This window comes from Leuresthes tenuis, unplaced genomic scaffold (genome assembly GCF_036924035.1).
Source record: "Leuresthes tenuis unplaced genomic scaffold, fLeuTen1.0.hap1 SCAF_19, whole genome shotgun sequence".
NCBI lineage: Eukaryota > Metazoa > Chordata > Actinopteri > Atheriniformes > Atherinopsidae > Leuresthes > Leuresthes tenuis.
In genome coordinates this window covers 4870517-4934544 of record NW_027325373.1, presented here as the reverse complement: position 1 = coordinate 4934544, position 64028 = coordinate 4870517, and the positions used below count along the sequence as shown (strand labels likewise).

The 64028-nt window shown below is 43.4% G+C and overlaps 1 protein-coding gene across 1 annotated transcript; it reads left to right on the top strand.

Annotated features, from left to right (window-relative positions):
* Positions 1-28801: 28801 nt before the first annotated feature.
* Positions 28802-36037, top strand: barhl1b (BarH-like homeobox 1b). Its single transcript, XM_072372424.1, has 3 exons — positions 28802-30014; positions 32190-32412; positions 33524-36037. Exons 1-3 carry the CDS (start codon positions 29564-29566, stop codon positions 33816-33818), a joined length of 969 nt encoding a protein of 322 aa, XP_072228525.1. The 5' UTR covers positions 28802-29563; the 3' UTR covers positions 33819-36037.
* Positions 36038-64028: the final 27991 nt, after the last annotated feature.

Here is a 64028-nt window from a genome sequence, read left to right as displayed (position 1 = left end):
GATAAGAAACACTCTCGTGTTGAGAAATTCAGCAAAAACGTAAATGCAGTTTTCTACTGAGGTGAGCCTCATCTTTTTCCAAACCGGACCAGCATCATCTTCAGGAACTTTACTTTAGATTCCCTTTATCTTCTAATCTAATCTCAAATGAGAATTCCCTCATGTTTTAAACACGAGCAGGTTCATAGTTTAAGGAGGCTTACAGTGACCAACCAGCACAGTCCAAAACACAGACTAAACTTTTCATGGCGTTTAACTATCCATAACTAACTGAATTAAACTCAACATGCAGAGGTATGAGTACATAACAGCTGCTATTCCAGCCACCTGCTTAACATGAGAATGGTAAACAAGAAAAACGTATAGCTTATAACTGAAGAGAGCTGAGACTGTTGCTGTAGAAACAAAACCTCTGATTGGTCACAGTACCAGTCTTCTTAGGGTTATAAGATACATCTTAAAAGGTCTTAGAATTTTTCTCTGGAAGTTTGGAAAGCTTTTTTAAAAAAAAATTAATTCACTGCTACTTACCTTTGAAATAATAATAATAAAAAAGAGTCCCCACTGCATCATATTTATAAACTGAGAATTTGAATAAATTAGCACTCCACAGAAAAACTGGCTGACAACCAAACAGCCTAGTTAGTTATTATATGTGCTGAGCTGCGATATTTTCTCACTATTTTCAGGGAGACAAAAATCATCAAGTCAGCTCTTTGTCACTTTAATCCAAAAGAAGAAGAGAAAAAGCTGCCTTATTAGCTGGTGGATAATGTGACGTAAACTAGCATGATTTCATTCTGTGACTCAGGGTCAAAAGAGGAACAGGAATACATGGGACTCAGACCCTACATCGCTAAACTTCTGTCTTTGAGTCCATAACTCTGCTCATGAATAATACAGTATCTCCGAGCTAAACAGTATTCATTTCAATGGTATTTAAATTCTCCATAAAGGCACAGCTCATTCTGTGCATTAGCCAGTGCCCTGGACTACATTAACGCCAGACGGGGTTGATCCAGCAGAGGAAAAAGCCGGCTGAGGCTGCTGATGGTGCAGTGGACAAACATTAATGGACTTCAGCTCTGCCTGCCTTGGAGGCTGTAACACTGGGTGGCAGTGTGTCCCCCTAAACAGAAAGAGATTTCACCATCTGTCCTCAGCAGTGGGGCTCAGACTTTGAGAGGTAAGATCCTCTGAGGTTTGACCAGTCTGAAGCTCAAGAGAAGAAAAAAAAACACATTTATGCATCATGTGGCCTGATCTGTGCCGATAAGGACTATTCATCGAATCTTTTTTTTATCTTATTCTCATTGTCAACCTTTTTAATTGATGGATTAGATTATCTCAAGCGTGGACAGTTCCTTTTTGTAAGGATTTAGTTTGTGGGTTTAGTTCAATTAAAAAAAACGTATAGGAACTTTTTCGGTACTACTGATTTCAATTTGAAAATGATAACGTAAATGACTCTGAATTAAAGAAAAAAAATCAAAAAGCACTTAAACACCTGCACATTTTTATTCGAGCGACACAGAAACCCATAGCAGCTACTCTTTTCTTATTGTGTAATTTATTTTCAGGTGGTCTGCATTAGCAGCAAACAACATTTTGTGCATGCAGAACACAAACTTGTTCTCAATCCCTGAAAGACTTGTTCAAGTTTGCAAGTTCTCCCATAAAAGAAGTGCATGACACTCTACGGGGATTATCAACTTTGCATTATGGAGCAAGTAGGGTCAATTATAATATCACACCACATATTTTATTTGGTCTGGGCACATTTCAACGGAATCAAAAGCAACTTGAAAGAAAATCAATTTCCATTATTATTTATAATACCAGATTATCCTGGAACAGTCTGGGACGACTGCCAATAAGCCTCCGACATCTGATTTTACTCCAGAAGTTGACGGGGAAGATGGAGGTCAGAGAGGTCATGGCGAAGATGAGCTGAGAACTTGTAAATCCTGTCAGTCTGTTTTCAAATTACTGCAGCAACAGCATGCAAGGTGTTGTTTCTGTGTATTATGGTAATGTAATAGCTGAGGCAGGCCTTGGTCTGCAGCTACTGTTTGTTCGCAGGTACGGCGCTCGCTGCGTTTGGCATTCTGCTCCACTTCTCCCGCTGAAATGAGTTCTCTCTCACTCCCTCTAAACTTACAGAGGATGCGGCGCCCACACAGCTGTTCTCCCCTGAGCTGGCGTACATAAAACATAAAAGGAGAGCCTATATGAAAAATGCACAGAGCGCTGGAATATAATGTGCTTGATACCCTGCTGCTGTCGGGCAGGAGGGAGATAAAGAGAGAGGCCTGCCCTGGATAGATTCCTTTTCTGCAGAATTCGTTTGACTGCAGTCTTGGATGGATGCCTGTGCAAACATTTACTCACCGTGCTCAATCCGGGGATCACATTACAAAGATTGATTGTTCACTTGCCTCTCACCCTCCACAGTTTCATTGGCCAATATGAAATCAAATGGGATTTTTTGAAAGAGGAGAATCTGAGTGGTAGAGTTGTTATGCAGAGAATAAATGATGGCACTTCTCAGGCAGACATGAGTGAGTCCAACTCGTGTGTGTGTGTGCGTGCTTTCTGAGCAAATTCCTCCCATTGTTCTCGAGTATTTGAGAAGAACTGAAATGCTGAGTGCCAGCCAGTGAAAACAACTCAAAATGATTGTTGGAGTTGAAACAGTGGCACATCGCAGTGTGTTCCTTTCCATACTTAGCCACATACTGTAAATTAGCCGATCTGCCTACTGAACTTGTAAGGCAAATCATTTGTGAGGTGGAGGTGCCTTGCCACTTACCTCAGCTTAATTGCAAAGTTTACGAAAAGTGAAATTAAACAACGGAAGCAACCGATTGTGAGTGATCTCTTTGGAGAATCGGAAGTCCAATTAAATCTCTCTGAGATCATCCTGTGGTCTTGCCAAACCAGGGATCAAGATCATAATTTTTGGCAGAAGTCAAATATTTACTCAGTTGTTTTTGTGGCCCATGGGTACTACATTAAAAATTATTTTCAGAAGTCAGCAGCAGAAACTCTAAAAAAATCATTTGAAAATTCTTCTGTTCCTTCGGCGCTCTGCAGAGGACCAGATCGAAACAGACATTACTCTGAGTTCAAGGTGATCCACAGCTTTTACCCCAGTCTTTTCCAACCAACTACACCAGCCAAAGCGAATCAGATCCATAACATCTAATTCTGTGCAGTGGGTGGACACCCCCCCACCACCACCTTCTGCTTTGTCTGCTTTAATCAATGAAAAAGGAAAAGCAGGTAAAAATGAACCGCTGGCAAAGCAAAAGATGTTGATCTCAGTGTCTCAACAGCTCAAGTGAAAGTAAAGAGCAAAGATCAGGTGCTTTGACCCCAGGGATGGAAGGTCAGCACACATTGCGTCAAGCTTTCTCCTCACCTAACCTGCTTTCAAGATAACCAAACTGCTCACAGAGACCTTGAACTGCAGAAGATTACCCCCCCCCCCTGCTGCATCTTGTCCTCTTCTGCCGACATGTTCGTGCTCTCTTTTCCATTTCCCCTCGGCGACTTCCTCCCATCATCATTTTCCTACTACCCTCCTCTCCCTCGCCCCCTCACATCGTTAGCATTTAGATAGTTGAGAGCAGAGGAGCTTGGGTAATAGGCTTTCCCCTTCCCTCCGTCCCTCTTTCTGCTCTTGCTCAAATCAGCTGAAGTAAGAGGGATTAAATCAAAAGAACAACAATGATGATGAGAGCAACTGCGAGGGAGAGAAAGGGAGAATCAGGGGGTGGATGGGGTGGCGGCGCATAACGCTTGATCGACTGTGAGCTCATTAACCCGGGCCTTGACAGAATTGATGTTAGAGGTGATTGGAGATTATCACATTTAGGAGATACTTCATCCCCTTATCTCTCTCAGATTCCCCCCAGTGCTCCCCCTCCTCCTCCTTGTCTTTTTTTCCTCCTGTCCCTCATGGTTCTCTTTCTCTCAATTTCATCCAGGTCAGCTGTCCACAGTTCCATTCTCCTGGGTGCAGGGAGGGGGGCCTCGCAGATGTCATCAACACTGGTTCCCGTGTCTGCTTGATCTCCTAATTCTGCTTCATTTAAACTTCATCAACTGTTCCACTGGACCGGAAGCAGGGAATGAAAACAGCTTGTGTGGAAACAGCTTTTTCTCCCTCGCTCCTCTTTTGTTGTTCGATCTGATATGATATCCCCAAAGCTGCTGCAGTAACCCCCACCAACGCCCCCTCCCGTACAGACCCAAGCACTCACTCCACCTCACCACCTGAAAAGTGCACTCTTGCTCATGAAGAAAAAACATGCCCTCTCTGAAGTCATTTTGAAAAAAAAAAGTGACAGGATACTTGCCCCCACCTTTCAGGAAATCTTTTGAAACAAGACATCATCATCAAAGTCAAATTAAAGTCAAATACTGACAGAGGACAATTCGTTTTATTGCTTTTTGGTTGACATATACTCCACCTGTGTAAAGCAATGTGTTATTGATATATTCTATTGAACAAGAAATTACAATCGTAATGCATTCAAAAGTTGGAAAGTCAAAGGAATAGAAGGTTGCCAGACTTGTTACTGGTCCTTTAAGACATTTTCCATCTCATCTAAGAGGTTTTATCAGTTTTTACTGGTCGGTCATGATTTCTGGGCTGTTCACTGAGGTCATTTGTGTGATGCTGACTCACCCGACCATTTTGAGGGTTGTTAAGGTCGTTGTTGACCACAAGTTGTTTACCTTACCAGCAATCAAATGAGAGACTGCATGCAATGATGGTGAAACCTCCAGGATGATTGAATTACTTATTACACATCATTGGTTGCACAGTAGAAATACTGAGTGCAATAATAAACTAGTAGAATGGCCCTTTAAGTAGTAAACAGCAGTTAAACAATACATGTCGAGACATCACTTTGGGCTTGAGGACATTTTCTTTTACCTCCTTGAATTCCACAGATGATTAATCTGAAGAAAAAATAAAAGGACATGTCAACACATAGCTACCTGATCTGTCGACATAATGTATAATAGTTAGGTTGGTCGACAGTGCATAACGTTGCAGTTTCACAGAAAAGGCTTAAAAGTGGCACCATCAGCATCTCGTGATTTTTTTCAACCTAAATTCAAACATCCATCTGCCTCCTGAGCTACAGGAAGTCTTGTGTTCCTCACTTGTAAGTTGCTCTGGATAAAAACATCTGCTCAATTAATGTAAAGTAAACACTTTACGCTGTTGATTTGCTCGCTGATGAGCAAGAGGGGTGGTGAACGGCATTAGTCCGCTGACTGTCTAAAACCCGTCCGAGATAATGTTCTCCACAGTCTTCTCAGGTCTTTACTTTCTACATAGGTTGCAAATCGTTAGGATCAGAATTAATATGTTAGGTTAAGAATACATAATAGGTCTGCAAAAATATACATTGTTACTGCTTTTGTGTTTCAATATTCACAGACTGCCATTATTGTCATGTCATGTAGACGCCCCTGTACACAAACCATCAGCCTTCACACATGAGGCCATCTCATGAATTTGAACCCTTAATTGTGCTCTGGACATGAGGACAAACATACTCATTCCATGTTTTCTTGTGAGACCTTGCTGCATAGAAAAACTGTGCATTTGGCAAGTATGCTGGGTCAAATTTGAACTAAGATGGGACTCTGTCTGTTTAGAATAGACCTTCTCCCAAATCTAAGCAAGCACATTTTCCCTGTGAGCACAGAATGGCAGCCAGTGTTTTAATATACCAGATTTAGACTTTTAGGCCTCCATAGTAGACTAAATTTACTTGGTAAAGTAGCATTCTTGCAGCGTGCTGTTGCTATAAGCCACAAAACTCAGAAACACTCACACACACACACACAATTTGGGAAAAGTCCCTCATCCTGTCTCCATGAACGTTGTGCACTCCCCTCCCTTCTCCCTTCACACTGAGAAATTTAGCATGCCCACTCGGCTGAGGCAGAAAATGAGATTACTGTATTTAAATGACTATGGTAATGGCGAGCATGCTGCCAGGCCCCTGTAGGATAAGGGATTTCTCTTGCGCTCATTGTTAGCAGTTTTGCAAAGTGCCATCGTCCTGCTCTGGCTCACAATGGGGATGTCATTTAAAAGACATTTCTCTTTCTTTCCCACCCCCACCCCCGTGCTTTTTTTTTAATGCCCCCTCTGTTCTCCCTGCCAGCTCCGTGTACCAGTCCCCAGGAGGGCTAGTCTCTGAGTGTGTGTGCACGTCAACCTTCCCGACCCACCGGTCCAGACATAAGGTGAATATTCTTCATTCAAAGGCGCGCTAGAGTGATTGGATACGCTCAGTCTGTTTTGGAAGACATAATCCAATCTATGTTTGTAATGAAGTGTACTCTCTGAGGACTGCCACCATGTGTCCGCTGTGGATGCAGAGACCAGGTGGCCAGTAGGTCAAGTGTTTGCATGTACCTGTGTGACAGAGTGTTGTCAAAAGTAAGGCTATTATCATTTTTTTTTTTTAAACATTTTTTTTTCTTCTGCTTTTAAAATTTTTGATAGAAATATATTTTTCTTTTTGGCCGACCTGAGTTCTTCAAACCATCAGCCGTTGCCGTAGTAATCAACATCCAAATTACTATCCAAAGGCTTTAGTTGTGTCTCATTATTTGCAGTGAATTCTCACCTAATCCTTGAAGCCGTACATTTGTTTGGTATTTGGAGCAGCCAAACAAACAGATTATTGATCCCCGTTGAGGTGCATGCTTCAATGTTTCTTCAATTTTAAGCACCAATGTTAATTAATATAGTTCACTAACTGATAGATGAATGTGTTTCCATTAATGTTTCATTCATCAATTTTCTGTCATCTGCTTATTCTGTTCTTTACACAGCTGGAGATTTACGTATATAATTGCAACTTCTGTGCTAATATAACCAACAATGGTTTAGTCTGTACAGTGTGAGTAGGCCTACAGTGTATTATGAGCATTTCCCCTTTTTTTGGTCTGTAATTGGTAGTATAGTTCGATAGAAATTTTACAAAGTTCACTGTAATGGGGTCTGGAGATAATCCACAAAAAAACAAGTTGAATTAAAAAAATGAATGATAATAGCATCATTTGAGCATAATCATAACAAGAGATAAAAAAAGTAGTTATAACTGGATTAAAAATGGTATAATGGTTGTTGAGGCTGTTTGTGTTGCCATTGTGGCCTTGTTTTAACTAGATTATTAGAAATGTTTGTATATTTCAGCTCACGATAGTGGGAGTCAAGGGTCTCTGCCACTTGTTATTTCGAGGGTGGGAAGCTAAAAAGCTGGGCAACTCCTGGTCCCGCCGCTACAGGCAGCAGGAAAGAAATGCGATTCATAGGAGTCAGGGATGTTCACATCCGGTCCTCGAGGGCCGCTGTCCTACAGGTTTTAGATGTTTCCCTGCTTCAGCACACCTGATTCAGATCAATGCATCATTAGCAGGCATGTGCAAAACTTAACAATCTTTTGAAGAGATCCATTTCACCTGAATCAGATGTGTTGAAGCAGGGAAACATCTAAAACCTGCAGCACAGCGGCCCTCGAGGACCGACTTTGGACCCCTAACCTAACTGATATGAGTTTCCGCACAAGTGCTTCAAACCATGGGCGCTGTCAACCAGCCCAGATAAGACAACGTTCAGTGCGTGACAGCAACACCAACACTTTTGGTACTTCCTGGTTGGGTTGAGGAAACAATCTGATTTAGTTAGGAATAAAAGCTATCTCAGCCAGGGCCGAAAAACCTTATTTCTACATCACCACCGTCACCTTAATGGATCCCATTTTGCCATTTGTTCTGGTGACACTACAAAACAACCAACATGTTGTCACTTCATGGTTGTGTTAGGATGTCTTTTAAGATTTGAAAACATTTCTGTCACCACATGTCTGGAATTAAGATTTAGACTTTTATTGTCATGTAAATACATGAAATTTCTCCTCCACATTTAACCCATCCAGGTTGGCACCTATTGAACATGCACATGCACAGGGTCACACACTCATGGAGACAGATGCCATAAACACTGGAGCCATGGGGGTAAGGTGCCTTGCTCAAGGGCACATTGGCCATGTGAAGGAGGTGGACTGCCACCCCTCCAGCTGTCAGTTCACCAATCTTTGAGCGGTGAGAGTGGTAATCGAACCGTTGTTGGACTCTGAGCCACGGCCGCCCACCGTGTGGCAAACACAATGCAATAACAATAGGAAGAACGGATTATTAAAGGATAAACACTATCAACTTTGAGGGCTTTTTAGTCGAGGAGATACTTGGTGCGCCTGTGTCATGGCTGGTAGTTCTGGATCAAATCACCAATAGGATCGTGACCTGCAGATGTTTTCACAACTTGGAGTTCACCTCTTCATATGAAAAACCTTCACATGATGGTCATATTACAAGCACACAGGAGGAAGACATATGGACCCATATGACTCTATGGCTCTCTTCCATTTCAGTGATCACAAAGCACAGGCCGCTGATCAAAGCTAATTGCAGAAATTATCCCCAAGCTAATGTTTATATTTGGTCCTTATGGAGTAACATTGAGGTCTTTAATGAGGGAGGAGGCGGCTATTCATGAAGAGAAGAGATGAGAACAACAGAGACAGAGAGGGCTGCACAGGGACGGAGTAAAGGAAGAAAGAGGAATGTGCTCCGGGGGACGGCAGGACGCCGACTGCGAGCTGTGATGTTGCTGTTGCTTTTCCCCCGCGTCATGGAGCACTTCATCATAGGTGGGTTTTTCTGCAGGTCCTCTGCACTCCCATCCGGCCCCCCTCTGCCACCGTCCACATCTCTTGTCCCTCTCTGCCTCTCGGGCCCCCTGCCGCAAGCCTGATCTATTGGTTTTCAGTAGCGTGTGGAGCGATAAATCATGAGAATGGGGGCCGGCGATGATTAGGCTGCGGGGTGCAGAGATAGAAGGAGAAGAGAGGACGGATGGATTTGAGGAGGAGGAGGGGTGTAGGTGGGCCCAGCAGCCTCGTGAACAGCAGACAGGTTACTGATGGTGTTTGTTTCTCCCAGGCCTGTACCTGTGCAGAGGGCAGATTCTCCTGGGTGTTACATAAAGGAGCTATGGGTCTGCCGGGGCCCTGACGGAGCCTCTAGAACACATAAACTGAGCTGGAATTACCCAGGCAATGAGATATATATGGGCACAGTAACATTGCTTATTCTGGCCAAGCCTATTATATCAGCTCTGCTGCTGAGACGGAGAGGAGGAGGAGGAGGAGGAGGGAGACGCAGACAGGGAGTGAGATGAGCCCATGGGAGCAGAAAATGTAGATTAATACTGTTGCATATTTTACCACAATTAAAACTTCATTTGTCTAAATGTGTGGACTTTAGCCTCATTTAAGCCTCGGTGGCTTGGCAGTTTTTTAAAAAGGAGAAATGAAAGAGATTAATCAGAAAATATCTGCAGCTCAGCACGAATAAACACCTAAAATGCTGTATTTGTTCTGTGACATTTCAAAAATGGATACTTACACCTTGTTTGCGCCAACTCCAGGGAATTGAGATTACTGTCAATTACTGATACCCCTTACAAATCTGATTGTATAAATACTGAGAGGAGTGTTGGTGAGATTTGACTTTATTGAGCTGATTGCCTCATTGACCGAGATTTACCAGTCAAGCATCATTTAGCCTGTCAGCTTTTCTCAGGTAACAAACCTTTCCCATATGCCCCCCCATGTCTGGGGCAGAGGAGGCACAAAACACAAACACGAGCAGGGATGATAATGAACAAGCTTGTGCGTGTGTGTATGTATGTGTGTGTTTATGACTGACAGCGTGATACGGCAAAACAAGCCCCGCTCACATTGTACACAAGTCGGTTTTACCGCGCGCCCATTTAATGGCTGTTCTCCGTTACTGTATGTTTCATCAGCGGCGCAGCGTGGCAGGTGGGAGGGATCCTGCCTTTGGAGGAGCGGAGAGAGGCTTTGTTTGCTTTAGTTTACACGCTCGCGCGTTGTTTGTTGCATGTTGGTGCGCCAGCTCTGTGCTGTCAGCCTCCCTATCATCGAGTCTGACAACTCCGCGGCCATGTTTTGAGGGGAGATGAGGAATTAAAAGATAGAGACGGCTGGGAGAGGGGAAGAAAGGATCCAGGTGTTGTGCTTTAACCTAACCTGCCAAGATCTTACAGAGCGATTTCCCTTTTAGGATGGCTGGTTTGAGGTTCAGAGAGAGGCTACAGAAGGCACCCTCAGAGCTAATGTGGGTGATTCTCTTCTTTTTCTTGGGGGGAGGAGGAGAGGGGGGGGGGGGGGGGGGGGGGGCAGGATTACAGAGATGATCCTGCCATTCATCCTAGCTCTAAACAGAGCCCCGTCTTCCCTCCCCAAACCCTGCTAATTCCCTTTTGATGAGGCGTGCTAAATAAATCCTATTTCCACGCCTTTATTCCCCACCGACTCCTGGAGCGTAGATCAGGGACGCAGATTTTAGGGGCTTCTGCCGCCGTTTGGGACCCACAATGGAGCCCGTCTGCATGACGGCCCACTCAGTCCAGTCAGCCTCATTATGCTCTCACCCCAACACATGCCCAGTGGTCCACAAACACACACACAAAAACAGGCCGACTGACACGTTTACACATAGAGTTGCACACAAATACATCATGGCTTTGTGTAATTCTTGGGACAAATGCTGGGCATCATGTCAAGTTCTTCAAATTTGTGGTCGCGGTGTAAAAAGATACTCCAGGTGACCGTGTGTGTGTGTGTACTGTACATCTCCCTCCTGTCCTGTCGGCCCTTCCACTCTCACATGCTGAGCCCCTACGCTCGGCTATGACGCTAACAAGCTCCTCCGTCTCCCCTGCTCTGTCTACGCCGGGCCCTGTTATTAATGGGGACCAGCTGGGAGTGGTGAAGGTACATGCACAGCAAGACAAAGACCCATATATAATCATAAAGTCATAACAAACGACCTGATGTAAATGAGGATGGGGGTGTTTTGTGGGAGCATTGGTTTGGAGAAAACAGGGCCATGGATGCAGCAGCGTGGTAAGTGGAGAGTGGAGGTGTCATCTGACATCAAAAAGTCTGGTGCCCTCTTGGCTGGTTGCCTCTGACCTCTGACCTCACCCTGGACATGGCAGAGTGGGGGTCAAGGCTTGAGAGGCAGCGCTGAGTACGTCTCAGACGGCTCATTTCTCTGCTGATGGGGCAGTTAGCCTGTGAAGAAGAGTCCCTCTGTACGTGTCCAGGCAAACAAAAGACGGCTTCCCAGACTCTCTTCAGTTGACACACTTCAGAACATGGATACCGTGCAGAGACAAGGAGAAATTTTCATTCTGAGATAAAATAAAGACAACGGTGTTACTTTAAAGGCAGCGACATTCCTGCTCATGTGCATCGTGCCTGCATTTGCAGGGCTTACACAGACACATGCTTCCAATTAGCAGAGCTTCTTCATGTAAATGCCTCATAAATTATCCACCCTGCCCCGGGATTAGGTGCTCATAAAGACAGTTAGCATCTCAATAAACAGCAGCGGTTGTGTAGGGAGTGCAAATTAAGAAGTTGGAAGAAGGAGGGAGAGCAGTGCTTGAAGGTTAGGAGTTGTTGGAGTTGAAGTAAATCCAAACTGCACCAATAAATGCTGCATAAGACTGTCCTCTACCAGGATAGTTAAAAAGATATTGTGAGAAATCTGCAGACATCAAAATTTTATGACCTACTGTTAACAAATAGTGACTTAGAAAGAGGAATCACTCACTATTCCATATGTCCCATCTTTAATGTACATGTATGATTAATAATGTTATTGAGCCCCCAAAAAATAAACGCATTTTGGCCAAATCCTTAAACAGAGAGTTTTGGTGTCTGAACCCAACAAAACACCTACTGAAAGTTAAATTGAATACCAAGTGAAAACTAAAGTGAAACACAACCAATATAAATTAAATTTCTTTAAAAACAGGCCTTCATCATGGTTTCTCATGGAGTGGGACTCATCACCAGATAAACCAGAAAAAATTGATTTCAAACATGTGGAGGGTCCAGTTTAAGGCAGATCTTCATATTTCCTTACCCTAGCATTCTTAATGCGAAAACTAGCCACATAGCTTTTAATGACTAACCAAACCAGGTGGTTTAGGGGTCAAAACCTGTACAAAAAGAGAGTGAAACACCACACAAATCAGGCTCAAAATACACACCTTTCCAACTCTTTTAACTCCTAAAACCGATATCTTTATCCTGACCTAATTTTTGCAGAACTGGCCAAAATTCATCTGTTTACTTAAATCAAAAGCCCCACAATATCAAACTAAATGGATCACAATCAAATATTAGTCAAATTATACGATTATTAAGAGGTTCATTATAAATATCAGAATTTATTCTACAATAGTTATGTGTAAAGGTATGTATTTTATGTACATTACACAGGTGAACAAATACCATCATATGTATGCAGCATATCTGCTATTGAGCTAACATAATATGTCATATTTGGCTTATCTTTAAATCTAACTGATCACTGTATACAACTTGAAATGTACTTTCTATTTAATTTAGCTGTTTATCAGATTTAAGTTTTAAGGAGCTTGTTAGTCAGTTGTAGAGACTGTTGTAGTCAATACAAAGTGAGAAATAATGTAAAAACTGATTAAAGATACCCAGAAACAGAGCAGGCCGAAGATCCCCACAGGCTGGAGTGAGAAGAAGGAATATTGGAGCCAGGGTTAAACAATCAATTATTACAATCCCTGACAAACATTGATGAACTTCCTGTCTGTTTTAGCTCCAGTCTGCTGGGGTCTGGAAATAACACAGAAAAGTCTCCACATTTCAGAAAATACTTGTGCAGAACAACTCGAAGCTTTTCCTTCCTAGAAGATGGAGCCAACCCATGAGCACTGAGTGAAAAAACACAGCTTCTTCTACACAGCTCAGGCTGTCTGCAGAATACGTGAGGGGATAATTTGATAAAGCGGCCTGCCTGTGTTCAGTCTAACAGATAATAGCAGGGGCATTACAAGAATTAGGCCGTTCGGTTTGCGTAGAGGTGTGGGGTGAGCGAGGGCTTTTGGATTCTGCTGGGAACGTAAAGCATCTGTAAACAAAAAGCACACAGGCGCTTTAATGCACTAAACCTTAGGCCACACTGGCCACACAATGGACTGTCATATTGAATTGGCCCAGAGCTGTGGGAGAGAGGCTGGTTAAGAAGACGCAGGGTGGGAGTTAAGCTGAGAGAAAGAGCCCAGTGTGACAGACACTTGTCCATGTAAGAGCTCTGCAGAAACTCACACCACTCTCTCAACAACACTCTGCTTTACTGTCGATCACCAAGACACTCAGCAACACTGCCTGTCACCTGCACATGTAATATAAATGCAATCTCACTTTTCTCCTCTGTGATGTATATCAACCATCTCACAAGGCCAGACAGAGACTGACACACACGCTCTCGCACTCACCCGCTTTTGAATACAGCACCGCACAGACAGTCAATAACAGAATGGGGTATGAGATTAAGTCTAAGCCCACCTTCTTTTCATGTGGCAGAGCAGCCGCTGCCCTGAGATCTGGCACCAGATGGCGCTGTGCCGGTTGGTGCCAGGAGATAATCGGGACAGATCGGGCCGCATTACTACCCATTATCTTCTAATTATTCTTGTGTGGAGCGCTGATCCTGCCGTTTGTGTAAGTGGATGGCACAGAGAGCCTGTCGCCCCCGGCATCAGGAAAATCCTCCCCACTTCCCTCGCTCCCTCTAGGGATGGAAGGAGAGATCAGCCGGGGGAGAGAAGGAAGGAGGAGCAGGTGGGTAAGGCACCTGATAGACGGATGATACGGCTTTGTGTCACATAACACAGCAACCACTTATTGAAAAGTGACACCAAGTGAGGCCAGAAGGAGGAGCTCTCTAAGACTTTTGACCTGTGTGTTGGAGTCACTTTAAGCTACATCTTTGACAAAACCAAAGCAAGAAGGGCATATTTCTTCTCTGATGACTCTATAAAAACACGATAAGCACACAGTTGAAGTCTCCCAGGCTCCATTTGCACTGTGCCTGTGTGGAAGCAGGCCCCAACCCCCCCGCACACCCCCCGACCACCACCCCAAAGGATAGCACTAACTGCACAGAGGCATATGGCTTACCATGTGCTGGGTCCCACGTGCACACTCTTAAGCGTGATTCTACCCAGAACATCTTCACTTAATTATCAGCATTTTGTTCAGCATCCTCCTATTTTGCATATTAATATGTGTCAGCTCTGTATGTCATATGAGGGGATGAAAGCTTAGGCCACGCTAAAACACACTCGTAAACACAGGGTTTCTCTGAGCAGGAATGTACGTGTTTAGCTGCACCAGCTCCCACGAGGTGCAGAGTCAAAGATGATGTGTGTGTTTTCTCTACCTTTTAAACAGGTCTCAAGTGTACATGTGTATTTGCAAAGTGTCAAAATCTGCAAGTAAAGTATGAGCTCCTTCTGTGTTGTATTTGTGAGCCTGCCACGCGTGCGTCACTACCAGTACTGAGGTATCTTACCCGCCTGTACACACATTTGCATGTGTGCCCATGGTGTGTGGTACCTATCTTCCCGACTGACATGTAATAAAACACGGCATGGCATTGTTGATCAATCTCGCCAGCCCACGGGCCGCACAGCAAGGGCATGTACATGCAAATGAGAATAGCTAAATGCCACTGAGGGGGAGGGAGAAGGAGGCAATCATTTCAGCTGACAAACTGCACAGGAAGGGGGATGGAGTTTGAGGGGGGAGGAAGGGGGGGTGGCGCTCAATATCCGGGGGGAAATTTTTTATGCAAGGCTATCCAAGAGAAATAAAGACAGCAGGTACAATTACAGCGGGCACCGCAAGGTATTAGTTTACCTTCAGAGCTGTTTAAAAATGCAGGTTAAAGAGAGCCATCATAACTACTGTGCCGATCATTTGGGCTTGTGGAAATAAAAGTTTGCAGTGTTTCTCTGTGTGTGTGTGGCAGCAATGGAAAAGCAGAGAGCTGTGATTGAAATGTAGGAGAGACTTCTGCTAAGACTTGGACCATTCTCCGCCAAGCTGGGGTCAGGTCAGCTGATCCGGGGGCCAGTTGGGCAAATCCCAAACACAAACACAGCAGAAGAAAGGCAGAGAAAGCACAAGGAGGCTGGTGGTAAAAAGAATGATAGAACTCGTCCATGGGAAGATGAACAGCCAGGGAGATCATGAAGGGAGAGCTGATTAACTGGGTTTTAGATCTCTGAGAAATATCTCAAGGGTTGCGCTTCTAGCTCCACAAATCCTGACCCTTAATGCTGAATCTATCAACCCTGGGAGCCCCTGTGCAACAATGAGAAGTCTATAAGCTGGTCCAAGTAGCTCCATTGACGGTTCATTAAACAACAATAGACAGATAACTACTGCATTGCTGTATTGGTGGCTTTCACTTTACACTCATAAAGGGCTTTTAGCTTACGTCACCCCAGCTTTGAAGCAAGTAGCATCCCCCTTATGCTAAGCCGGGATGCAAAGACTGAAGCAGGTGTTTTTCTTCTCACACTTGTGGATGATGTGTTGCATGCTCTGGCTGTCAAACATGCCACTGTGAATCTGTTTTTATCTACCCACGGTGATGAATGGCCTGGACTACATCAAGAGGAAAGAGTTGGAGGGAAGTTCGATATTAAAGCTTGGGCCCGGGGCATCATCACACTTCAGAGGGCCTGTCCCAGATCAAAGATGGAGCAGCAGGTCAAAGATAAGAGAGCAGCAGGATGGAATACCAGTTGGAGGGAGATTGTACTGTAAATGAAGCCTGTAGGTTTGATACTTGTTGAAGCCAGCACATGTCAGCGGCTGCTGACATGCTTAGCCAACGGTCGCTTGCAGGGGGTCGTTGCTTTATCACTGGAAAATCAAGACATGTGGTCGATTTTCAATGGACAGCTAAGGCGGTGGGTGAATTCATTGGTAACTGCCTGAATTTACCAGAAGTAAGAGGTCATATTGATGATATTTATATCATGCGACTGGCAGGAAATCGAAGAATAAAAACATCTTAAAGTGATGAAGAAGGGTCATTAAACACAGCGATGCCAACAAAAATGACTGAATAGAGAAACATTGACATTTGGCAGCATTTGTAAGTAAGGCCTTGCAAATGAATTAATTCATTAATAAATAAGATGATTAGTAGATTACTAAAAAAGACATATTCAGCAAACAAGAAAAAACTGCTACGTGACAACAGCATGCTTTTTGTGCCATGCCAACTGCCATCACTTACCTAAACTGAGCAGGGGCAGTTTTTCTTATTATATCCATATTTTTCAAACCCTAACTGGATGATAATTGATAATGATGTGGATGATAATTTTATCATCCACATTCATATCTATCCATTATCTTACACTTATCACGACCTTGGATAAGTTGCAAGGGCAACAGGTTCAGGAGGGAGACCCAGTGACACTCTCTAGCTCTTCCTGGGGAGGTCCTGAGATGTTCCCTGGCCAGAAGGGATATATATGATCCCTCCAGCGAGTTCACCTTCTGGCCCTGGATCCAACTGGACATGCTCTAAAAACCTCCAAAGGAATTCGACCAGGAGACATCCTAATTTGGTCCCTGCTGGCTCCTTTCAATGCAGAGGAACAGCAGTTCTACTTCAAATTCCCTCCGGATGCACGAGCTCCTCACCATATCTCTAAGGCTGAACCAAGCCGCCCTCCAAAGGAAACTCATTTTAGCCGTTTGTATCCATGAGCTAAATGTTTCAGTCATTACCCAAATCTCATGACTGAGCTTTGGAACAAAGATAGACCTTTCGGCCCAGCTTCCTTTTCCCCACAATGGACGGAGTAGGGCCCCAATTACTGCTGACGAGACCCCTATCCGTCTGTCCATCTCTCTCTACAACTTGCTATCACTCGTAAACAAGATCTTTAGGTACTTGAACTCCTCCACTTGAGGCAAGGCCCCATCTCCAACTCGCAGGGAGCACTCAACCTTTTTCTGTTTATATCTATACTTGTGTAGAAATCTTTAGTAATGCAGATTACTTTAAAGATACACTTTATCTTCTCAGTCGTCAGTTTCTAGACAGAGATTAACTTATTCTTTGATCTTCTACCTTTAAAATCATAATTTGGCCACCTTTTGACAATTTAAAAAAAAGATGAAGTTCATGTGGACCTCATTGTTTTTAAAACAAAGGCATCAGAAATGTTTTCCTTTGGTATTTGTGCACAAACTTCTGCAGAAAACCTTCAAATGATACATAAAAATAAAACACCCTAAAATACTGTGTCATTTGTGCCACTTTCATAGGCTGCACTTCACACTGTATATATATATATAGCACTTCCTCCCCCGGCTCCCCACTTGGGGAATGTCAGCTGAGAAACTCCCTTTTGGCAAACGCCAATGCTAGATGCCACACTAGTCAACAAATGTTAGGTTAGCTTGCTAATAGGCCATTTTGGCTGTGTTAGTTAACGTGTCAACACACCTCTGTGTTGGCCCTCTGCTGCAGAGGTTTGGCTTCCCATGAGGCTTTGTGTTCACTCTTAAGATCGGGGTTCAAGGAAGCAGCAGGGTCAACTTCACAACAAGTAGTCCCACTTTTGGTCTGCTTTTTTTCCATCCTGCGCTTGTCAGTCAGAGGTGATTTAATAATCCCTGTGACAGCAATCAAAGTGAATTGAAGAGTGAGTTAGGCGTTAATTGTGTTTTATTCAACTTATGGGGACCAGGCCACACTGCTTTAGCTTGTTGATCACTTATATATAATTTAAAGCTATAAGTCCATCTATTATAAATGAACACACATTTGCAATGTAGCAGATAGACTCTAGTTAATCTCTAGAAGATCAGAACATGCAGATTGACTGTCTTTAGCCTATATCTTTGTTGCTCATTTCTCTGCTTTTGTCCTTTTAACCCCCTCTCCCCATTTTCTTTAACTTTCGCCTTTCTTCCCCCTGTTCCCCAACCTCTGCTGTCTCCCTCTTTCTCTGGGAGTCAACTTTATGAAAGAGTATGAGTGAGAGTGAGTGAGGACTCTGGAGGCAGTCAATACCTTATCAACTCCTGCCGAACACTGACACCCTGACGTCCTTGACAGCAAATTATTACTTTTTCATGACGCAACCAGGTGCAATTACAGTAACATCTTTGGGCTCTATCCTGCTGCTCCTGCAACTGTCAAAAGGCGTTCCTGGTGGGATCGTGGAGGAGCTGAGACATCAGTCTCACAGTCCCTTCTAGATCTCTGCAAAGACAGACTGACAGACAGGAACAATGTGGGGGGACCGAGCGCAAAGAGAAAATAGTAGAAGCCATTCAAACATGGCCAAAGATTCAGTAAATAGTTGCATTCTACTCAAATTCCTTTTCTGGGAACACTCAGCGGTTTGTTTAGAGGGCTGCTGACTGACAGTGAGAATGTGGCAGAGTTTTGTTGTTGTTGTTCACGAGATGCAGCTAGCTTCCACTGCTGCTTGCAGCTCAGTAAACAACCGTGTTTGTAATGTCATCACACGCTCCTCGCTTTCTGTGCTTCACACTGTAAACCCTGTAGGCTTGATTATAAAGTTTAACCACACTTTATCGCAAAACAACTCTGAGGGAAAAAACACCAGGTAAACCTCAATTAAGACTTCAGAGTGTCACTTTCTTCCCGGAGCACAGCAGCAGAAGAAGAGAGCACAAAGAGCCCACAAGCCTGTGATGCCACCCCTGTGAATAATGCTGGGCGGTGGGGGAAAAACTTTGCCATCGTGGAGGTGGATGTTGCCTCATGTCTCTTTATGTGTTTGGTGTGTCCCCTGGTTGGCATCGGAGTTGGGTGGGAGTGTGTGTGTGTGGGGGGGTACATGAGGGTGGCAGTGGCACTACCGTTCATGTATGTGTGTTTGCCTCCATTTGTGTGTGTCATGGAAAAGAAGGACAGGGAAGAGGAACAGAACAAACCATGAATGTGCCACAGAGATACCTGAGAGTCTTGCCTTTCATCTCAGACTCATCATCCACTGATCCTCACCCCTTCAACTCCCCATTCTTCCTCCCCCACTCAGCCAATTTCTTCAGTTTCCCTTTAACACGCCAAGTGCCTCGCAGATATTTTTTCAAAAGCACACACACATCTGACTTATGTAGGTAATGACACCTCTGTGAGCTATTGGTTTTCCTCGGCCCTCTGTGTGTCTGTCCCCCCCCCCCCCGCATCGCTCTTGAAGCTCTGCCTCTTCTCCTATAGTCCCCAAGGCCTCTCCCCCCTTTTCCTTCTCCTTTTTCCTGTGGTGTCAAACACAGATTTATTCTGCCTGTGATGCGTGTAGAGCAGAGGAGTGTGAGTGAGCAGGGAAGGGGAAGCAGGGGGGGATAGGGTCAACAGAGGTGGGGGGAGAGGAGGTGTGTGTGTGTATGTGTGTACAATAAGAGATAAGATCATGGCTCCCCAGGGGCTTGTTTGGCCCTGTACCTGATCCATCAAACGCCCGCTCCAAGTGCCAAGGTCAACTCTAATGAGCATTTTCTGGGGTCTTATTCTCAACACTGAGCACCCTCTCCACCAGCACTAACACACACACACTTGCACAGGCATATGAGCGCACATGCTCTCTAAACACACCTTGGACATACCTGCTTAGCTGCAGGATGGATGGTTGTGACAGAAAATATATAATGCTTGCGTGCATCCCTGCAGGTATTTCATAAAAAAATCAGACATCACTGCAGGAGAGCAGGTGCACAAGACAGCAGGGGCAAGGTGAGTGATCCATGTCAGCTATGAACTGTGGCAGGTGTGAGGATCTTCAATATTTTTTCAGTATTGATCAAAATGTGTCCGTAGCATCAGCCATCAAAAAGTGTCGAGCATTGATCGATGCCACTGGATGATGAGTCACGTTCTTTTTTACTTCTTTTACTTTCTCTTTTACTTCTTTTATTCTGGCAAAACTCCTAGAGAGCTGACTAACTTTAGCCTTAAATTTCCCCTTAAGTACAGTAGTTTCAAGCTTTAAAAAGATAGGCCTTGTGCCCACATACTTTCTGCATCAGCCGGTAGGCCGCACACTTGGACAAAAAAGGACCACTGCGCCAGGTAGGTGGGCTTTTAGTGGGAAGTGTCCCTCATCATCCCCTCATCACGTGCTGATCTGCCAAAAGTTGTTAAGGTCTGAAGGCTCGCCGAGTGTGGGTGTGCACTGGAGCATGTGGAGCATACTAATGAAGCAATAAAAGTCACGGCGGGAGGGGTGAGGGTGGGGGCTGAAGGCATGTTGGAGGGGAAGGTAGCGACGAGTGGAGGATTGGGAGCCACTGACAGGAGGTGTGATAATTGAGATGTTGCGATCCCACATATTACCTGCATATTGGCCAAATTAGGAAGCAGGGAGTTTAAGGCCAGGATGGTAAGCTAGAGCCCCCCTACCACGACCCCCTTTATGTGTGTTTTGTGCGTATCTGCCTGTGAGATTAAACTAGAACAAGGCATGGCATTTTTTCCCCAGCACCTTATGCTTCGTTAGGTGGAGTAACACATGCAAGTTTGAGCTGGCACATGCTAAAAAGAGCTCGGTGTAATAGAATGGAAATGACAATTTATGGTGGGCTTCCTAATGTACATTCCACAGCATTGGACAACATCCAGTATCACTATTTATTTATTTATATTACACTACCCATAAGCACCCTGATAAGATCAATAAGTATAATAAGCTGGAATAAATCGAGAGCTAAGTGCTATAATATAAGATATAAGGGAGTCATCACAAGGCAGTTCACACATTTCATCTGTTTACTGACTTACAGGTCAAAAAGAAATGATTACTTAAGGAGGGCTGGGGAAGTTTAACTTACAATTTTTATCAATTAAGACAATAATAATCAGCTCAAATCGTTTGTTTTGATGACTGCTTATTCCAGATATTCTTTAAGCCAAAAATGCTAAATATTCACTACTACCGTCTCCAGTATGAGCGTATTTATCTTGTTCATGTTATTCTAAACTGCATTGCTTGCAATACTTCTCTGACTCGATAATGATGAAATAACCAATATAAGTTGCAGCCCCCCCAAAAAGAGTCAAAGCCATCATTCTCATGGTGCACAGCGCCATTAATGGTATTTTTACAGGTTTCTGCAGATTCTTGTCAAACGCTGGTTTAATAACTCTTGCATATTCTGCCTGTGTGTGTGCTGGTTGAGTGTGTTCTATGAGACATTGTGACAATGTGAATCATGGATGTAAGAGCAGCCTCCACTTCCCCACATTGACTGAAAAGGCCAAAGCCCATCCCACCTTTTTCTCCCTTTGGGAATGGTAGACATGAAGGGGCAAACCTGGACCCTCTGTCCCTCTCCTGCAGGTACAGGAGCTGAAGGGAATGCCTCCAGACCATCCACCAGCTTGTTTGAGTCTCCCTGTGCCAGCTGCAAGGGACCCCCTGCCCAATGTGAGCCCCACAATATGCCATCACTCAGACAGAACATCCACGACAGATTAACATTGAACTATGACATACCAACATGTGGAGTAAGCCTTTCTCTGACTGTTGCTTGCATTTTGGCTTCTGGAAATCACTGCTTATTGGTTCCACCCACATAAATATAGCCATTCCCTGCTTTATCTTGATTTTAATTCATGTAAATGTGCACTTGAGAAGAATAAGCCATTTAAAGACGTTATCTACACTTCTGGGAACTTAACACAGCACCAGTACAGTTACTGAAATTGTCACAAAAAGTAATCTATTGATTAGTCTGCTGGGACAAATCTTTTTCCGTGGAAATATGAATAACTACACACTGCGCAGAACCACAGTGTCATGGAATTACAACAAAATGTCGCATAAATTCACATTTTTTAGGCTTTCTTGGGGAAGAGTCAAGCCCATAGACTGAATTAAAAAGATGGAAATACATCATGGTCTTTAGCTTTTTGTGCCACGATCTATGGGTTTTTGGTGCATTTCTTCTTTTTTTGTGTGGATCTTGTCTTGTTTTCTTTTAGACTTAATGCTTCCTTGTGCATTCTGCTGTGATTTACTTCCTGTTCATGATTCACACCAGGTCCTTGTTGGTTGACTGTGACACCTGCATTATCTCTCTCAGTATATATATTCTCAGATTCCCTTTCTTTTCTTTTTCAGTGCTAAATTATCGTCTTTGACATTGCCGTTTTGTGTTTTTTTTTTATTGTTCTTCATGCTAAGTCAAGCTCTGTTCTTGCCTTGACCGGCACTTTATTTTAACTTCTCTTTGTGGCAAATTTCAGTTTATTTGAGTACAATCTAATTATTTTCCTGCCTGTAAGTTTGTATTCATACATGCCTTAACACATACTCTTGGTGCCATGATGTCACCTATTGGTTTGTGAACTATTGTTACTATAATAACTTGTAGGAAAGTTTTATTGAAGTAGTATTTTGTGAGAGAATTTTTTTTACTTAAAAGGAAGTTTATTGGAGTCTTCACCTAGTGGCCACCAGTGGTTTTGTGTCTTGATTTCCTTCTTCCACCTGAGCAATATTATCCCCTTTAAATCCAAAGAATACCTTGATTGGGATTTGCTTCATGCTCCTGTCTCCAGCTCTCAGTACCTTCAAATACTATTCACATGAGCCTTTCCAATATGCTTTATTCTTATATTACTCGCCAAGAGCATCCGATGTTCTCAAGATCTCTCGAAACAGCAACAAGTTCCCACTTCCCCCCTTTTCAGTCACTCACTCTCTTTATTTTCAGCCGACACTTCTTTGTCAGCGGTTAAGTAGTAAATCTGCTTGGTTGGTTAAGTTTAGGAATAGATCAAACCTACCTGGTTAGGGTTGGAAAAATACCACGATGTGGCCTTATACACAATATTCTTGTGTTGTTACAGACACGCCATTTTCAAAGTTGCTTTGATTACACATCATCATCATCTTAAATGCAAAAACAACACAAAATTCAAATCATATCATTATCACTATTTAATTTGTTTTTAACCTACTTGAAACACAACTTATTTATTAGAGTTGGACATTTCTCCTGATGTGTTAACATAGTTTAAGCTTGTCTTGGCACACTTCATGGTGTTTTTCCCCATAATTGCAGGGTTGGCAGTTTGATCCCCAGCCTCTATATATGGAAACAATAACTAGTAGCCAAACTACAAATTAGAAGTATTTACTGGACATGAGCAGCTGATGTTCGCTGAGGTAACCTCTGAGTTTCTGTAAGGCCGTTTTTTCTTCTACATCTTCAACCAAGCTAAAATACCCTATAATTAGTAGCTATAGTAATTAAAAGCGAGTTACAATTTTTACTGCCTTACATGGTCAATTACCAAAACAAGTAAATATTACTCAGCTGCAAAAAGAGGTTTTAGTTTGGGTTCAAATTTTAGAGCTAGTATGGCTCTAAAAAGCATGGTCATGGTTGAAGAAACCAATATTTTTAAAAAAAATGGTCTCACAATGCACTTTTCACACTTTTATGAGCCATACATCCACCTTTTCCTCCTTTAATTTCTACTGCAGTATTAACACACTCTGATCTCTTTACTTTTGTCTCTGAATGACAAAATTCTTACAGTAGATCCTCTTTTGGTCACTTTCAAATGTTTTATCAAATTAAAAATCTGCAGAAGCTCGACAACATACAGACAGATCATAATCCCTCAAATCCAGAGCTCCTCCAGAGCATTCCTGGTTGACTTCATAGTTTAGGTCTAGAGGGTCAGAAGCCAGGAAAAGTTGGCTGTAGATTGAGGGAGCTGGCATTCCTCATGAGGGACAGTTATGATGGATGGTCATAGCTCCTCGTCCTCTGCCCCCCCACACCCCTCTCCATTGGCTCCACACTCACCTCTACACCTCTTGGCGCCATCCCTCCATCCCCTCTTATCCTCTGACCAGATGTGTTCATTGAACTCTGTCAAGAATAATAAAACACTGGCTGTAAGGGGCACAAGCATCGGACCGACGGAGCAGGACAGGAAGGTGAGTGTGTATTCAGATCCATGTGTGAAACTGCATTTAAAAAGTAGACTAAAACCAATCAAGGCATCTTATTTTTCTAACCAACAGTCTTTGGTTTGTGTGGGAATGGCTTATAGGTGTGGGTTATACTTTAACATATTAAAGACATATTTAACATCACTGCAGTTTAGTCATGTGAAATAAAAGTAATGTTTCAGAGTACCGTTTTTTATTTATCGAAACAAAATATAGGTTCATATAGTCCTTACATATGATCTTAAAAGATCAGATAAAAACATGCTTGGAAACAGACTTTGTCAAACTGTTTTATGATTGATATAGAGGACTAAAAACATACAAACTAATCTATAAATGTGGTCCAAATTTCAACCTTATCTGGACAAATATGGACTAATAATGGGAAAATAATGTGGCCCACATTTCAATTTAAACACCCTCTGAATGGAAATATTATCGAAGTCCATTATCGAAGAGCCCAAACCCTAAATCTGCTTGTAGCAGGCTCTACATAAACTTTTAAAACTGGTTGCACCATTTTGTGGCATAATACAATTAAAGTTTGTGGTGGTTTACTCTGGCTACAAGGGGAAGAGTGGACAAAAGAAATGTCAAACCCGGCTCATCCGATATTGAACCCAGTCAGCTGATGGAGCCAGAGGATGAAGAAAAAGGATATATAAAAATCTTGCTCTGATGTTGCTGCTCAGGAAGCCCCCCTGGGAGAGAATCAAAACCTGCCTCTCCAGAATCTCTCTTACCATGGGCGCCTGGTGACCAGCCCCCCTCCTCCTCCCAGAGAGCAGCCGGATGAAAGCCAGGAGTGACGGCAAAGATGGAGGCAGGTCGAGCACGTTGATGGCTGGAGTGATGATTTCCTTCACAAACACAGACACAAATGCCCCCCCCCACTCATCTTCACACCTCCTCCCACCTCCCCGTGGCCTTGGGCCTGCAGGCAACACACACTCTCTACCTCTCTCTCTCTCTCTCTCTCTCTCTCTCTCTCTCTCACACACACACACACACACACACACGCACACACACACACATACACACAATGGTTAGGCCTCCAATTAAATCAAAAGTGGTTTGTTTTTATTGGTCTTTTGCGCTGACAAGTGGGCTATCATTCTGACGGCTCTACCTGTCAACGAGCAGCTGAAAATCCTCCGTTGACAATGCCCAATGCTTCCAATTAGGGGAGAATCAGACTCCTGGCGCGCTAGCCATCTTTCCACCCTTCTCCCCACCCCTCCAGACCCACCTTCCCTCCCTCTTTTCTTCTGCACTCACTCCACGATCCTCTACAATCCCCCACTCTTTCCCTCTCACTCCTCACTCACGGCTCTCCTCCGTAATATCTCCCTCCTCCCTCCTCTTCCTCTTTTTCTCTCCAGGAGAAGGGGGTCTGTCTCTGCTGCAAATTACCGACACAAAACGAAGGTGGTGGCGGCGCCGGCGCAGGGAGCTGCCGGTCCAGGGCCCTGTCAGCATTAATGAGACGATGAAGGTTTATTTCGCCCGCATGCATGTGCTAAATTCTTTCTTGTGTGACAGCTGACTGGGAAATGTGAGTGTTAACCTTATAAAAGATTCAGCGGGTTCTCATTATTTTCTGTCAACTCCAGTACCTGATAGCGTCGAGGCGCATCATTTGCATCCCTGACTGGTCCGAGGTGCGGCACCAGCTCAAGAGCTTTAGTTTTTTTTTTCTTTCTCTCTTTTTCTCAGTGCTGTTTGTTTGTTGAGAGGAGTCATCTTTGTACACGTTTCCCCCCTCGAAACACACGCTTTACTCGATGTTCCCAAACGATAGAGACGCCAAAGTTTACTCAAAGGCGACACACGTTTTTACAAAACATATCTGGATACATATTTAACACGTCTGCTCAATTGAGCAAGTAAATAAAATGTAGCACATGTTTTCTTCTTCTTTTTCTCCCCCTTACTAAAGCCTTGGAAGCTTAAGGGGGCCCAGCAGGCATTATTAGTGGAAAAGCTTATGGACAGGATTCCAATAATGGAGAGGAGGGTGGAAACAAAATAAAGCACATGTCTGCAGATAGATAGATTATTAACACTGACAGGTCAGTATGGACTATTATGATGAAACTGCTCTTGGTGCCATCCTTTTTTTTAATTTTTTTTTTTATGTTAGAGTACTGACACCTGTGCAGAAAAGACCAGCAGCCTGATCAGAATTAGATATTAAATCAATATAGGTCTGGGGAAATGGAGACTGTCCAGGTGTGATCTCAGCCAGGAGAGGAGCAGTCGCGTCACTGTGATGATACAAGTGTGCCAACTTTGTTTTGATACCAATCTGAGTAGAAGGTTGTGCAGATTGAAGCACTTACAAAGTGTTGTTCCACCAGAGGTGAGCGGCCAAGAGCAGGCAGACAGCAATTAATTTCCTGAAAACATCCCCGTTTCCTCTCTTTAACAAGGATCAATAACATCCTTCCACTGCATCACTGTGTGTGTGTGTGTGTGTGTGTGTGTGTGGCCATAAGAGAGAGGTTGCGTGTTTCATCAGTTGCACTAGCCATCAAATTCTCACCACTTCCTGGAGGAAAATAAATAAATAAATAAATAAATAAATAAATAAAATCGAGCTTTGCTTGAGCAGAGGGACACTTGTTTAAAGTCAGAAGCGCGCGCACACACACACACACACACACACACATTCCCACACCGACAGTTACAGTAGCTGCGCTGCCTCCTGCATATCAAAACATTTTTCACTTTTTAACAGGTTTATGAACTTTCCCAAAAATCCACAAGGATAAGTTTAATTTAACTAAATAACACTCCTAATGTTCGTGATACAAAAGGTGAGAAATTACTTTGTATACTCCTCATTTCATCTGAGAAATCCAAATCATGGGATGTGCAGAAACTGTTAAATTTCCTCCAGCACCAGTTTCTTTCTTTCTTTTTTTCTAACATGAGGGTTTCCTGCTTTTTTTCTGTTAGAGTAAATTAAACATTTGGATGAAGATCTCACTATTCACTTTTAAAAAATTCCCTTTTATTAAACTCTAAAGACCAAGTTATCATAAAAAAGAAAAAATAAAGAAAATGTAATCATCAGTTTTTAAATAAAATAAAATAAAATCCTTATAGCTGCAGCAGTAATCTGCACTGTGTCATTCTTCTAATCTGGTAAATCTTTATACTCTGGTTTGATATTTTCTTTAAAGTCTTTACATTTAAGGCTTTTTTAAATCTATTTTTGTCTACTTCGTTTAAAATAGACCCTCGTTTTTGCTCCAAATTAACAGGCAAATATGGGTTAAAAAAAATTAAATCAGACTGAAACAGCAAAAAAAAAAAAAGAATCAGTCAAATAAAGGATAAACTTTGAGGCATGATGATCCCAAAGTGGAAGAAGTCAGTTGAATCGCCTTATGATTAATTCACCACAACATTACTGGAGCCTGTGGACCCAGGCACAGTGGGAATAAAGAAAATTACAAAAAAAAAAAAAAAACAGTGAGAGGAAGCATCAAACCACTGCTCCTTTTCACGCACCAGAAGAGGAGAAAGAACCAGCTAAGTCAGGGGTGGGTGTGTGTCGCCTTATATCTGTGTTGTCCCCGCCTCGTATGTGACAGCTTGCAGCCGTGATGGGACCCCATGGGAGCGGGGAGCGGATTCACTAACCTGCCGGTGTCTGTGAGGCCGACGCGCGCCTCCAATCTGGTGGTCACATGGGGTGGAAGGAGAAGGAGGTGTGTGTGTGTGAGTGTGTGTTGGTGATGACGAGGGGTGTCGATGATAATGCGAAGGGGGTTAGTTTGTTAGATTATTAGGGGCTGTCGAGGCCACCGCGCGGGGCAAACTGTTGTGCAAGATGGAGCTAAAAGTGCGCACAATGGGTTTTCACGCGTATTAAGGGGGAAAGTGCGTACAATGGCGCCTTAAAGTTGTTTTTATTTGGTCAGGCGACTGGGACCATTGGGCACAATTACCCTGAACTGTTAGTAATCATGTTGAGGGGGGGCTTTATTTCCAGTATTTCTGTATTCTTTTTAAAAAGTGCATCACAGTAGCAGGATTGATACAGAGAGAATGTTGAAGGTGAACAAAAAAGCCACGAGAAATAAAAAGTGTGATGTGAACAAGCTGAAATTGGCGGAAATAATGGCGAAAAAAATCCAAAACTAAATAAAAATAAAATCGAACAGCCCACACACAACAAATATTTACAGGCAAACCAAAAATATCATTTCTATAATAAGCTTAACTATAACAATAATAATAACTTTTACGTAAATGAGTTTGTCATTATTAAAAAAAAATTCCTTCTAAAAAGCATTTTCCTCTGTAAGCAACGGTAAACGACACAGTCCTATCGAGGTTTAGATCTAAATGAAAATCAAATGACTGAAGATACTAAAGTCTGAATCTTGGGGGGGGGGTGTCTGTATGGCAGGGGGATGTGGAGGTGGCAAACACACGCGGGGAAAGAAAAGGGAACCGAGAAGAAAAACACCTAGCCGCTCCACATAATAACCCCATTAGAAGCCTCATCAATGATGTAATGAAAGCAAACAGTGTGAAAATTGCCTGTAAACAGTTGGATCTGAGTCTCCTGATGAATTCAGTGTCTCTTTTATCAAAGTGAGGATGAGCCAGGGAGAAGGGGAGAGGATGGTGGGAGGAGGGAGGGAGGCAGAGTTAGTGGGCGTGTAGGGAGGTCCACTTCCAGCTCCCCTCAGCCAATGAGGGCTTGTCACAGGGGACTCACGTGGACGAGGCGCTCTTAAAACCTAGCTCCTGACTTTTCCTCAAGTTCAATTTTTTGGGATTCCCTCCCACCCCAATCACACCTCGTCCCTTTACTTGCCAGTTGTGACTATTTAACCCAGTTTACCTCTTCTCTTGGTTTTTTTCTCCCCTCCATCCTCTTCTTCTGCAGCGCGCTTCGCATCGTCCCGTTTCTTCCGGCTCGCCAGCCTCTTGGACACTTCTCTCACTCGCAATTCGTGGTGTTTCGCTGTTTTTCTCAAAAGGAATGCCAACAGTTTCTCACGCGACGGGCTGCTCTCAACGCCACCCTTCGCCTGTAGCTGTCCATGGTTCTGAAACGCATTTTGCCGAAGACTCCCACGCGCTGCTGCTACCTCTGCTACGTTTTCAGAGATATTAAGAATTTCGGGGTCTTTTCCTCCTCTGCAGGTGAGATCATAACAGCAGAAACGGGCTCATCTTCCCGGTGAGGCTTCTGAAGTCCAAGCAGACGGAGTTTGAACCTGCCCGAAGCCGAAATAAACGACTGTGACTCCAGCGGCTGCATTGATTGCATATTTTCAGACTTGCCAAAAACAAGAAAATCGGATGAATGGACGCTTGTTTTAGCTGAGCTTAGCCTGGAAATATTTGATCAAAGGGAGCTGGAAGTAGTGGGTGGGAAATCTTAAATTGTAGCGTCTCCACAAACGTTTGCGTTGGAGCTGGAGGGGGGGTCGTTCAACCTCTTCCGGATCAACTTTGCCTAAAACAGCCCCTTTCCTCCTCAAAGAATAAAACTTATCACGATACCAAATGGTAATTTGAGGAGGCCTCTTAAAAACAATGGAGGCGTCCGCCAATGGGTCCAGTTTTGGCATCGACTCGCTGCTGTCCCACAGGCCTGGAAGTCCGGTGTCCAAAGGGGACAGCCTGGTGGGGGAGTGCCGCTCGCCTCTGGAGTTCAGCCCGAGATCAGATGTGGAGAGCGGCTGCTCGTCGCCTCCGTCGCCGAGGAGGGAGTGCGTGGAGGAGGTGGCCCAGAGGCAAGGTCACGGCGTGGCCCTGCCGCCTCACCTCCAGCACGCGCAGATCTCTGCCGGGTCGCAGCAGAGGACCGTGACCTCGTCGTTCCTCATCAGAGACATTCTCGCGGACTGTAAGCCTCTGGCTGCCTGCGCTCCTTATTCCAGCAATGGACAGCCGACTCAGGAGGCGGGGAGGCTGGCCTCCAAGATAGCGGACGACTTTATGGAGAAAATCCACAGCAACTCATCGTCAGACAGCGAATATAAAGGTAAGGATTCTGGTGTTATACAAGACATTTGGCTCATAAAGGAAACAATTACAAAAAATATAAAAAAAATTTTTTAATATTTTGAGGGGTAAATGAGAAGTAGGCGTTTCTTCCTATATTCTTCATATAAATGTATTTACGCGAATCTTATTTCCTACATTTTTCGTGTTGCAGCTCATCTGATCTTTATTTTTTAAAATTCAATTTACCCAAAATGTACTAAATAATCATCAATTTAAAAAATAAGTGAAATAAATGACAGGGTCGTGGTCTAGCGCAGGAAATGTAGATGAAATAATAATTTCAATGAAAGCTACAAAACGCTAATCTTAGAGAGAAATTACAGAAAAATACACCTGATGGAGCTAAATTTATTTTTCAGTATTAAAGTGTTTACTATAAAATATATATACATGTTATAATTTTTATTTTATTTGAAAAAAAAAGCCTTTTTAGTGTGAGAAAACAAACATCCAGGTTAAAAAACAGCAGCTCATCTGAAACCACACGCAACCGAAAACATGGGCCAGACCCTGCGCTGCTGCGCCGGGGTGCGCTGCGGCACTCTGCCATTTGTCCCGGGACGGTAGCGGGTTAAAGTGTTCAGTGTTATTTAGTTTACGTTGCACCGTGATCAGTCCGCTTCGAGCTCTGCATACACAGAATATCCTGAAAGCATCGATGTCAGACAGGAGCGAGTGGAGGAGATGACATGGATCGCCTCCACATAAATGCCATCAAGGGCCTTTCTGTTTCCAATCATGTCAGCCATAACACACATGTCACCTCCATTGACAGTTTAATGAAGCGGAGCCTGGAAAGAAGACGGCCGCTGCACGCTGGGACATATAAAACCAAACCCCACGTGATGCATCAGGCAATGCTTCTTCTTCCTCTCCATTATTCTTATGGTCGTATCTAACCTGTTCTTAGTTTGTTCTGAACCATCGTCTTCCAAATTCAGTTACTCTTGTTAGCTATTGATAGGGCCCGACGGGCGTGCATGTGTCCGCGCGGTCGCGTGGGGTGCAAAGAGAAAGCTCATCGACGCGCTGATTGATTGAGGAAGCCGCGGGGGGGCCCACAGACCTCCTGAGCGCATCTCAACTGTGATTTCCCACGAACCCGCCGCCCGGAATGCATCACGGATTTGATGCAATTTGTCCCCGGCGCTAATCAGATTTGTACCCGCGCGCGCGCGGCCGCCCGGCTCTTGATTTCCACTCATTTCCACGCTCCTGTGAAGTTTCTCCGGTCGCGGTTGAAAGGCGAATCCTTCCCTTGTGGCTCAATTAGGCGGATTATTGTGCTTCTTGAGACGACTCAACTATTCAAGATCTCTCTCCCTCTCTCTCCTACTCGTCTTTCTTTTCATTCCTCTTCTCTCTTACTTTCTTTTTTTGTTCTTCCCAGAGAATTGACTATAAGTAGCCAATCTCAGCGTTTGCCCTGACACGAATCCACGCAGAAAAAAGAACAAAGGTTACGGCTCTGCTGACAGGGAGAAAAAAAAAATCATAACATTGGAAGGCAGAATATTGGAAGAGCTTTTCATAACAATTTAAGGCCAAATCAAACAGCCCTATAGCCCACAGCCTATAGACACTGTGTTCAGCACCGTTACTTTACACCCCACTGCTGAAATTAAAGGCATATCAGGGTGTCTAAAAGCAGCAAACTGGTGAAACTGGAAATGTTTGTAAATCGTTTTGAGATTTACCCCCCCCCCCCCCCCCCCCACACACACACACCTAAAATTAAAATCTGAAACTAAATGAGTGCATCACACAAAGATTTTGCAAGTCTTCCTTGGAGGAAGAGTTGGGATTTTAGTTAGCCTGTTCTTTTACACCCAAAATGAGCTTTTAAAGCCGCGCAGCGCAAAGTTTCAAAAAAGTGATCGAAATCCACTTTTGAAGAATCAGATTTTATTTCACGTTTTTGTTTTTATATTTTTTAATTAAGCTGCTTAAAATGAACGGCGTACTTCTGTTTCGGTTCACTGGTCCTTGTAAATCGCAGCAGCAGGTTTATTTCCGGCTTCCTATGCTGTTTGCGCGTAGATGGCTGTTGGGTTCCATCATAGGCTAATATCAGAGGCCTTGGTTCTGCAGGGTTTAACACTTCTTCTTCTTCTTTCTCCTCTCGGCGCCTTTTCTGTTTTCCTCGCGGCAGTGAAAGAGGAAGGCGACAGGGAGATCTCCAGCAGCAGAGACAGCCCTCAGGTCCGGCTGAAGAAGCCCAGGAAGGCCCGGACGGCCTTCACGGACCACCAGCTGGCGCAGCTGGAGCGCAGCTTCGAGCGTCAGAAGTACCTGAGCGTCCAGGACCGCATGGAGCTGGCGGCCTCCCTCAACCTCACAGACACGCAGGTCAAGACCTGGTACCAGAACCGGAGGTAAGACCGCTGCTGGTGTTTTTTCTTCCTTAAAGAAGAAGTGTTCAGGATGAGGACAATCTGGTTTCTCCTGACCCAGGAACGCCATGTTTTCCTTTCACCATCACCCAAAGATGGCAGGGGTTCACAGAGGACTGCAACTAATCTTATTTTCCTCTCGATTGGTACATTCACTGTTAAAATTAATCTCTGGGTTTTTTCTATCATTTGAACACCTGAAAAAGATTCAGTCCCACTTTATGGGAGTTGGAGATAAAGTTTGTTCACCTTTGAAAAGGTGCAACTTCTTGAAATGACTTTCTGACTCATATCAGCACTGACTCTCTATTCTAACTCTATATAAGTAACTTATACTAACAGGTGCTTAGTGACAGCACCCCAATTTGTAGCCCCAGCCTTTATTTAATTCCATTTAATTTGATTTAGCTCTCACGAAAAAAAATGGAATGAATATATAAAAAAGCAGGATCAAGGAGACATTTTTTCCTTCCACCAGTATTTGTTGAAGGGCTGGCTCGCCTGTCACCTCTTTATTTCTTCAGTTTTCATCATCTCCACGCAGCAAGATTACTTTGTGAGGGTCGCGTGTAATTAAAGTGAGGTGACCCTGCAAATAGCTGCGAACCAAATGGTCGTCTTCCAGTAAATAAACAAGCCCCGCCGGTCACAGTGGAGAGAAAAAACAACCATTTATTTATTTGCCTGCTGTTCTGAGCTAAATGACACAAATAAATATATTTATTTAAAAAAAACACTATTTGAGTTTGAGTAGCTTATGAATAATGTATAGTTGCATGTGTGCATATTAATAATTCAAAGAAACTACTATATCGACTCAATTATCTTTATTATGAATTATTCACCTGCGAGGAGTGCATCTAAAAGGCATGTTTGGGTGTGAACACAAGTGGCAGGCTGGAGATTTAGGTGATTTTAAAAAGAAAGGAAGGAAGCAAGGGGGGAAAAGAAGAAGAACATTCCGGACTTCTAATTGGATCCCAGGTTAACAGATGGGATATATTTTGGTTTGTCAAACACACTCACCGCGAGCATTTATAGATACACATCTGCTAACGAAGACTAAAACACGGTCTATGTTTTTTTCTTTTAGGACAAAGTGGAAGAGGCAGACGGCGGTCGGGCTCGAGCTCCTGGCTGAAGCTGGAAACTACTCCGCCCTGCAGAGGATGTTCCCCTCCCCGTATTTCTACCCGCAGAGCCTGGTGTCCAACCTGGACCCCGGGGCGGCCCTATACCTGTACAGAGGCCCCTCGGCGCCCCCACCGGCCCTACAGAGACCCCTGGTCCCACGGATCCTGCTGCACGGCCTGCAGGGAGGCAGCGAGCCGCCGCCTCCTCTGCCCCCCATGTCCGGCGTGCTGCCCCGGCCAGCTCAGCAGCGGTGAGCCGCCCGCTGCTGATGTGTTTTTTTAATTATTTTTTTTATTTCCTTCTTTTTCTTGAAGCAGTTTAAATAAACGAAACAAGTCAAAGACAGAAAGAGCTAACAAAACAAAAGAAAACAGACGAAGAAGAGGAAAAAATAAAAACATCCCGGCTTTTACATGATGAAAACGGGCCGACGTGGATGTTAAAAGGAGCTCTGTGACTGACACCTAAATGAGACTCACAAAGACTATGGACTACTTTTTGTTTTTCTTCCTTTTGACTGTCTTTGGGGGACAGGAGCATTATTTATAAGTTATTTATTTTTCGATATGAATCAAAGCGTCTAAATTATTATTTATTTAAACCCAGTTTCAGTATTCAGCTCCCAACAGGAGCACTTTGACCTCCACTTCAAGCCAATCGGACCTTCTATTGGCATTATTATTATTATTATTATTATTATCATAAGTGGGGGTTGATGCACAGCCCACATAATTCACGGTAACGAACACGCTTCCATGTAATTTGAACCAGATGTATTTAGAACATCCAAAGGAACAATGTTTTTTTTTTTTTTTTCATTTTGTAAAACTGTCATTTTTTTTTAAATTTTGTGTGCGCGCGCGTGTGCGTCCAGCTGTAGGCGACCAGCTGTCACCAACCTGTAAATAAGAATATTTTGCCTTTGACCCTGCAGAGGCTGACTTTTGTTTTGTCGGTGCGTCTTTTTCAGACCGCGATGATCCAATTTAACGGAACATGCTCGGTTTTAGCCCCCCGCCCCCCGAAAACACACACACACAGGCGAGCGAGTCGGAGTAAAAACAAAATGAATGAATAAATAGTTACATATTAAAATAAAAAATGCATTTATTGTCTGAGAAGCGACGGACTTCCTGCGTGGACCGACGTGGAGGAGAAAAATAATCTATATGAAGTCTTCTTTTTTTTTTTCTTGCAGTCCTGGTTTGAGCTGAGTAAAAACGACAAGTGATTTATATCTAAAGGAACAGTTTTCCCACCACAGAAGGGAACGAAATCACCCGAAATGATGGTTTCATTCTGGGTCCCTTTTTCTTCTTCTTTTTCAATAAACAGACCGATCGGACTCGGGTCCTCGCGCAGGTGGAACCGCCTGTTGATTTGTTGTATTTGAGCAGACGTTGTGCATTCCTTCTGTTATTTCATATCAAGCTGTGATGACTCTTAATTGTTCTACTCTCCCTTGGTGAAAATGTATATTGCAGATATCAAACTTGTGGAGTGTTTTTCGTATATTTCCCCGGGATCGTTTCTCTCTTTTTTATTTATTTATTTTTTATTTGAACTACTTTTATTTTCCTCCTCTGGCTTATCCTCAAATCCAACCCCCCACCCCCCAAATTTGCGAAGTTTTTTCTTCCCCTTCCTTTTCTTCCCCCCCCTTTCCTTGGGCGAAGTTCACAGCAAAAGTTGGACAGAAAAAAGAGGGGGGTGGGGGTTGATGTAAAAGAGAAATTACTTTTATAAATGTGGAAATAAAAGTCTTTCATTTAATCACGTGGCTGCCTCGGGTGTATGTGTGTGTGAAAGGGAAATGCCACGCGGGGATTTGGTCAGGTGGAATCAACACGTGGACTCTGACTGTTCTATAAAAAAAAATATTATAAAATTTTAAAAAAAGGATAAAAATGCAGACATATGAGCGAGTGATGCAGCCAACAGGAAAACGTTCAGGTGGCTGAGATTTGTGCTCGCGGTGCGTTTGAAGCCGCCATGTTACATCCAGCTTTACATTTAACCACAAGTTGAGAAAAAAATTGAGAAAACTGTTGGATGGTAAAGTCTCTCATTGTTGACCACGTGTTTTTAACCCTTAACCATAACCATTAAAAACCTAATCGTGCTCTTTACGTTCTATTAAGCTTGGAATTTTTATGTTTTCCTCCTTTATCTTCTCCCATTTCAGCCCCTTGGACCTCATTCGCCCTCTGTGGAAACGTTTCGAAACACCAAATTCTTTTCACTTCCACACAGACGCGGGAATGTTACCGTTTGCATAAGAAAAGTGAGACGTGTAACGTTTTTGGAGCCTTTAAAATATAGTAAAAAATAAAAATAAAAAGTCCCCCTCTCTGGAGCCGGACGCTTAAACCAAAGTGATTGGTCTCAAAATGTAACAGTCTGACTGTTTGAAACTATGAAAAACCTCTATAACCGAATCAAGAATACAAATCAGAAGCAGATTAAGTTGGGAGTATCTGCAGGTTTTTTATTTGATGTCATCATGAGCAAGCCGAGGATGAGGAGCTGCATGCCTTCAGATAATAAGCAGAGTCTCCATTAAAAGAAAACGCGTTTGAGGGAATTTGAGCGTGCGTCTGTCAAACTAATTTCTTCCTCCCCTGTTTGGTTTAGTGTCGTTGACACAATTTATTTAATGCTGAGATGACGTGCAGAGGAGGAAAAGCGTTAATAAGTCACGAGCGGAGCGCTGTGTTTTAACATATTTTTTTTCTTCTTCTTAACCTTTTCAAAAGGAGGAGCAGACAGAGACACATCTGGACCGATGTTAACGCGATTCGGTGTTAATTACAACAATATTTCTCCTCATCATGGCGCTTATTAGATGTAATCTCTTCCTTTTTGTCTCCCTATGAGCACAGATTTGATTGCACAGTACACAGCGGAGATGGTTAGATTGGAAACGACAGAAGTCAGAGACCCCCCCCCCCCCCACACACACACCTCTTTATCTCTTCTCCACAAACACACACATGCAAAAGTGCAATCTAAGATCTATTCCAGCTGATGTCTTTCGAGAAGGGCCAACAAAGCAGAAGGGTGTCCTGTCCAAAATGGAGCCCCTGTCCCCCTGCTGCCCCCCCCCCCCCCTCTCTCACCCTTCCCACTCTCCTAAATGAACAGCACCAACTCCAACTCGTTTTCCATAAACAATGCAGGAGATGAAATATTAATGTCATGTGCGCAATTGTTTAAGTGCCTTAAATGATCCCCATTTGGAAATTGATTGTTTCCATCCTTCTCTTCCTTGAGGGTGCTGGATGCGCGCTCCTCTGCCAAACGGCTCCAACAGCTGGTAACCGGGCTGGAGCTGACTGCAGACCGCGGATCAGCGTGGGGACAGCTGGTCAGCGGCTCCACCAGTCCGCCCCCCCACACCCCCACCCATCCTCCATACAAATTTCTCCCATACACCAGCCTCGTTCTCCCACTTCCACGTCTGCGTGGACCCAAATGATTCGTCCGCGGCGCGTTAGGGGTTAAAGGAGTTCAGGCTGACGGACAAGACTTGGCGTGTAGGATGTTAACGATTAGACAAAAGACTTTAATAGGTTTTAATTGAAAGTCGATAATGGGTTTGATAGCCAGCTCCCCCTGCTGTCATCCGCGCATGGCACCTGTTATCTGCCCCCCTCCTCTTTGGGGGCTGACCATGCCGTGAAATATCAGACTGACGGACTGATAATCTCGCGCTTTTATGATGCGTAAAATTGCATTAAAAATACAGCTTGCGAGCCGGCCAGGTTTTTGGCGACTGGGAGTGTAATGTAAAGAGAAGGGGAGGAGAAAATGAATTCCCAACTTGCCAAAAGATCATTAAAGTCCCATCATGAGGATCCGTGACCGATTCAGATAACGAAGTTCGTTTTTTTTTTTTTTTTTTAATGATAGAAAGAGTTATACTTGCAAAGTGTACAGCTGATTGTGAGGAAAAGCCCCAGCGAGTCCTTTTTTCCTTCTCTTTTCTTTGCATGTGAAAGGGTGGTGATAAATCCCCCAGCTCTCACCGTGGATTGTCCCCGGCTCAGGGTTAATGAAGTGCGGATGGAGTCTCGTTGGGATCCCGACACACACACACACACTAAGAAAAAAGAAAGGAAGGCTTACAACGAGGATCAGTGACTCTTCTTAATCCAATGGACTCCTAATAATGATAATAATTCAAAGAGGGGGGGAAAACACAAGAACAATAACCTTTTGATGAAATTAAGAAAGAATCAAAGTGTGATTTGCATTGTTTTCGTGGAGCGAAGCTTTTATATTTCCTTTTATTTCTTTCAGCGGACCAATGAGGCACATTCGCTGCTCGCTTTAGGATTGTTCCAGCGCACTTTCTGCGTTGTTTTTTTCTAAAATCCGCAGGGAAGAATGAAAAATAGATCAATTAAAAATGTTCAAGGAAAACATGGCCTATTTTGCCGTGATTTCCCCAACAATGGCCATACGCGAACAGATCTAATTGTTCGGTTTCGTGCGCGTAAGCGAAATGGGCATTAATGTTGGCTATTATATCTGCTCTTAAGTCAGATGAGAAAGAACACCATTTATTCCCATACGCCTAGCTTTTATATCCACATTTATCGTGCATTTTAGGTCAATTTTGGGACAACTTTTGAGTTTGGCTTTCACAACCAAGCTTTACTAAGATCCTCACGTGTAACACTCCAAACAAAGTGTTTGACTTTAGCTCACAAATAAAGTAGTTCACATTTTTCCCCTTCATATTATTTCAAAGGCCTTTATTTTTTTGTCAAAAGAAGAAATAAGAAAAGACAATAAAACTGATCTAAAAAGAATCAGAAATCCAAACGTGTCTTTGTAATACGTGTAAGCAGAACAAAACTTACCTTTCAAAAATATTTCTTTTTTTCATACTAAAATCTAAGGTGAAAATGCTGCAGATTCTCCCATAACCGAAGAGAAAAAAAGAGGTCAATGTTCAAATGAATCTGACTCGGTGATGAACAGAATCGTTTAGTATCTGGTGTGATAAATTAGCAAGTGTGAAAGGGGAGTGTGAAAGAGTGAAAAGAAGAGATTCATTCTTTGCCTGGAGGTACGGGGGGGCGCAAGGAAGAATAAAAGCTTCGTGGAGTGGAGGGGAGATAACTCCGCTAATCATTTCCCCAATATAACGGGAGAGAACTACAAACTTGGGTCAGGGGTGCTGGGATTGACATCCCAATCTCGGCAAATAATGAAAGCTTTCCTCTCGGATCACAAGAAGGGTTAGGGAGGAAGACTGGAGAGAAGAGGGAGAGCGGGGATAGACACGGGGGAGGAAAAGGCGTGGGGATGCTTCCTCACAACCAAACGCAACTGACTCTTAAAACCTCTGATTGTTATATTTAGCATGTAGCCTGCATGTCTTCCAAAAACAATAAAACTGTCTTAATGTGCTAATTTCAAGCTGTAGATTTTCATTACCTCAGAACTTATATCAATCTACTGAATCAGCCAGAACAGACGTCCAGCTAGCTCTCTTCATCAACGTATAGGGTAACTAATGCTGCATTAAGTATAAGCTGCACTCCCACAACGGTGACATGGGGGATGAAGGTGAACATTTACTCAAACGGTCCCATTATTAGCCGGGTTTCCAGTCACTGGCGAAGCAGATCCGAAGCTATCTTTTGAAAAACTGCAAAAAAGAAATTAGAATCAGAAATGTTTCCATTGATTGGTTTGAAATTAATAAACTTCGCTGCGTAAATGTTGCCAGACGGCAGTGGTTATAGGCTATGTTGCTTGTGGTTGTAATTCAGTAGAAGAAGTTGCCCTTACTGGAAACTAACCTTAGAAATTACTTTAAACTTCAGGAATATCTTGAATATTAGATCACAGCTGGGAAGCCTGAGTTATGTGAGTTTATTAAAGAGCAGAAACAGCTGATGAGTCACAACATTTTAATCTCTGCCAGGTCAGATGCAATTTACAAAAGTTGTTTCTATGCCTCTAATGTGCATCGTGTCTATTTCAAGAAACACCACCTCATTTCTATGGCTTCCATAGTCACACCTTCAAAATGTGACTCAAATACAGCAAAGAAAACCCGGCTTGTGTTAGGCAGCTGGGTTCTGTTGAGAATGTGGCGCATCAGGTCATCTTTACCAGCTATTTCCACTGAAGTGTAAGTTCCATCAGATGCATGGAGTAATGTGCAAGCTTCTGAACAAACCAAACGGCAACAATGGAGACAGACTTCAGAGGTGGCTTCATAAGCAAGTAAAAAGTACAGCTTTGTCCAAGTTCATCGAAATGGACCTCGTTGTTGTTGTCTTTTCCAGTTTCAACTGCACGGCATCAAGCCCTCTCTGGCCATTTTCATGGATCAGTGCCTTCCCTGACACAGAAACCATCTCGCTTGTAATACCCAGCAAAAAAGGTATCCCTCGCATTCTAGCCAACAAGCCAACATACAGGCTAAGTGGTTGTTTTCTGTTTTTTCTCTCTTTCTTGCAAAAAAATAAAATAATTCCAGTGAAATTTGGATTTGGTTCCAAAAATAACAAAACTGCATTCAAAGTGTGACTGATACCTTAAACCTGCTGGAACAGGATGCTGTCAGGTGAAACATCACAGCTCAACAGCAGAAACGCGTCCGATTAAGTTCCGAAACAACTTGACAGACGATGACAATGAACCCAAAACGTCATTCAAACATGGAGGGTACTTACACAGAAGCTGTAGTTTTTCTAGGTTGAAAGTAAGTGTTTGTGTGTGTGAGATGATCGTAAAGTTCAGTTTTGTTAGACAAACTGAATCAAGTCCCAAGGAGTACGTTTCATTTTGGATCAGTGATGGAATATTCCATTGAAACAAGTGAAAAAGACGCCAGTATGGGCAGTCATAATGACTTTGGCTCTCTACATCTGATTTGAAATCATCTGGTTCAATGAAATAGTAAAAATACTGGATTATATTTACATTTCCATACATCGTATTGTGGGGTACACACTTCTGTCGGTTCTTTCTGCTCAAAATCCTGTGGCAGTCTCAAACAACTTCCATCTAGTTTCTATTAGCAACATTCAATCCAATATCTCCAACTGTGATGTGAACAGTATAGACCAACTTTTTCCCCACCGACAGGCAGATAAATATTAGTATTGCCTAATAGAGGCAGATAAAGGGATTTTTTTCTCCCAATATCCAACATGATACCTACATTTTACATTTTTATATTCACATTTAATTCTGGCCTTGTCTCCGTCACATCTTAGATTATTTAATCTCAAGTACAAGTAAAATGTTCTAAAATAGGCAAAACTGCAATTTAGATCAATTAAATTGCAATTGAAGTCAACAGGATTCATATCAACACTTTGGGGTCTGGTTGTTGTTGAATACACACTTTAGTCACTTTCCACAAATAATAAAATTCAACACACTGTCCTTAGAAAATGTTGGTTTAAATAAGACCCGTGCAAACACGTGCGCGACCAAAAACATGCAACAGGTCTAAATAAGCAAAGTCCTGCTATCCTCTGGATGTGACCCGTCTCGGCATTTCCCAGGAAGCACCGAAGGCTGTGCGGCTCCGCAGCAGGGAGCCGATGTAAGACATATCACTATCAGATGACACAGATTACTCAATCAATATCTTGTTGTGTTTTGGAAGCCTTCGCCGCCTGCCACACTGCTCTCTCAGCAGCCACTTTGGTCAGACAACAAGGCGAAAAAAAAAAAAGAAAAACAGCCTGAGGCCCTGACCCCCACTGTCCAGCCAGCCCTGCAAATGCCTCTGGGACCAGACGGTTTCCTCAAGCAATGAGTAAATCTCACAATGATGTGTGCATGACTGCCAGACAAAGACATTCAAGGGGATGGCAAAGCCAGCCATAAAATCCCAACACAAATTATTACCCCCCCCCCTCCTCCAGTCTTGGCATGTTACACATCTGCAGCTGACACATGATGAATTCAGCAAGAGCATTATAAGGACAACACGAACTGATGTGCAGCCTTGAGTTAGCTTGGCTCTGTTATCTGCTAGAAAACTAGAGTCTCTCTCATTCGCTGAAAAGGTTTGACTATTTTAAGTCCATTTTAATGCCTTTACACGTCCAAGGTCTACATTCTTTACCCTTTAAAAAAGCAGATTTCTTCCCTCAACACGGCATAAATGTACTTTCTATTTTTGACCCCTGCGTACATCTTACACATGTGGCAGAATGGATATGTTTGAGTCTCATTTGAGAGTGAGCTCAATTACAGGAAACAGGCAGTTTTTTGGACACCCCAGCGGATCCTTGGGGTCACTGTTCGGGGCCACAGGGAGGTATCTCACCTCATAAACATAAAGGGAAGAAAGGCCATCAATAAGTGATGAGGACTGGTATACATGTATTTTTAACGGTGCTTCTGTGTGATGTCTGGCAGCTCGCTCACACTTTGTCTCCTGGTGGAGGCCAGAGAGCAGAACAGGACCATGCTTTTTTTGAGTTAGGCATCCCCCCCACCCCCCAAACGTGCTGGTCTGAGGTGAGGACAGGGAGGGGGCACAAAGGGAACAAGTTCCCACTTTTTTTTCCCCCACCAGGGTCATTGCTGTTTGTCAGTGAGAAATAGTTTGATAATGAAATAACAGGAATCAAAAGAGCACTAAAGTGTCAGAAAATGAAGAGATGATGGTCAAACCCTGCACCTACAGGGTTTCTATCATAAAGTTATTGAAGATGGACACAACCTTCTTTGAAGCATGGCTGATATCCTTCTGGCATCCATATATTTTTCATGATATTTTTCAAACATGACATATGCCAGAGAGAGCTCTTCACCCATGTTAAAACAAAAACTTTAGGGAAAGTAGTCCACATTTTTACCATCCATTAATCTGTCAGTTGTATTTTACCCCAACAAACCTGATAATTAAATTGATAAAATGCCAAAAATGTGACTCATCATCAAATCATCAATTGATCGACTATCATACATGTTAAAAAAAAGCAATTTTATGAATTTCTATTCAAGGGTGCAGCATTCAATGCAAAAGAACGTGATAACCAGGCACGTTACATGCAGCAATATTAATCCCAACAAAATGTAAACCGCGGATTTTCTTTTAAAAATTCCATACACTGAGCTTTCTGGTCTCAGTGCGGGATAAATTACGGGGAAGTTGAAGAAAGTCAGAGGGAGCAACACTGGTTTCTGGCAGGGAAGAAATGATTGATGTCGCATGTGGCCTACAGGGGAGTGCACAGGCACATGACAATCGATTCAGTGGATGGCAGGCAGGAATACCAGCGCAGCCACAGTTAGATTTACATTTAAATGAGTTTGCTGAGTTATTGTGTAGGGAGTAGTTATGGTTAGCAGTGCAAACACAATCACGTTAGTGTTCATTTCTACTGTACTTACACTCAGTAATTAACCCGAGTGAACAAATTTACTTTAATCCTGTCTTCATACATATTTTATGCCCTTGAGTTCAATCTTTACAAATATACTGAAAGTGAGACATTTTACTATTTCATGAAAAATATTAGCTCACCTCAACTTTGATGGCAGCAGCACGTCTGAAAAAACATTGGGACAGGTGCAACAAAAGGCTGGAAAAGTAAGAGTAAGAATAAAAAGGTGCAACTAATTAGGTTTATTGGCAACAGGGCAGTTATATAATTGGATATCAAAAGAGCACCTTAGAGAGGCAGAGTCTTAAAAGTAAAGTTTAGCTATTGTTAAAAACTGTCTCTAAAAATTGTGGCCCAATTTCATAATAATGCTGTCCATCATAAAATTGTGGAGACTTTGTATATTCCAACAAGAATGCATAATGTCATCAAAAGTTTAAGAGAATCGATAGAAACCTCTGTGTGCAAGGGACACGGTCGAAAATCAATACTGGATGCCCAATATTCGTTCCCTCAGGCAGTCGTAGCACTGCATTAAAAACAACCATGATTCTGTCATGGAAATCACTGCATGGGCTCAGGAACACTTTCAGAAATCATTGTCTGTGAACACTGTGCCATCCACAAATGCAGCTTAAGCTCTACCATGCAAAGAAGAAGCCATATGTGAACACGATCCTGAAACACTGATGTCTTCTCTGGGCCAAAGCTAATTTAAAAATGGACAGAAGCAACAAAATAAAGGACCAGCGATAGGAATTGTTAAGAATTTAGAGATTCCGGTTCCATTATCGATATCGCTTATCGATTCTCATCCAGTTATATTAAGGTGACCAGATTTCTTAAAAGAAAATCTGGAACATTTTTATTGTAGTGGTGAAAAAAATCATCAAATATCATAATTATAAAAAAAAAAAACAGAGGCAAGTACTTTTTCATGTATCTTGACCAGCTTTTATTACACAAAAGGCGGCAATTGAAAAAATTAGTGACATTACAGGTATCTCCTCATTCATGCACCTCCACCTCAGGAGCCTGGGTAGAATAAGAGCAGAGGAGAACATGAGAAAAACGTGTCATCACCTGGTAATCTCATGCTAATGTTACAGCTTCACGAATGACAGATATGAAAACAGTGTCATAATGTTAACTTCACTGACTTTTATAACATTAGTTAAGTCTTCAATTCAGAAAAACAATCATACTTACTTTAATATTACATCACAAAACAAACACACACATTCACAGCCAAGTCTACAGCCAGTTCACACAAAATAAATAAGTTAATACACAGCATACCATTTATCGCGGCTGCTGGTCTCCTTTTCTTTCCTTTTTGCAGCCTCTTGATTGTTGTTGTTGACGCTGCTGCGTCTCTTGCGATGCGTTAAATGGCTACCGTAATAACTGGTGTTAGTTTTAGTCTGCGCGCATTTTCCCCCCATTCAGTGTCAAAATCGGGGACAGCTTTGACCGGAGACATCTGGTCACCTCAAGTTATTAGTATTAGTAGTTAGTATATAGTAACTATAATTAAAGCTGGCTTAAGTTGAAAAACAGGAACTTTTTCAGCATTACTACAATCAACAGGACATGGAAGTTTTACGTTACCTGGGACTTTTGGGACTGAAGACGCTGTGCCACAAGCAGCGAGAGTTGCAGCCACGCTTCGCAGCGTCGAAGACTTGCATTACATTCGTGCAAAGTAATTACATGCTGTGTGGTCAAATGTTTCAGCATGTTTGTTGGTATTTCCCCTCTTTAATGTGATCGAAGCTCTACACGTGTTGCAACTGGCCCTAGTATTGTCCTTTTTGGTGAAATATAACCAAACTTTGGAGTGCTTCTACCTCGACGCCATGTTGGAAACAATCTGAGCCAAAATACGCAGCGTGCACATGACGTAATCGCGCAAATGCGTCAGACGTTAGCAGAACCTATAAATCGGATCGTTAGGCAGGCGGATTAAGGATTCCACGGACCGGTTGTTTTCAAGAACTGGTTCTCGATTCCCACCCCCACAAAGGACAGTTTTGGTCAGACTAACTGAAACTTTTAGAAATTATGGACGCCATATAATCTTCCAGACTAAAGAACAGAAAGAACATCCATCTTGTTACCAGCGCTCAGTTCAAAAGCCTGCATCTCTAATGACTGGCAATATGTACATTTGGAAAGGTACCATCGATGCTGGAAGATATATATAGGTTTTACAGCAACATTTGCTCCCATTTAGATTACACCTTTTCCAGGGAAGACCTTGTATATTTCAGGAGGACAATGCTAACCCACATATTGCATTTATTGTAACAGTTGCTGAAGTGACCGACCTGCAGTCCAGAGCTTTCACCAACTAAAAACATTTGGTGCATCATGAAATGCAAAATACGACACAGGACCCAGGACTGTTGAGCAGCTAGACTCGTAGATTAGACAAAAATGGGACAACATCTTCTCCCACAGTTCCACCAGCAGGTCTCTTCAGTTCCTCTATGTTTACAGACTGTTGGTAAAAGAATAGGGGATGCCCCGCAGGTGTCAACATGGTCCTAACCCAAATCTTTTGAGAACATTTAATATGTTTTCCATGTTCTGTTATAAACGCAATATTGGTTCGTGAGATTTGCAGATAATTACATTCAGTCTTTATTCACATGTCATGCAGCGTTGTTCCATTACATTGCCGAAAAAGATTTAACAGCTTTAAGGGCTAAGTGTACTCATACTTTCATGTTTCTTGTGCCTTTTACAGTATCAGGGTGAGAATTCTCAATTCTTTTTCACATCTTTTTTAAAGAATATAAGTGGCAGAGATGATGCGGAGTGGTGGGCGGTGCCGGTTTAAGCCTGTGCTAGAAATGCTTTTCAAAGGGCTTTTGGGTGCTAGCTGTTTCATATTGAGTTGAAATAATCCAGATTTATTTAAGTAATTCTAATGTTGGATTTGACTGTTAACTAATGACAAGCCACAGCGCCACATTTAAGAGGATGAAACTAATGAATATTTGGAGCTACGACCGACGTGCTCTTTGACTTGTAACCATAAATTGGAGATGATTATTAATGGATTTGTTTGCACAACAGTGCCTCTTTATAAACTACTTACTCTTACATGTCATGAACAAACAAAGAATACTGTCCATTTTTCTGTGGCTGTGTGTTTGCACTTGTCTGCCAGACAGTATTTATGTGTACCTGAGCTCATGCAAGGTGTCAGGTGTGTTCATCTCGGGGCCAGAGATGTCAGAGAATCAGTCATGAGCCGATGAGTTGGTGACTTAAAGGGGGGCCAAAAAGCCTCTAATTGGACAAGTGAGACCGGTGGCGGCCAGGCTGATGGTGAAGAAAACAATCTACCTCAGTGACCACTCCTTGACATGCCATTTGCCTCTGAGGACCCCGACGGCTGGCCAGGCAGCTGCCCGACAGAGCCATAACTCCAGGCCACGGCGAGGACCTCGGGCTAACAAGCCGCTAATGAAAGGCAGGTGGAGTTTGAGAGGGAAAGATGGCAGAGAGCAGTAAAGCAAAAGTAGGAATAGGCCGTGACTGCAACAGAAACAGATGTGCAGCGACACTTTTCCACTGGCAGAAACTTTATTCTCGAACACGGTGGAGAAGCCGGAGATCTCACACCGCAGAGAGGATGGCTTTAATCACAAAAGAAGCCATGTGGTTTCCCTGCCTTGCTCCGGATTGTAATACTCATTTCATCATCAGACAAACTGACACCGATATATTTACATGGAGAGGGAACAGCAGAAGAATTTGGAGGCATGTTGCCTGGGAGATCAGAAGCCTATTTTATAGAATGGAGGCAGCACAAACAAACAACAGCAAAGGCCCCTGGAGCTGCACACACACTCATAAACACAGACACCCACACCTGTATACACCTGAGTGGAGGGGAAAACACACTCCCAGGTTTGAAGTTTGTCTGGAGTGGCAAGCCGAATAAAGCACGTGAAGCGTGATGCTAGGCAGGAGAGAAAACCAGCTTCAAACAGTTATCAATACAATTGGTTGTGCCAGGCACAGCAGTTTAACCTCTTTAGCACGCTGGGTGTCTGCTAACTGGATGTGACGCTTTCTCGGGATGGCGCCTTCTGCGGTGTCGTCTTCACAAAGGCTCATAGGGGCCTGATGGGTACTGAGAGTCCCAGTTTATCTGTGCTGAGCTGCGTCGCTTTGACAGTCCCCAAACTCAACCATAAAAACACCCCAAGAAAACACAACAAATTCTCCCATTTGCATGGGAATAAACAATAAACAATGAAACACACACACACACACGCACACAGAGGTTATGAAATTTTCAGAACAGTAAAAACTGATTCAAGTGTCTCTCGCAACACATGTCTTAAGTTAGCCTGTTTATGGGAATCAACTTTTCCTGACTGCTCTCGTTAGCACTTTTTCCTGAGAATACCAACATCCTCTTACACACAGTAAAGGACAAACACTATGCGCCACAGAAAATAATTCAACATATTTGTAAACACTGACAAGAGTACAAAGACAAACAGGCTCCCCTATAAAAGTCCATCACATCAAACATTTTCTACACAGCTCTGCAGAACCATTTAGAACTGGCAACTGCATTTAGGTCGCTGTGTTTCTATATGCATAATGTAATTACATAATGAAAATGTGGTTTTAGCAGGTCTCTTATCACGTTCCCACTGGTCAAACACTATTGTCTAATGGTCTTTATTTATGTCACTTTTCCTGAGGAATGAAAAACAGGAAAAAATAAAGAAGCAAATTCATAAGGAGATGAGGAAAAGGGCAGGGGTACAGGCTGCCGTGGATGTGGCGGAGGCACCGGGGATTGCAGCTGGCGTGCAATCAGGCTGGCAGGGTGCGGCAGAAGCCTCTGCGCCCCTTGATCCTGCGCAGAGGCAGGTTTCAGCAAACCCGTGGGTGCCAAGCCAGCATCTTCCAAACCTGGAAGCATCATTCTTCACATGGACACATGAAAACAGAAAGAAGATGCACTGGGAGAACATGCATCTGTAGGGTGTATATGCATGAAGACACACAAATACGTCCTCCTTGCTATGAGCACACAGTCACACACCTCTATACGCACACACACACCTCTGACAGGCCGTACACACATGTACCCGTGATAACTATGACAATGTCAACACATGCTGCTGCCTAACTCACACCCTGAGTCATAATGAACTAGAGGCACCTAGCCTCCGTTTCTTCTTCTGGGCTTCTCTCTGACAATTTGTAGACTGCACCTAGCTCGAGGTTGCAATCTGACCCTGAGGAGGAGAAACAGGAGAAGAGCTGGAAATGGAAAAGAGGCTCAGACAAAAACAGCAGCAGAGTGTATATATGGCAAGCGCATCGTGAGGAAGAGGTGTGTCACGCGGTAACTGGGCTCTCTGCGACCCCACAGAGCTGCTGTCCCCTTCAATTAGGTCTGGGAGAGGATTAACAGAGAGGAGAGGCAGGAGGAGTGGTAAAGGAGTGGTGAGATGGCCCGGAAAGATAGAATAATTGGTGTGGTTAATGGAGTATTAAAGATAGGGGAAGTTTGAGTCATAAGATGTAGCAGAGGGAAAGGTGAGGAGTCAGCGGGGGGTGGGGGAGATAGACTGGCTGATATGAGGGCCCAGGCAGAGCTGGTACAGCGCGGTGAGGAGGAAGATACACCAACAATACAGAGGAGAAACTCTAACTAACCTGGAGCTGACACACACACAGAAATCACTGTGTGACTGCAGACAGAGAGGCTGGATCTGAAGCTTTTATTTTAAGATGAGGTATCTTAGATGGAGGGAGTTTCTAAAAATTGTCCAGACTGACTCTCATTGAGGGGTGGCACAGAAAATGTTGTCTCATCATTACAGCATGGTGTAAAGTCAATTTTCTTTTCAATTCCTTTTATTGACTAACACAGACATGACTACCACATAGCTATACCATGCGTCCTCATAAAGCTCTTTTATTCATTTCTTCACACTGAGGTTGATGTTCCTGTCATTAATACTCCAGCACATCAATATGAATGCATGGTGTAATGCAGCATTAAGCATCCTATGCAGGGACACTTTGGTGGTCTTGGTGCTTTGTCTGACTCAGTCTAACTAAAAGTTGTCAATCATAATAATATAAAAGAAATATGATAAATATAAACAAGTAACATAAATATCATATAAGCATGATATTTATTTTACTTTATCAATTCCAACTGAATAAAACATTTAAGTGTTTAAAATAAATTCCAAAACACAATCTACAGTCTACAGGATTGATATTGATGTGACATATAACATTTCGAGGAATATGGTAGAAATTAATTTGTGGAACCTGTGACACCAGTAGAGGGCTCAAAAAATGTATAAAACAAAAGTAGAACATAAAAAATTAACAAACATAAAACAATTTACCCTTACACAAAGATGTCAATGAGATAAAGGAATTAAAAGGTAAAAAAATGCATTCATTCACTGTTGTTCTTTAACCAACCCAAGCCTCGACCACTGCGTCCGCCCATTCTTTTACTCATGGATATTTAGCTGCTCTCCAGTGTCTCAGAATATTTCTGACAGCTGTGCACAACTCAGCCATATTGACAGAAAATGCTCCTTTTGGTACATATGAAATATGTCCTCTGGGAGACATATATCGTGGGAATTATTGCGCCGCAGCAGCAACTGAGAACCTCTACAACTATAACCCACAACGGTCTCTAACCAACAATCATATATTCAGTGCAGGATTGTTGCCACCTCATTAGTTCCATTCTATGGAGTTTTGAGTGTGGGTAAAATCTCGTGTTGCGTAAACTTTCCTCTCTGCACTGACAGAATTTTCCGCCTTTTCTTCAATCCAAAGTCTGTTGTCAGGTCTCTCTGTCATAACTGTCCTACACTGGAAAATTTGGGACTAACAAAATAACCTTTCAGTCAATGAAAAAGTGAGGCAGTGTGGCAAATAAACTACAATGACAAGTCTGCTTTTCATAAGAGGGGAATTTACCTCAGCTCTCCTAAAGCAGTGTGCATGCCATTCCATCATTTTCAGTATGAATTCTGGAGGTCTATCACAGTATGACCTGACAGAAGGGAAAGGAAATCGACCTTTTGAACTACAATTGTGGCAAAACTGTGACAACCCCATCCTGAAAACCTTTCTAAACAACAAAACTGTTCCTCCTTTCTCCATTACACTGAGCCTCAACCATGGTTTCTAACGGGGGAGCCCCATGAGCCCTTGACGCTGACAAAAACTGGTCTGACAGCTCTACTAAATGAGACAGAAAGGATGACGGAGCGAGAGGAAGCCATGAAGAACTGCTTTACAGGTCTCTGCGCCTGCGTACACACAGTCAAATCAACTGCTGGGTTTTATTTTGGATGCTTTTATCACTTTGGATTGCTCAACTCAGCTCCCCTCGAAGCTATTAATTTTAAGCCACAAAGTTTACTGCCATCTGCTAAAAGAGGAAAGGGCAGGGGGTGGGAAGGCAAGGGGGGGGGGGAGGGGGGCAAAGAGTAACTTATTGTTTTTATGAGATCTATTCCCTTGATGTTCTGGTCAATAATGACTTGATATATCAGCGGCTGCCTTGCTATTTGCACTGTTTTCTGTGTGTTTTCTCTGCCTGTGATTGAGCGGAGCTATTTTCACGCATAGAAAGAGGTGGCTGAGGACCAGGGAGGCTAACGTGTGTTTGATCAAAGTTTATGTGAAATTTCCCGGGGCCTCTGGGGGAGCCGCTGTTTATGAACTGTAATAAAAAGAGTCATTTTGACGGCGCGACCCCGGTGCACAGGTAGGGGAGGAAGGATTTGGTTCTGTCTCTGTTTGCGAGGAGGAGGTGCTCGCACAGGCCTTTGAGAAGCAGTAAAAGGAGGGAAGGAAATAGGAGGGAAGGGAAGGAAGTGGAAGGAAGAGTTGGATCGTTTCGGGGAGGTGAGTGGCTGAAAAGACAAAATACGCACCTGTGGAGGGTGTGGGTAAAAAAAATGGTGAGTGTGGAAAAGGTAGAAAAGAAGGAAGCAAAGATAGAGAGAGTGAAGAGGGGGGTTTTCACCCCCTCCGTGTTGCCTTAGCAGCCAGCCAGCACCTCTTAATGAAACACTTTGGTTCAATTCCTGACTCATCTCGCACAGCATGATCAGCTTTGTCCCCAACAATCCTCCTCTCATCTGAATTTAATGCATCTTAAATGAGAAATTAGAATGCACGCTCTTCTGCAGGCGACTCTCAAACACGGGAACAAAGGAAAGAAAATGAATTATATGTGCCGATCACGAGCACTCGCTCAAATATGTTACGAGAGAAACTTCAGTCGATAAATAGGTATAAATAGTAACCTTTGAGAAAATCAAATAATGTTGACCTTTCACTAAGTCGATAGTGTAATCCTCTGCGCTTGCGGCTGCCGGCGGAGACGCTTGAACAGTATCACGCTTTTAATGAAGAGATGATCAGTCTCCAGGCTGAGAAGCTTACAGCCAGACTTGGACAGATGCTCTCCAAAAGCATACTAAATGATAGGTTAATATTACATTAGCTCAGCTGAAATCACCCTTTCCACCATTTGCCTGCTCAAATATGCCACTGTGCCATCATATGCCATGAAGCCACTGTATGGGTCTCATTCATGTAGCTGGTGCAAAGAAAAAGAGAAAATTCAAACTGAATGAATCAATCCTCCCTCCCACCCTTTTAGTCGCTCTTCAGTAGAGGTTGAATTTAAAATATTTAGCAGTAGATGTAACGGAACACTAATAGACAACACCTTTTAGTACCAACTCTGCTCAGCTTCTCGAAATAAACCTCTCCGGGTCAATGAAACTGCAGGAGAAATCACTGCGTGATCCGCAGAAGCTTTGCTTGTGACAACACTCCTGTCTAGTTGCTGTCTGAGATTTATCAGAGGTTTCACAAAATCAATGCAGCTCGCTGTAAGAAAGATCACAGCAAACACTGGGGACCCATCAGTGGTAATAGCCATCCCAACATGTACAGGGGGAAAAAAATGCATCTGTCAGAAAGAAGCAAATTACAGAAAACGCAAGAGACAATGACTTGAAATATACAACATGTCCCTTTTAAAGTGTTTCTCTTTTCATATTAAAGGTCTTTAATGTGGAAATAAGAAGAAATCGTTGGATTTCAGTCTTTGTGCATCTATATGTTGCACATACGTGATTAAAATGACTATCTAAGTGTCCTAGACTTCCTGCCAGTCCAAACATGAGTGCACACATCCATCACACAGCACACCTATGGATCTGTGGCTGCATGCCACACACACACGCACTCACCCACAGTGACACACAGACACACACATGCAGACAGGCAGAGGATTATTGAGGTAGTATCAAACAAGAATAATAAAGCAGGTTCTTAAGATTTTAATAAGAATAAAATGAAACAGTAACCACCAAGGGGCCAGCAGGGTTAATCCCTTCTATATTACTGAAAATAAAAAGAGGATAAAAACAGACAGGAGGGCAGAGCTGGAGCCGGAGGAGAGAGGGAGAGACGGAGAAGAGGAGGTAGAGGGGGCTGCAGAGATGAAATGTAAGAATGGTGGTCGGCTGCTGACAAAAGTGGAGCCAGTTAAAAGCGACTGAAATTAACAAGCAGGTTTAAAATAGCAAAATCGGGTTGATTTCCTTTTCCTTGTTATCCACCGTCCCAATCTCTAACACACACACACACACACACACACACACACACACAAAGATGACACTGTTTGACTGTGTTTAGATGTGATGAAAGCTTGGTTCATTCCCTATGCGTTGAAACGCCAGTATCGGTTCAGCAGCATATTTCCAATGTCAAAGCACGTGTGCCGGCGGCAGATGGCATGAAACAGTTGGCAAGAGTGAGCGAGCGTGAATATCTGTTTACTAATAACCCTTTAATTACTTCAGATGGGCAATGGGATCAAACATCCAGACCCACACAGGAATTAGCCTTAAATGAGACTGGACTGAAAATCTAGGCTAACCCCTTATGTTGCCATAAAGACCTTTGCTGTGAAAAGCGCCGCTTAGAAAAACCCTCACAGACAGAGAGCAGGGGCAGTCTGAATATTCTCTTTTACACTCACACTTACAGGCCTGTATTCATAATCAAACATAGCAGATACTATAATGTCAATTTCAGAGGAGGGTAGAGGAGAAATTGATGTTTCATTTGATATATGAAAAGTCAGAAAATGGTGAAAATTCACCTTTACAAGTTCTCAGGTTGTTTAATCCTGCTAATATCCCCAAAAAATAAATCATATTAAACAAAATATTCTTTGGGGGCTGCATCTAAAATGATGTGGGTTTTTGCCAATTTTCTTGAAGAAGAATGTATACACAGACAAGCATGTAAGATCGACCATGTCAGACAGCAAATGTTGTGAGAATATTCTTTGGAGATCTTTACACTATTTTATCAATCAAGCAGATTTGCCTCGTTAGTTGTCCTGTTTCACCAGAAAACATGCAATGAGCACATTTGTCCACATGTCTGAAATGTAGTCGTGTCACAATCCATGGCTGTAAATTGTAAGAGGCCAGTGTATCGCCATGCTGTTGTTTTCTGTCAGGCAGTGTTCATGTGACATTACCGGAACTGGGGACTATGAAGAGTAAAGTGTAAAGCTTCTCTTTAAGGGAAACATTTAGACCTAACACTGTACATTAATTCCAATCCTAATCATGTTCTTTTGACTCCTAACCCAAACCTTTAACTGGTCAGAGTGCAGAGAGGGAAGGAATTGGGAGTAGAAGGAGGTAAATAAGTAAGACGACTGTGGAAAATGCTGAGCACAATAAGTCTTGAACTAGCAGTCTCTTGGATTGTATTAAGTGGAAATTTTCCAGAGCTTGAAAATGCTAAGTTTGATTTTCTAGCTGGCACAAATCTGGTAAAGATCTGATTATTTATGTACTGTTTAAAAGATCTTCAATACCATTTTAAGAGGGATAACTTTTCCCTTCCAGAGTTAGGGAGTCATGTTTGTCTATATTTCAGTAAAAAAAAAAAAAAATCTTGAACCCCTTAGATGCACCTTTTCAATATGATTGGCAACAAATGCAACACATTTCACGATTAAAATGGACTTCCTCAGAAGTACTTTTAATATTTTGTACACTTAATTCATACACCACTGTTCATATACTCTGAGTGCTATGAGGGTCCTCTCAGAAAAAAAAATGAAAAAATCCCTGCTATGTGCAAATGTCATGAAAAAAAGATCTCTCATCTGCCAGAATAGTGTTAACCTTCACCATTTTGTTCCGCTGAACCCACCTCTCAGGGATATGTGTTACGAGGACGTGCACCATCTTCTCAGCCCGCGCATCACTCTTCCATTACGCCTTTCATTACGTGAACGGGGACTGAATGCTGTTCTCCGGCTGCCCTTTTATGTTGCGAGTGCATTGAGAGAGAATACATTTTAATGACGGGACCTTTACTTTTGAATAACGGTGAAGAGGGAAGAAAATAAATTGCTGTTCAAAAGGAGATAACACTCTTGGCATTGTGGGATAGCTGGGGATTGGGCAGCTGTGTGGCAGCGACCCCTACGCTGAGACCAACCTGTATAAATTAAGATATAAATAGCCTCATCTAGTATAGTATTACCAGGGGTGTGCTTGAGTGCTCAAACACATGCTTAATATATGCCTGTAGGTGTGTGCTTGTGTGTGTGTGCACTCTCATGCAGGGAGTGGAGAGAAAAAGAGCATGCATATGTCCTTAGTGCAGTCTGGTTGCATGACAGTTGTGTGTGTGTGTGTTTGAGTGCGTGGGCACGTGAGCACACATACTTTTGACAGAGTGCTGAGGGAACCTAAATCCTGCTCAAGTGTAAGGCAAACAGTGGTGGCAGTGTGTGGTTATTGTATTTTCTTTGCTTGGATCCCAGTAAAGACCCTCACGCCTGCGCTGCCTGCCTGTCACTGCGGCCATCCTGCCATCAGCGGCCAGCTTCACTGTGCAGCCAGAGCCCTGGCGCAGGCCCCACAAGGAAATTAAAAGGGGATTAAGGCTGGCTGACACTTTGTGGCCAATTACTCATTTATTTTGTGTGCGCGAGAAGCTTGGGTAGGGTGGAGTGGCATCTTGAGTTGGCTGGGAAGAGGTGGGTGGGGCTAGCCAATGTGATAATTCATAAATTCATCCCACAGTGACTTAAGCATTTACTTGCTTACAATGATATAATTTGAAATTGTTCTATCATATTTTTCATATAGTTCTGCTGTCAAACAACAAAAGGCATTAAAAGAAAACTTTCACTGAAGAAAGCCTGTTCAAAGAAAATCTAATCAAATTCAAATGCTCCTTGAAGTTCCTATGAAAGCAAATTAGATGGCCAAGTATTTTTATATAGTCTGTCTTACATTTTATATCACTTACAAACAAGTACGCAGCCCATCAATGAGGGCAGAGATGTAGATTTGCAACGTCCAATGAAAGGCTTTGTCAAAATGTAGAATTCCAACAGAACAGATTCTAAACAGCGAGTGGTGCCTGATCTGGCCACTGGAGCAGACCAATCAGAGCTGACTGGGCTTTTCCAGAGGGGGGGTTGCCTCCCCACCCTCGAGCTTCTGTTAAACAGGAAACATGTAAATATGCAAAAGCAGCTAGTACTCAACAAGCTGTTTCCAGAGGTGCCAACTTGGTGGATCTGTTGCCAGATTTATTTACTTTTCAGAACCCCCTTGTAGCTTTTTTTCCTTAAAAAAATTAACTAGCAACAAATCTAGCAACTTTCAGAACAAACTTTACTGAATTCTTGGAGAAGAGTTGCCAATATTGCTCCACGAGGAACAATTTTTTTTCCTGTTGTGTGTGTGCTGTGAGTTCCAGCGAGAGGAATGATAGATATGTCAGATGACGCTGTGCTTATAAAATCAAAGATTTCATTCGAGCACAGAAGAAGCCTCACAATGCTGTCGGGTTACAGATCGTGGAAGAACACGTAGTCTTACAGCGATTGAAAGTAGATTTATTGGGAGTATAGCTATACTAATATACAAGATGTGTGAGCATAGTGTAGGAGTGAAGCAAACAGATATAAAAGGCTCCACAAAAGCAGAATGAACACATAAAGTAATGATGTTTTGAATATGCTAATCAGCATTAGCATAATCTAGCGAGATTTAGACATTTTTTAAGAGACTTTAGCTAAATTACCTTAGGCAACACTGGCTGTTTCACAGGGACTTAGAAATCTAAATAAGTATTGGCAACACAACGTAAACATCTCATGAATGAATGATATTATCCTATAAAGGAAAGGAATGTTTAGGATCATCTGTCTGTTTTCAAACCTATAGTTTACTGCTAAATTATGCAGATAGATCATGTGGAAAAATACAGTATAAAGTTACACTTCAGCAGAAATACTTTAGTAGAAGTATACAACTAATTACCATCTCTCAACTTTGCTGCTCTTTAAAAAGGACACGTACCCTCTCATTGTAATGACCTCTGCCCTTTCACTCCTGTGCTTTATCCTGGCCTTGTGAGGGCCTTGTAGCAAGTACCCTTTAATTCTGATGCATGTCAAGTAGCTCAGGTTTACTGCCTCTTTGTGTTAGAGCTCAATATCATCGCTGCAGGGAAACAAACTGTACAGATGCCAGTGTTTGGTCTGCTAATTAGCAGTTTGTATTAGTAATTAATAGGCATTACCAGTCAACCGGGCTCCTGCTCAGCAGCCTGTGAAGAAGATCCAGGCAGCGCAATCCCCCTGCAGCGCCACAGCACAAGGAGAAATTTCAGCATTGCAGCCGATCAGCTTTGACTGCAGTCACTGTTTACTGAAGGGAGCATTCAACATAAGGCATGAAAAGCCTGATGTTGGAGCTGGGTATTGAATCTCAGAACTTTTTCCAGGACTGCTATCTCTGGCACAAAATATGGAAAACTACCAAGCAAGATTTTCTTTGATCAACAAGTCAAAGTCAAAATTGATTTTTTTCTAGCCTGGATTTTATTTTGGCAATGTTTGTGCATTGATGCGGATGTTACTGTCTTATTTGGTTAAAAAGATAAAACGGGTTTAGTCGAAGAAATAAATGTTTTTTCTGCATACACACGTTTAATTTTACACTCTATAAGCTTGTTCAAATGATGTTAGTTGTGCAAAATAACCTGAAAAGCTTCAAAAACCCTACAACAATCTGCCCACCGCTGATTTGGGTCAATGATGAGCAGAGGTGTGATGAGCACGAGGTGAGGCAAGGTGTGGTGGGGTGGCAGAGTTATCAATTATCCAGAGCGCAGTGGCACTCTGGCTTCCTCCAGATCTGGTGTTAAATTAAGTTGTCAGCGCTGTCTCTCTGATTTCCCCCATCACACAAGCAGGCGGTGATGGCGCGTGACGGCCGCTTGCCGGAGCGCCTCGCCTGCTGCCGCTCCGCATCTCTCCTGCAATTCATCAGCCTCTGAGCAAACTGATCCAGGCTCAGCCTCCACGCCAGCACATGCCGCGTTGCACCGGAGCCAGCCAGCCCACCAAGCACCGTGGCAGAGGCAAAAGCATCGGATCACCTTCCAAAAACCCACCGTAGAGGACGGGCTGCAGTGGACTTTTGCCCCCGTGTCAGGGGCAGAGCTAGAGCATGTTTGAACTTGAGGGTGTTTGTTGTGCAAACTGAATGGAAAAAAGAGTGTGAAGGAAAAAAGTGCTGAAAACAGAGAGCCATTATCTAGGGAGCTGCACGGAGCACAATACAGCCTCTGGCCCTGCTGTCCTGTTGGGGCAAGGCCTCAGGTGAGGGCAGAGTATATGGGACACATAGCAGGGAGGCTTGGCATATGGGCACTCGCCACTAGCTGCCTCCAAGCACACTACTGAGTTGAAGGGCACAGGAACATCTAGGCACAAAAGGGAAACATAGGCAGGAAGACACAAAAACGACAAACAGGTGATAAAAAAATGGATAACTGTAAAGCAGCGGGGTGCTAAGCTCTCAGTGTTTAAGTATTTATTTGTGATGAATAGTTATGATGACACACTTATAAAGCACTTGTTTAATATGGAGACGGCTCGCGAGGGGCGAGGATCATTCCTGCACTCCCTTTAACAGGGCCGGTGCACTCGGAGGCAACCGTGGGGAGATGCCAAACTCTGCCCAGCCCTCCACCTCCCATCTGCGTTCAAAACACTTGCCGTCCCTTTACACAGTCTCTGTCTCAGCTCTGAATAAAACATTAAACACCATTCTGAGATATTAACCTACTTAATGAAAAAAAAGGCAATGATTTATGTCCATTTGGTTGGCTTTCAATGCTGCCCAGCTGTCACTGCTGAGACTGCAACCTAAATTATCCAGTGATGCTCTTTCACTCCAGTTAAGGGAATAAGCAGTCCTTTAGCACTTCAAAAAAGACCTGACTGTACTAACTGAGCTGTTATATTTTTATTCAGCTTCTTAAGTTTAGTCAAGTAATTATTCAATCTGGGTGATAATGAGTACCTTCTTGACCTTGTGGATAAAGAATATCTCCTTTTATCCTCATGCTTCATGTTTTCCAGGCTAATTTAAGAAAACAGTGCTTAATCTTTCACCAAAAGCAGCAAAACACTGGGCCTTTGGAAGCTCAGTGCCGCAGTGGGAGGACTCATCCAGTTAATAAACAGCATCCAGGCCCCGGAGTATAACTGGCAATGGGTCCGACTGCCATGGATCAAACAGTCATAACCTCCTGTTCCAAAGATAAGCTGCAATCAGATCTGCGGGGGATCTTTAACCAGAGAGGAGGGTGTTTGTGTGAAAAAGAGGCAGAACAGACGGGGGAAGTAAGCATGAAAAGGAATCAGAGGGTGGGAGGGGTGTGTATGTAAGTGAGTGTGTGCGTGGTTCGTCGGTGACGTGCCTGAACGGAACCCGGAGGGGGGCGAGAACTGAGCCCCTGCGCTTAATTGGGCTCTCAAATGTTACCAGGTCCCTTCCCAAACGACTTGGAGGTGACACATGGCCAAGTGAGGGAGCGCAGAGGAGCTTGTGGAGAGAGGAAATGGAGCAGAGGGTTTAGCACCTCCTACGGCCAAGTGTTTTTTTCTCTCCCTCTGGGTTTTTGGTCAGGGAGGTGGACTGACTGAGTGATAGTGCATTTGCCCTCGCACTGTGCCAAGAATGACGGGGCAAAATTAACCCCTCTGTGCTTGCGACACTGAAATATGGCTAGTTTTGATTTCAGTTTTTCTGTATTTGCTGCAGAGACAAGTGCAGAAGAATCTTGCGTTTGAACTCTTGACCACCCACGGAAATGAACACTTGCTTGGAGAGTCCAAAATATAATTTCACAAAGCCAAAGGGGACTTTTTTCATAGCAGATAAGTAAAGCACAAACTGTGGTTTTCATTTCAGCAAACAACACAAATTCAAGCACTAGGGCAAGATGGGAGTATATTCACATTTCTGTCCGTGCTTCAAAGCCTCCACCAGCTAATCTCTTTCTTATATAAATAGCTCTTTTGGTGGAGAAGGTAGCTGCGGCATAGAGCTCTAACCCTTCTGTCCCTGAAGCTACAGCCAGGATAAGCTGTGTGTTGGATTGGCACATCGGGCTGCCTGGGGCCTGCTGCTGCGCTGGCCGACCAGTACAGATGGAGGGCAGGGCTGGGCAATGCCAGCTTGTCAGTCGGATTAAAACGACTCATTTATTCACTGAAGTATCGTGCAAAGTGACCGGGCCAAAGCGGGGTGAAGCAAAAGGGGGAGGAGGGTCGAGCAGCAGCGAGATGGGGGCAGTGTGGATATGAGAGAGGGTCCTCTTCTCCCTGGCCATCAGTTCTCCCACCCTCTTCAGCCTACTCTCCTGCCTTTTTGCCGGTTACTTATCTTTCTAGGGCTGCCAGAAGCCATTACCGCAGTGTACGGAAGGCGGACGGCAGGGTGGCATCTCCCAGTGCCCTAGTGACAGATTGCCGCTCGGCATTGGCGGCGAAGGAGGTGAGGGGTGGAATGTGATTGGCTCTGATGGGCAGGAAGTGGGCACCGAGGGCTGTAGAAGGAGGTGGAGGAGGAGTGCAGAGAATGAGGGAGAGGATGACAAGACCTGGCTGTGTGACCTTTGGTATCGCATGAGTTACTGAAAGGGGCAGAGGCCCTGCTTTTAAGAGCATGCTTGGCAGTGGTGGCCACCGTGGTGGTTGCAGGCTGAACACGAATGCCAGGGCAAGAAGAGGTGGCCCCGATGCTGACTTCTCTGGTAGTGCCCAAAACCCCGCTGTCCCTGCAAAACCTCAGTGAGGATAAGTAGAGGACGAATGGCAATGTCTACAGATTCATCCAAGATTGTTCACTGTAGATGGACTCACCTCTGTAATCTCAGGGCTGCTGCCAACATCAATCTTTGAGTCCTCAAAGTCATGGGGTGGTTTTGGAGAAAGATGTCAGACTTTGACCTAAAAAAGAGATAAAAAGAGTCCTGAAGATTTTACATACACAGCTGTATTAAGAGTGGATTAAAACCTAATTTAATCTTGAAAGTAAAAACTGTGCATTTTGAAACATTGAAGTTTGAACAGTTCCGGTCTGGAGTCCTCTGTCTCCAAATTACACACACTCAGGTCACTGACAGGCCAGAGCTGTGTGCATGTGCATGTGTGTATCAGGGGGGTGTGGGGTGAGGCTTGGAAGGGTTTTATCGGGTCTAATTACTCCAGATAGCTGTAATTTACAGGTTGACAGCAGGGAGAAATCGGCAAGATTCACACTTCTGCAGGTCAGCATCTGTCGCCATTACTGTGCGGTGAACGCTGCCGGCCAGTCGGTGAGCAGGAAGAAACAGTAAACAACAAACGGCGTGTGACAGATTAGCAGCGCGGGCTAAAGGACCTTCCACTGACACATCATTTCTCTCGCTCCGCGAGTCTGTTTCGCGGCAGCTGTCACCAATAAAACAGAAAAGCAGGAGATGAGGAGGGGGAGGCGGTGGCAACGGAGGTGGCTTTTGTTCCAGATCCAGAGAGGTGGGTGGTGGAAGGAGGAGGAGGGGATGAAGAAGTGGTGAAAAGAAAGGGGGAGAATATGGAGATGGGCGGGAGGGTTAGTAAGAGTGACCTGTTTTAAAAGTCTGGCCTCACTTTCTAATGGCGTATTAGCAGGAAAACCAGGGCAGGGCAACGTCAAACTGTATTTTTCCGCTGACTCTAATTACCCTCGCTATTTCTTTTTAGGTCTGCAGTACAAATTGCCAGTGTCATCCCGAAGAGGTAATTTTAGTTCAGTTGGCATCAGCCTGTGTGGTACAGTCTGCCAGGAGTGTAAGCATTCTTATAGTACATAGTGTATGCAGTTGCATTTGTTAATACTGCAGCAGTACAGTCCGGCCCAACTCACTTCCCGTGAGGCTCTGCTTCTCCTGGTCCCGTGCAGCTCAGTGAGGAGGCAGGTCGGTCCGGTGCCAGTGGAGTCTGGTGGGCTATACACTGCTCTCCCCCTGTCCACCTCATCGCCTACACACAGCCCTATCAGGCCAGCTTCTGTACACACACATAGCACAGCATACATTTTGGCAAACCCATTTTTCCTTGACCTCCATGCAGAGGACGTTCTCAAAGTTTCTGTTAATCTTGACTTTTCTGTTCTCCAGCTCTTCAGAAAATAAAAAGTGAGGCCTCCTCTGAGTTGTTATGCAATTAGGAAGCAGGAAGTCTGAACCAAAACCGTAGACTGTAAGTTGGTAAAGATGAGCGATTTCCAGATAAATTTTGTAGTTTTTAATTATTCAGATTTTGCATTTTTAATTTTCTTTTATACCTTACGCTGTATTGATTTTTGCTGTAGGGGCCTCTTACGTAGGAAAGGATTTACAGTTCTCCATCAGCTTGAAGCTGTTGAACCTCTGTGTGACCTCACTGCGTGACAGAGCAGTACATTGCCGTTGTTTCTCGACCAGTTATCAAATGCAAGAAACAAACAATTTAGAGCCAGTCGGTAAGTGATGAAGGCTTCTAGACTCATTTCTGTTCAATAGCAAAAAGCATACCTCTTTTACACAGTACAGTATAGTGAGAAAGTTAGCAGTTATTATGACATAGTCGATCACAAAATACCATGAGAGGTAATAAAGATAACAATGTTGAGGCTGTTAATAATGGGCTGGATTTTGACTTCACTGAAGGCTGTACCTGCAGGTAAACTATAGTAAAACTCAAAATGTTCATTCATTCAGAATTGGTGTTTTCCCTCATTGTCTTGCTGGCACTCACCGCCACCCAACTCCACAATTCAAGTTCCAGTAGAGGACTCAAGATAGCAATAAGACAAAAGAGTTTATCTTTAGCCTTCCTGAATGTTTTTTGCAAGTTTTTACAAACATTTTGAAATGTTGGTGACTCATTTTGCACGACTTTTGTGTTGAAATGCTTTCACGAACCTATGGAGGGGAAAACTGTGCCTGATTAGGCCAGTGGAGCCAACCAATCAGGCCTCTCAGAGCAGGGCAGCCTTCCTAATATCTGTGTATATGCAGAATTAAGTAGCACTCTGCTAACCATTCAGTTTAAAAGAACAGCAATAATAATCCTGACAGAACCCTCTGGTGCAGGTGTGTCTCCATCCCCATCAGTAAGCACATCTATAATTCTTGGTGGTCGTGGGGTGATCGCGCAGGTCTGGCCCTGTCCTGTTTAATAACTAACGGGAGACTGCCTGGTGACTATACGTGCCAACCGCCAGAGCACCCTGTTCCTCTCACAAGTGCCATATGGACAGCCCAGCCCCGTTCCATTAGTGGGGCCCAAGCAGAGGCAAGAGCAGGTCTGGACCCCAGCCCTCCTGGCCTTCCCCTGGCACTGCTACAGGGCATGTCCTCCTACTGCCAGCTGCCCACACTGGGTCAGAGGACACAGCAGCCGCTGCTCACCTGATTCTGGCAGCAACCAGCTGCTGGTTACAGCAAGTCACAAAAACCACATGGATGTGCAGGGAAAAAAATGACAAAAATCACAAAGACAGTGAAAACAAAATGGAGCACGGTATAAGCACCATCACACATGCTGCATCCTTTTAACAGCTTTGATTAAAGATCTTTGTTTTGCGTACACACGTTCAAAAATGTTAATCTAGAGCATACATAAGCAGTTTTGACTGCATGGATCAACACATGGTCACTTATTGCAATCACTACATTTGCCTCTTTTCAGAAGATGCAAGTTATAGTGAAAGACATTTCAGCAAAAAGCAACAGTGGAAACGGTGACTTGACCCTGAGCGTGCTTACACACGACTACTAGACACTAGTCTTACACCTCATGTATTCATGAGTTAGGTTAAAATGTTGGGTGTGAAAAAATGTAACACGTGTGAGGGCACCTTCCCTAAAGACGTGCAGAGGAAAGCAAGAGAAGGGCGGATGGAGGCAGAGACATCCAGCACATCACATGGGAATGTCAGCAGCCTGTACCTGCCACAGGACCCGGGGCCTCTTTTAATTAATCATCACACAGGATGAATAATTCAGCCATTATCGCATGGAATAAATAGAAAGCTGGATTTTCTCCTGAGTTCCAGCCATTCAGTTATTATGTCTCCCTAGATAACCTACAGATTAGGACCAGGACAAAGACATCATCTAACTAGGGACAGGATTTTGTTTAAAAAAAAAAAGAATTATAAAACGATACTAAATGGATCTTTTACTCAGCAGTTGTGGGAAGTTTTTTAAAGCCGTTTAATCTCATTCGGGTGACATTCACAGTCCTAACTCAACAACAGTGTTTGATGAGAAGTTTATGCTACCTCAGAGCTGAGAAAGATATCTGAATCTGAGAATGATATCTGAGAAAAGTCAGTGTTTTTCTCACTGAGCAGGCTCTCTATTATTAGCAATACAAGCTTATAACACACTGTATTTTGCGCATAGACACACCCCATAGCAATATTTCAGTGATAGAGATTGGATAGTACATTGTGTGTGACTGATTTAATGAGACATATACTGAAAGAATTAATAACAGAAAAGAATTACTGCAGCTAATGCAACTTTCTATGTGTGGGCAGCCATGTTGGATTTTGAGATTGGGGCTGGTGAAGTTCCTTGGACTTTCTAAGTAAAAAAAAAAACTAAAAAAACTTTTGGGGG

Excerpts from the sequence above, each read along its gene's own strand:
- barhl1b (XM_072372424.1), top strand. The coding sequence starts at position 29,564 with ATGGAGGCGTCCGCCAATGGGTCCAGTTTTGGCATCGACTCGCTGCTG. Across the intron at positions 30,015-32,189 it reads GTCAGACAGCGAATATAAAG|TGAAAGAGGAAGGCGACAGG; the intron begins GTAAGGATTCTG and ends TCCTCGCGGCAG. Across the intron at positions 32,413-33,523 it reads ACCTGGTACCAGAACCGGAG|GACAAAGTGGAAGAGGCAGA; the intron begins GTAAGACCGCTG and ends TTTTTCTTTTAG.